This window comes from Urocitellus parryii, unplaced genomic scaffold (genome assembly GCF_045843805.1).
Source record: "Urocitellus parryii isolate mUroPar1 unplaced genomic scaffold, mUroPar1.hap1 Scaffold_196, whole genome shotgun sequence".
In the NCBI taxonomy this organism is placed as follows: Eukaryota; Metazoa; Chordata; class Mammalia; order Rodentia; family Sciuridae; genus Urocitellus; species Urocitellus parryii.
In genome coordinates, this window is record NW_027552340.1 from 33,633 (window position 1) to 105,721 (window position 72,089).

General features: G+C 41.6%; 2 protein-coding genes across 3 annotated transcripts; one reads left to right on the forward strand and one right to left on the reverse strand.

Annotated features, from left to right (window-relative positions):
• Positions 1 to 9,583: 9,583 nt before the first annotated feature.
• Positions 9,584 to 22,137, reverse strand: LOC144251760 (GTPase IMAP family member 7-like). Its single transcript, XM_077794509.1, has 2 exons — positions 22,068 to 22,137; positions 9,584 to 11,525 (listed from the first exon to the last, which is right to left on the reverse strand). The coding sequence occupies exon 2, from the start codon at positions 11,483 to 11,485 to the stop codon at positions 10,607 to 10,609; it is 879 nt and encodes a 292-aa protein (XP_077650635.1). The 5' UTR covers positions 11,486 to 11,525; positions 22,068 to 22,137; the 3' UTR covers positions 9,584 to 10,606.
• An 18,693-nt stretch (positions 22,138 to 40,830) lies between these two features.
• LOC144251761 (GTPase IMAP family member 7-like) lies at positions 40,831 to 52,491 on the forward strand. 2 transcript variants are annotated; one of them, XM_077794511.1, is made up of 3 exons: positions 40,848 to 40,894; positions 51,219 to 51,245; positions 51,445 to 52,491. In XM_077794511.1, the coding sequence occupies exon 3, from the start codon at positions 51,485 to 51,487 to the stop codon at positions 52,361 to 52,363; it is 879 nt and encodes a 292-aa protein (XP_077650637.1). In that variant the 5' UTR covers positions 40,848 to 40,894; positions 51,219 to 51,245; positions 51,445 to 51,484; the 3' UTR covers positions 52,364 to 52,491. The 2 variants fall into 2 exon arrangements, with proteins under 2 accessions (XP_077650636.1, XP_077650637.1); XM_077794510.1 differs by lacking the exon at positions 51,219 to 51,245 and having other exon boundaries at positions 40,831 to 40,894.
• The last annotated feature ends 19,598 nt before the right edge of the window (positions 52,492 to 72,089 follow it).

The following is a 72,089-nucleotide window of genomic DNA, read 5'->3' on the forward strand; positions in this document are numbered from 1 at the left end:
ATTCCATCTTGGGAATTGCCTCTCTCCCTCCAGCAATCCAGAGAGTGGAGCATGAATCTCCAGATGACCCTACCTAAACTGCTGAGAAGCTCTTTTAACTCCAATGGAAACATTCTTTACCTTTTTATCCAGATATTCATTCTCTCTCGTTCTCCCTCTCTCTTTCCCTCTCTCACTCTTTTTCTTTTCTGTGTTTAATCATGACCTTAATGTTTCAAGGACATTTATGCACACTCATTTAGCCTGTGGCCAGCACAGGCTTCATAAATGAAGGTTCAGCCACGTGAGAAATCCTCAGGGAGTTTGAATTAAAGAGACAGGCTCTAATGACCTTTAAACCAGCCCCAGGTGTAGACAGGCCCTAATTACCTTTAAACCTAGTCCAGCCTCCAGCTACCTATTATGGTATGGAGGTTTACTGAAGAGGAGAAAGAGAGAGAAGGAGGGAGGGAGGGAGGGGGAGAGGGAGAGAGAGAGAGAGAGAACATGCCAGGGAATGGACTTTTATTGAAGAACAAAAATAATGCGGGGGGGGGGGGGGAACCCTCCAATGGGGATTAAGGGGGCAGTGTCCCAAGGACAGGTGCGATGATTGGGTCTTGGGCAGTGGCCAGACACGCCTACACATGGACCTGAGAGGGGTGGGGAAAGCTCTGGACACAAAGATGTGTCTCAGCGCCTCTTGCCCAGCCAGGGAGGTAACTCAAATCCCCTGGGAGGATGGCCTCCCACATACTCATATTTATTTTTTCCCCAATTTGTAGCATTTTTGAAGCCAGTTATCTTTCATGGATCAGTTTTTTGATGACTAGGATGTTTGATTAACATATTTCAGTTTTGTTTTATACTCTTTGATTTTTACTCTTTAAAAATTTTACTTTATGGGGCTGGGGATGTGGCTCAAGCAGTAGTGCGCTTGCCTGGCATGAGTGCGGCCCGGGTTCGATCCTCAGCACCACATACAAACAACAATGTTGTGTCCACTGAAAACTAAAAAATAAATAAATATTAAAAAATACTCTCTTTAAAAAAAATTACTCTATTTTTTTAAAGAGAGAGTGAGAGAGGAGAGAGAGAGAGAGAGAGAGAGAGAGAGAGAGAGAGAGAATTTTTAATATTTATTTTCTAGTTTTCGGCGGACACAACATCTTTGTTTGTATGTGGTGCTGAGGATAGAACCCGGGCCACATGCATGCCAGGCGAGCGCACTACCGCTTGAGCCACATCCCTAGCCCTCTATATATTTTTTTCTCTCACTGGTTTCCCTCAATTCTCTCTCTTCTCTTCTGCTAATGATTAATCACTTTTGTTCTCTCTTTCACTCTTCCTTTAATTTTTTACTTCTAACATCTCTCTTCTCCCATTATCCTCACATCCTATATCACTTCCATTCTCTTTTTGTTCACTCTTCAAAATTATAAACTCTTCTCAAAGCTACTGTTTTTATTGTAGGCAATAACCAATCATATCATTTCTGTTTATTGTGACAATTAACATTGTAGACATCATAGCAGGAAATGTTTAATTTTATGCTTTACATTGTTTGAACTGGGTTTTGTCATTATTTGTCTTCCCCTAAATGATGAGGCACTGAAAACCTTCATAGATGCTATAAGTCCACAGGGTAGAAACTCTACAGCCAGTACTACACAACATACTCAATAAGATATTCCATGAAAAATTAAACTGAAAACCAGCAAAAGGAGGAACTACACTAGAAACATAGTCAATCAAAGGAGAAACTAATTCAAAACAAAAACCAGAATTAAATCAAAATGACAGGGAATAAAAATCACATCAATAATAACATTGAATGTAAATGGCCTAAACTCATCAATCAAAAGACATAGACCTGCAGATTGAATTAAAATCCAAGACCAGGGGCTGGGGATGTGGCTCAAGTGGTAGTGTGCTCACCTGGCATGCATGCAGCCCGGGTTCAATCCTCAGTACCACATATAAACAAAGATGTTATGTCCGCTGAAAACTAAAAAAAAAAAGAATTAAAATTAAAAAAAAATCCAAGACCAAAATATGCTATCTCCAAAAGACTTACCTCATAGACAAAGATATCCACAGACTTAAGGATGGGAAAAAACATTTCATTCACATGGATCTCATAAATAAGCAGGGGTTTCTATCCTCATATCAGATAAAGTGGACTTCAAGCCAAAGTTAATCAGAAGGGACAAAGAAGGACATTTCATGCTGCTTAAGGGAATTATAAATCAACAAGACATAACAATTATAAATATTTATGCACCAAACAGTGGACCATTTAAATACATCAAACAGACCTTCTCAATTTTCTAGAATCAAATAGACCACAACACAATAATACTGGATGGCTTTAGCATACCTCTCTATCTCCTACCACTGGATAGATCCTCCAAACAAAAACTAAATAAAGAAGCCATAGAAATAAAAATATATAATTAATAATTTAGACAACAATATATAGAGAATATTTCATCCATCAACAAGTGAATATACTTTCTTCACAGCAGCACATGGATCCTTCTCTAAAATAGACAGTATCTTGGGCCACAAAGCAACTCTTAGCAAATACAAAAAAAACAGAGATAATAACTTGCATTCCAACAGATCATGATGGAATTAAATTAGAAATCAACAATAAAACAAAAAATAGAAGCTACTCTACCACCTAAAGAATAAATAATATGCTATTGAATGATGAATGGATAGCAGAAGAAATTAGGGATGAAAAAAATATTTACGGGTAAATGAGAATAGTGATACAACACATCAAAATCTCTGGGACACTATGAAGGCAGTGCTAAGATAAAAGTTTATTGCATTAATCTCATTCCTTTAAAGAATAGAAAGTCAACAAATAAATAACCTAGCGTTACATTTTGAAGCCCTAGAAAAAGAAGAACAAATTAACACCAAAAGCAGTAGAAAACAGGAAATAATTACATCAGAGCTGAAATTAAAACAAAAGAAATAATCCAAAATATTGACAAAACACAAAGAAAGTTATTTGAAAAATAAATAAATAAAATTGATAAGCCCTTAGCCAAGCTAACAAAGATTAAGAGAAAACTCAAATTACTAAAATCCATGATGAAAAAGGAAATATCTCATAGGACACAAAGGAAATATAGATGATAATCAGAAACTATTTTGAAAATTTATGCTCTAATAAAATAGAAAGAAGACATCAATAAATTTCTGGAGACATAGGATCTACTCAAAATGAATCAAGAGGACATCGAAAATTTAAATGAATAAATTTCAAGCAGTGAAATTGAAGATGTCATCAAAAGCACAGGACCAGATGAATTCTCAGTGGAGTTCTACTAGACCTTCAAAGAAGATCTAGTAGAACTTCCAACCTTCCTCAAATTATTCCATGAAGTAGTAAAGGAGGGAGCACTTCCAAACTCATTCTATGAAGCTAATATCACCCTGATACCAAAACCAGACAAAGACACATCAAAGAAAGAAAGCTTCAGACCAATATCCCTGATGAACATAGATGCAAAAATTCTTAATAAAATATTGGCAAATCGTGTACAAAAACATATTTAAAAGATAGTGCACAGTGACCATGTAGGATTAATTCCAGGGATCAAGGTTGGTCAACATATGGAGGTCAATAAACATTATTCGTCACATCAACAGACTTAAAGACAAGAATCATATGATTATCTACATAGATGCAGAAAAAGCATTTGACAAAATACAATATCAATTCATGTTCAAAATACTAGAAAAACTAGGGATAGTAGGAACATACCTCAACATTGCAAAAACCATCTATGCTAGACTCAGGGCCAACATCATTCTAAATGGAGAAAAATTGAAAGAATTTTTTCTAAAAACTGGAACATGACTGGGATACCCTCATTCACCACTTCTATTCAACATAGTCTTGGAAACCCTAGCCTGAACAACTAGACAGAAGAAAAAAATTAAAGGAATGCAAATAGAAAAATAAGAACTCAAACTATCCCTATTTGCCAGTGACATGATTCTATATTTAGAAGACCCCCCAAAACAAAATTTCCACCAAAAAACTCTAGAACCCATAAATAAATTCAGCAAGGAAACAGGATATAAAATTAACCCATAGTTCAATAGCATTCCTACATATCTGTGATGAATCAACTGAAAGAAAAATTAGAAAAACTATTCCATTCACAATAGCCTCAAAAAAATGTTTGGGAATCAATCTAACAAAAGAGGTGAAAGTCCTCTACCATGACAACTATAGAACTCTAAAGGAAGAACTTGAAGAAGACATTAGAAGATGGAAAGATCTACCATGTTCTTGGATAGGCAGAATTAATATTGTCAAAATGGCCATACTACCAAAAGCAGTATACAGATTTAATGCAATTCCTATTAAGTTTCTGATGACGTTTTTCATAGAAATAGAAAAAGCAGTCATGAAATTCATTTGGAAGAATAAGAGGCCCAGAATAGCCAAAGCAGTACTGAGTGAAAAAAATTGAAGCAGGTGGCATCACAATACCAGACCTTTAATACTACTCCAGAGCTATAGGAACAGAAATGGCATGGTATTGGCACCAAAACAGACATAAGACCAATGGTACAGAATAGAAGACACAGAGACAAACCCACATGAATGCAGCTATGTCATACTAGACAAAGGCACCATAAACAGACATTGAAAAAAAAAGCCTCTTCAACAAATGGTGCGGGGAAAACTGGAAATCCATATGTAACAAAATGAAATCAGATCTCTATATCTCATCCACTGCAAAACTCAACTCAAAGTGAATCAAGGATTTGGGCATTAGACAAGAGACCCTATGCCTCCTGGAAGAAAAAGTAGGCCCAAATCTCCATCATGTTGGCTTGAGGAATGAATCCCTCAATATGACTCCTAAAGTACAAGAAGTAAAACTAGGAGTCAATAAGTGGGATGGGATCAAACTAAAAAGCTTCTTCCAGCAAAGGAACCAATCAAGAACTTGAAGAGAGAGCCTACAGAATAGGAGAAAATATTTGCCACATATGCCTCAGATAGAGCGTTAATCTCCAGAATAAATAAAGAAATTTTAAAAAACTTAACACCAAGAAAAAAACAAAAACAAATAGTCCAATCAATAAATGGGCAAAGAAACTAAACAGACACTTCACAGAAGAAATATGGTGAGTCAACAAACATATAAAAAACGGTTCAACATCTCTAGCAATTAGAGAAATGAAAATTAAAACTACACTGAGATTCCACCTCACTCCAGTCAGAATACAAGTGACAATCACATTGGTGAGGGTGTGGGGGAAAGGTGCACTCATTCATTGCTGGTGGGACTGCAAATTGATGCAACCACTCTGTAAAGTGATATGGAGATTCCTTAGAAAACTTGAAATGGAACCACCATCTGACCCAGTTATCCCACTCCTCAGGATGTACACAAAGGACTTAAAATCAGCATACTATAGTGACGCAGCAGCCACATCAATGTTTATAGCAGCTCAATTCGCAATAGCTAGGCTACACAACCAACCTAGGTGCCCTTCAACAGATGATTGGAGAAAGAATATGTGGTACATATACACAGTAGAATATTACTTAGCCAAAAAGGAGGAATGAAATTATCACATTTACTGGTAAATGGATGGAACTGGAGACTATCAGTAAACCAATCCCCAAACCAAAGGCCAAATGACCTCTGTCTGATATGTGGATGCTAACTCACAATAGGCAGGGGGAGGGAGGAGTGGAGGTTCACTGGTTTGGACAGTGGGGACCAGGGGAAGAGGAAGAGAGGATGGGAATAGGAAAGACAGTAGAAAGAATTGGAATTTAACTTTCCTATGTTCATATAGGAGTAAAAGACCAGTGTGACTCCACATCATCTGCAACCACAAAAATGAGAAGTTATACTCCATGTATGTATGTCAAAATACATTCTACTCTCATGCATAAGTAAAAAGAACAAACAAAAAATTTAGACCGTTGTTACAGTTAAAAATTTGCCACTTTGACTGTTTTCCTGGCCTCTATGTAATTTATTTCTCCTCTGATCTTTATTAACTTCCTCCTTCTGCTAACTTTGAGCTTTGTTTGTATTTCCTAGCTCTTTGAGATATAAAGTTAGTTGAAATCTTTTGTCTTAATGCACGTGTTTATTTATTGTGCTATGTGGGCATTATCTGAAACCTTCTTTTGCTGCTTCTAGCTTGTATTATATTTCCATTTTCATTTGTCTCAAGATATTTTTCTTTCCCTTTTGATCTCTGCTTTGATCCATTGGTTTTTCAGGAGTTTGTTGTTTAATTTCCAAATGTCTCTGAATTTTCCATTTTCCCTCATGTTATTGATCCCAGTTTTGTGTTGTTGGGGTTGGAAAAGATGTTGGATATGGCTTCTGTCTCCTCAAGTTTGTTAAGATGTGTGCTGTGGCCTAGCTGTGATCTATCCTAGACACTTTTCCTGAGTACGTGAAAGAATGTGTCTTCTGATGTCAAAGGGAAGTCCATTTGGTTATAGTGATGTCTGGTAAGTCCATTTGGTTATAGTGATGTTTACGTTCACTATTGATTCTGTCTGGATGAGCTACCGGTCGTGGAAGATGGGGTATAAGAATCCCCTACTCTTGGTGTATTTCTACATATTTCTCCATTCAACTCTGTTCAAATTTGACTCTCTCAGTACTTAGGTGCTCAATATTGAGTGCATGTGTCTGTATAATTGTTATATCCTCTTAATTAACACCTCATCATTACATCGTGGGCTTGTCTCTTGTGACAGTTTCTGTCTAGGTATATATCCCTTACAGTTTGAATCATGATGTCCCCACCAAATCTATATGTGGAAATCCCCACTGCTAAGGGGAGGGTATTCTGTAGTCAGGCTTTGGGGAGATGTACAAGTCAGCTTCTATCACTATGACGAAAATCCGAGGCAATTCAATTATCAGAAGAAAAATTTATTTAGCTTATGGTTCTGGGGTCTATTGCTTTGGGCCTCTGGAGAGGACACTAGATGGCAATGGCAAGGAGGACGTGGTAGAGCAAGCTGCTAACAGCATGACCCAGGAAACAGAAAAACTGGGAGACTGGGGTTCTACAGTCCCCATCCAGAGTACCCAAGGACCTCCCTAGTCCCCAGCTCTCATGGTTTCACCACTTGCCAATAGTGTGTTCTTGGGGACCAAGTCTTTAACACATGGACTTTTGGAAGACACTTGTCCAAACCACAGCAGGTGATCAGGTCCTGGGGGTGGGGACCTCATGAATGGGGTTACTGCCCTCATGAAAGTACTGACAGAATCTCTCCCCCTTCTAGTATGTGAGGTTAGATTGGGAAGGCCACTCTCTGTATGAAGTGGGCCCTCATCGGACAGTGGATCTGCTGATGCCTGGACTTCCCTACCTCCAGACCCGAGAGAAGTAAAGTCCTGTGTTTAGGACCCACTCGTTTCATCTTGCTACAGCGACCTGAACAGACCAAGACGGGGAAGTGGCTTTGGAACTGGACAGTGAGCAGAGACTGGAAGAGTTTGGAGGTACGAGCTACACTGCCACGAATGGACCATCAAGGGTGATTCCTGTGAGGGGTCAGAACAGAAGAGGAGAGGTTTAGAGTAAGTTTCAATTTTTTGAGAGAACACTTAGGTACTCATAAAAAATATATTGGAGAGTCTTCAACAGAAAAGAGGAACCTGTGATTGGACAATGGGAGAGAGGCCATTACTGTACAAGTGGCAAAGAACTGAACTGAATCATGTTTGTGTTCTAGTGCTTTGTGGAAGGTAGAATTTGTGAGCAATGAAATTGGGTATTTGGCTAAGGAAAATTTTAAGCAAAGTGTCGGAGCTTTGGTTTGACTTCACTTCCTGCAGTAAAATATGAGAAGAGAGAAATGACTTTCAAGATGGAGTTAATAAAAAGGGAATGAATGTTAAATTCAGAAAATTCTCAGTCTACCTGTACTGAAATAAATAAGATGGTCTGTTCAGGGGAGAACAAGGGTAGAGCTGAGCAACCATTTGATAAAGAGGTTACTCTGAGTTTCCCATCTCTGTGGAGGCCAGGTGCTCTTCATTAAGACAGGCTGATTAGTTGGCCATCTAAACAGAGCCCAGGACTTACTGCACGAGAAAAGGGAAGAGTAACCCCAAAGACATTTCAGAAATCAGGGCTGCCTGTGCCTTCCAAACCTAGATGCTACAAAACTGGAGACATGAATGCCCAGAGAGGCCTCATATTGAAGGCTGTGCTCCTCATAAGCCACAGCTGTGCTCTGGGCTGCCCCATGTGCAGCCCCATTAGGCTACAGCATGGTGTGTGCTGCCCCAGCGGAAAGTACTGACAAAAATCTATGTAGGGGTGAGGCTTTCCAAAGCTGGGCAGCGGCAAATCTTCAGAGGCAGGGCTGCTGATATTAAGGGTCCAAAAGACAAGACCCTGGGGGGAAGGTGGCTCAGTCGTGAGCACTTGTCTGGCCTGCGTGAGGCCCTGGGTTCCATCCCCGGTACTGCAAAAACAAACAAACAAACAAAAAAACAAACAACAACAAAAAACAAACAAACCCTCCATGTCAGTGGGCTTGAGGGGCAAAGTATCAAATCAGAGGAAATAATTCTTGGGATTTAAGATTTTGTACTTGCTTGAGAATGATTACACTTTTCCTTTTTTCCAGAATGGGAATGTCTATTCCATGCCTGCCCACCATTATATTTTGGATGTGTGTGACATATATGATTTCACAAGTTCACAACTGGAAAGCAGCTTACCTCAGAATTAATTGTAACTTCTCACACCCAGATCTGATTTGCATGAGAATTTATGAAAGGAGGACATGTATTTGGGAAGCCAGGACCTGCACTATGGTTGAATGTTTACATCCCCTCCAAATTCATAAGTTAAAATTCTCCCTCCCAAGGAGGTACTATTAGGAGGTTGATTCTCAGGGAGGTGATCAGGTCCTGGAGGCAGAGAGCTAATGAATGAGATTGGTTCCCTTAAAAAAGAGTTATGAGGGGGCTGGGGATGTGGCTCAAGTGGTAGTGTGCTCGCCTGGCATGCGCAGGGCACTGGGTTCGATCCTCAGCACCACATAAAATAAATTAAAGATGTTGTGTCCACCGAGAACTAAAAAAAATAAAATAAAAATATTTTTAAAAAAAGAGTTACGAGGGACTCTGTGTTCCTTCTTCCGAGTGAGGCTAGTGAGGTGGTGACTGTCTAGGAGGAAGCAGGACCTCACCAGATCTGAATGTTCCAGTGCCTGGATCTCACACTTCCCACCCTTCACGTTTGTGAGAAATAACTCTGTTGTTTATAAGCTGCATCATTCACGGTATGTTGTGAAAGCAGCCCAAATGGACTGAGACAACCTACTAGGCATCAAAGACACATCTGCACTCCCAAGTTCATTGCAGCATTTAGACCGCCCAAGTGCATGCATTCAGATGAATGGAAAGGGTGATGTGGCATGCATATGTGTCTGTGCACGCTGTACCATACAATATTATCTAGGATTTTAAAAGGATATTTTTTAACTCAGTGTTCCTAAAGGAAGAGAACCAACAGGAGGTATGATCATAAAAAGCGGATTTATTTGATTGGCTTACACAACCAGAAGCTGGATAGTTCACAATGGCCATCTGCAGGCTGGAGAGCTAGAGGAAGCAGTAGCTGCGCAATATAAAGCCTCACAACAAAGGTGTCAACAATGCTAACCCAGTCCAAGACCGAAGGCTTCTGGAGAATCAGTGGCATAGTCCACTTTGGAAGAGTGAAGGAGCAAGAGTCTGATATCCTCAGATGATCGCAGCAGCAATCGAGAACCTAGAAGAACATAAGAAGAACAGAGCTTGCATCTGCCGCTGCTTCCATATTCTTCCAACCTTTATTCCATCCAAGTCTCCAGCCTATTGGATGATGCTGCCCATCTGAAGGAGGGTCTCCTCTTTAGTTTGCTATGCCACATGCCAATCATTCTTAGACACACCCTCATTTGACACACACCGAAGCCTCTTAATCTTCCACATCTCTTAAAACAATCAAGTTGACAATTCAAATCAACTGTTGCAGATATCCTGTCATTTGCAATAATATGGATAAACTAGAGGACATTATGCCAAGTGAATTGAGTTAAACACAAACACTGCATAGTCTCACATATACATGGAATCTGAAAAGTCAAAATCATAGAGGCCAAGAGTACAATGTTAGTTTCCAGGGACTAGAGATTTGTGGAAATGGGGAGATGTTCATCACAGAGCACACATGTTCAATTATGCAGGAGGAATCAGTTCAGGAGATCTAAAGTACAACACAGTTACTATAGTTATCATGCCATCTTGTTTTTTTTTTTAATTTGCTAAGAAAATAGACTTTAGATTGTTTTCACTGCACTAAAAAGAAGAGCTACATGAGGTGACAGGTGTATTAACTACCTTGAATCAATAATTTCACAAGGTATATATATGTCAAAACATCACACTGTACACAGTAAATATATGCAATTTTTATTTGTCAACTATATCTCCATAAATCAGGAGATGGGAAATATTGTCGAAGTCATCTTTGAAAACATAACAGTAATTCACTACAGTAACAAATGGTACTAAATTAAAAGGAAAGAATGAAAATTACATTACTTCCAAAACGTATGCCATACTCTTGAAATTGTCTTCCAAATCACATCTAACACATCTTTGAATATATTCTTCTCAGCTTCTGCCATTATATTTCTAATTTTTTCTTCATATCTCTTCATTATTAATTTTATTTGTTCCTCCTTTTCTTTCTCTAGCTTAGTAACACATTCCTTTTCTATTAGTCGGATTTCATTATCTCGTTCTTCGGCATAAATTTTCTTCAGAATCTCTCGACGCTTTTGCAGCTTTTCCTCCATGTTCTCATATATGCGGTGAGAAAAGTAAGCCCCTCCATTGTTCTCCACCATCTTATCTATCAGCTCCACCAGCATCTGCACTTGAACTTCCTTCTCGACCTTGTCTGCTTTGTTGCTAATGGCAAAATAGCGGTTCCCGCACTCCTTGATGATGCTTCTTAGGTTCACATCCGCACTTTCCAGGAAGCTATCAAGGCTACAGCCCTCCAACTCTTCCTTGCGAGTGAACAAGACTATCATGTTCTTTGTGACTTCCGGCCCAAAGACTGTCTTGATCAATGCAACAGTGTTCTGATCTTTCCTTGTGTAGCGGCCCAGCTGCATGACCATGATGATGGCGTGAGGTCCTGGGCAGGAGTAAAGGACACACCGACTGATCTCTTCACACATGGTGTTCAGACTCTCCTTGGTGTCAAAGAGCCCTGGAGTATCGACAACAAGAAGCTGTCCTCCCTTCCATGCTCGGGTTGCTCTTTGACAGGTCCTGGTCACAGATTGGGCAGAAATCTTAGATTCAAATATTTTTTCCCCAAGGATGGTGTTTGCCGAGGCACTTTTCCCACTTCCAGTTCTCCCGACCAGAACAATTCTCAGAGTGTCATTTTGGTGGTCAGCCATCTTCCTGGAGAGAGGCCCTGGAGCTTGGGCACACACAGAGCTGAAAGAGTGAAAGGAGAGGAAAACGTCAGCTTAGCTCTATGGGGACGATTCCCCATCCCCTTTTCTTCTCTTCTTCCCCCACTGAAATTTGGAAATATTCCATCATCCTTATTTATCCCAGTAGATAAAAAGATGAAATGGTCCGTTTACTGTGGAAGAAATAAAAGAAAAATAAAGAGTCCCCCACAAGAGAGTACCTGGTCCGGATGATTTCATGGGGAGGCCTGTGAAACGGACAAATCTGATCATCTCAATGCTACTTAAACTGCTCCTGATTATATAAAAAGAAGGGTGCCCCCCACCAGCCCACATGCCAACATAGGGACTAGTGCTCATGTGCCCCTGCCCCGATGCTGTCCTGCATAAGGTATGTGCACCTGCATCCCTACCCTGCCACTTGCCTCAGTGCCAAAGCCAAGACTGAGAGAAAGCTCCTGGGCTCCAATTTCTACTGCCACTGCCACCAGTTACAGACAAAGAAGCTGTGGGGAAGCTATGCTGTGCTGTCCAACTAGAACCACAGCCAAAGTAGTGACCACACTGACAGCTAAAATACATCTTCAGGTCGATGCTTGTTACAACGAAAGCCATCCTTTAAAAATAATAGAAACAACTGATATACCAGATATGCAAATATGATCCTACAGACAGAAGAAATGGAGAAAAGCAAAGTAACATGATTCCTTCCCAGGAACACAATGACTCCTCAGCCAGAGACCCCAAAGAATGATATTGATGAAATGCCTGATAAAGAATTTGAAAGAGCTGGGTTCACTTGCACACCTCAGTAATCCCAGCTGCTCGGGAGACTGAGACCAGAGAATTGCGAGTTCAAAGCCAGCCTCAGCAATGGCGGGGTGCTAAGCAACTCAGTGAGATCCAGTCTCTAAATAAAATACAAAATAGGGCTGGGGATGTGGCTCAGTGGTCCAGCACTCCTGAGTTCAATCCCTGGTACAAAAAAAAAAGAATATGAAAAGAATGGTTATAATGAAATTCCATGAGATACAGGAGAATACCTACAGTCAGTTCAGTAAATTTAAGGAATTTAGCAAAGAGATGGGAATCTTGAAAAAGAACCAAGCAGAAATATTGGAAATGAAGAGCTCAGCAAGTTGCAAAATACAGCTGAAAGCCTCAGCAACACACTACATCAATCAGGAGAATTTATGTAATCCCAACTACTCAGGAGTCTGAGGCAGGAGGATCACAAGTTCAAGACCAGCTCTGGCAATTTAATGAGACATGTCTCAAAAGAAATCATAAATAAAAAATGTCTAAACTTGAAATCAGGTATTTTGAAATAGCCCAACCAGACAAAAAAGAAAGAAAAATCATAAATAATGAATACATCCTCCAAACCTTGGGACACCATTAAGCAACTAGTCACATGTTGAAAGTACCTAAATGGGAAGAAAAGGAGAAAGGCATAGAAAATCTATTCAATGAAATAATAGTTGTAACTTTCCCTCATCTTGTGAAAGATATGGACATCCATGTACCAAAGACCCACAGGACTCCAAATAGACATGACCAGAAAAGATTCTCAATAGGGCACACAGTCAAAGTCAACCTGTCAAAAGTACAAGACAAAGAAAGAATTCTAAAAGCTGCAAGAGGAAACAGCAAGTTCACCTTACAGGCCCAGAGGGAAATAAAATGACATATTCCAACTTCTGAAAGAAAATCACTGTCAACCAAAAGCACTATACCCAGAAAATCTAGGTTTGGGAAATGAAGGAGCAACAAAGACTTTTCAAGACAAGCAAAACTGAAGGAATTCATCACCACGAGGCCAGTTTTCTAAAAGAAGCTGAAGGGAATCCTGTGTCTAGAAGCAAAAGAAAAGGAACTAATAGCATTAGTTATTCCTACAGAAGTATTAAAACCACTGAAAGAGCAGATGTCAGAAGGGGAAGAGAAAAGAAGCAGAAGTTATCAATAAAACAGACCACCAAGCCACCAAGTTGAGCAAGGGGCAAGAACAGAACAAAGTGTATTCAAAACCATTAAGCCCTTACCTGTCAGTAATGACCTTGAGTGTAAACAGAGTAAACTCCTCAAGTAAAAGACACTAGCTTCATAAAGGGGTACAAAATCACCATCCAGATATATGCTGCCTGTGAGAGACTCTTTCCACCAGTGAAGACACACAGACTAAACGGGATAGATAGAAAAATATATTCCCATGCAAACAAGAACCAAAAACGAATAGTAGAAGCTAATTTTATATCAGGCAAAATAAAGAAGACAACGATAAAGAAGCAACAGAGGTGATTCACCATGATCAAGTGGAATTTATCCCAGGATTCAAGAATTACTCAACATACAGAAATCAATAAATGTAATACAGCACATCAATAAATAAAAAACAATATGTAAGGAACTAAAATAACAAAGGAACAATCTGATTTTAAATGGGCAAATGATCTGACTAGACTTATATAAAAAAAGAAATACAAATGATGAACAAATAGATGAAAAAATGCTCAATATCCTTATTCACCAGGGAAATGCAAACAAAAACCACAATGCAAAATCATTTCCCTCCAGTTAGAGTGACTACTATCAATTAGACAAAAAGAACAAGTGTTGGTAAGGATGTGGAGAAAAAGGAACTCTCACACGCTGTTGGTGGAAAGGTAAATTAATACAGCCATTCTGGAGAAGAGTAGGAGGGTCCTCATAAAACTAGAATAGTCCACCATATGGTCCAGATGTTGTACTTCTGGGTGTGTATCTGAATAACATAAAATCAATATACAAAAGAAATACCAGCACTATCATGTTTCTTACACCACAGGTCACAATAGGCAGGATTAAAATCCTAACCTAGCCAGGTGTGGTGGTGCACACCTGTAATCCCAGCAGCTCGGGAGACTGAGGCAAGAGGATCACAAGTTCAAAGTCAGCCTCAGCCATTTAGTGAGGCCCTAAGCAACTTAGCAAGACCATGTCTAAAAATAAAACAATAAAAAAGGGCTGGGAATGTGGCTCAGTGTTTAAGCAATGCTGGGTTCAACCACTAGTATGAGGAGAGAAAGGAAGGAAGGAAGGAAGGAAGGAAGGAACGAACGAACGAACGAACGAATGAACGAAGAAGGATGGGGGAGGGAGAGGGAGGAAGGGAGGGAGAAAGAAAGAAAAAAAGGGAGAAAGACAACAAGGAAAACACCGAGGTCCCTATGAATGGATGAATGAATGAAGAGAATGTGGTATAGATGTACAATGAAATATTACTCAGCCATAAAAGGGGGAAACCTGACATTTGCATGAAAATGGATAGACCTGGAGGACATTGTTAAGTGAAATAAGTCAGACCCAGAAAGATAAGTGCTGCATGTCCTCTCTCATAGGTGAGAAATTAAAAGTCAGCCTGAATGTGGACCAGTGACCCCTAAGGCTGGGGAGGTTGGGGACACAGAGCATAAGGAGAGGATGCAGAGTGGGGCCACCGAGGTGGACAGGAGGAATGAGTTCGAGTATTGTGCAGCACAGTGGGATGACTGTCGCTCCCAAAACCTCTTATGTGTTTTAAGAGGAAATAGAAGAGAGGAGTCCCAAGGCTCCAAGAAATGACAAGGAAGCCAGGCACAATGGTGCTCAGCCTGTGAGCCAACTGCCAGGCAGCTGAGGCAGGATTGCGGGGTCAAGCCCAGTCTGGACAACTTAGGGAGCCCCTGAATTTAAAAACAAAACACTAAAACCTGGTAGGAGGTGGCTGGGGATGAAGCTCAGTGGCAGAAATCTTACCTAACATGAGGAAGGCCCTGGGCTCTATCTCCACTACCATGAAAAATAAATGATAAAATAAAACAAAAAGGAGTTGGTGATGTAGCTCAGTGGTAGAGCAAAAAGAAATGATAAGGATTTGATAAGTACACATTGTATACATGTGTTGCAATATCATGCTGAAGCCCAAAATGTATACCATTATTTCATGTTAATCAAAAATACAAAGAAAGAAAAAATTTAATTCCTTCCATGAGGCAAGTATACTATTGATTCTAAGAGCTGGTAAAGATTTTACCAATAAAGAAGGCTACAGTTGTATCTCATTTAATACTCATGTAAAAATCCTAATGAGTTATTAGATGCCAAAAAATAATATACCATGATTGTGATTCAATGCAAAAATACTAGAATGGTTACTTATAAGACAATTGGCTGTTATAATACATCCCATAAATAGATTCAGAAGAAAATTACCTAGATGCAGAAAAGATATTTGACCAAATTTCACATTGATTCATGTTTAAAGCATTTTACCTAATAGTAAATTTGCAATTAATAGACACTTCTTTTAATATGATTTAACATACATACAAATTTCAAAAATTTTATTATCATTTTTTTCTTCTGGAAGTTAAAAAATTCATTATAAAGTTCATTTGGATGAAGAAAAGTGAGTTATCCTGAACATCAGAAAAGAAAAGTATGTCTATCTGACAGAAAATGATTCCAGTCTCTGTAATTCCAGCAGGAGGACGCTCGGGCAAGAAGAGTCACAGAGAAAATTGTCCGTCTGGTTTTCTTTTACATTGATCTAACCATACTAAGCTACATCTATATTCCATACGGCAGCATCTCTTTTCAAGATAAACAATTTTATAAGCAACACTGGGGTACCTATTTAATCTTGCAGAAAATGATTAAATTGCATTCATTTTCTCACACCACGGGACTTCCAAATAGGTTAGAAATGTAAAAATGTTAACTCGTTTTTCCCAAAGTGCCTTTTGAGAGATTCAAGATGGCAGAGTAGAGAAAGCCGCATTCCTAGTTGCTCAGTGACTGGGTATTCAAGCAGCAGAGTGCAGCTTCTCAGTGAGGTGGGTGAAGGAAGGATTTCACCAAAATTTAATACTGGACAGTCAGAATGTCTTAGAGACTCAGAAATTCAGGTGCGTTGAACAAAGAAGAAGGTTCACTGGAGCCAGGCTGGTTGTGGCAGTGGCAGGGCAGCTGTGGTGGCACTGGGTCACCAGGGAGGGGAGGGAGAACAGAGAGAGAAACACAGGGATCAGAGTCGGCATGGGAACCCCAGATCAGAAAAGCAGCAGGCACTTAGCTGAACCAGAGGCTGCACCTCAAGCTGGAGTCTGAACACTGCAGAGTTGCTCAGCTGCTGTGGAGAGCTGAGGCTGGGCCGTCCTGAGGAGGCCATGCTGCAGCTGCTGCTGTGGGAACCCTGGAGATCAGAGCAAACAGCCCCACAGTGCGCCACAGTGCCCCACAGTGCCCCAGCAGTGCCCCCCCCCATGGGGCCCAGGGAGTACCTAGCAGAATGAGAGTGAAGCAGGGAGACAGAAGAGTTCATCCAACAACAGCAGAATACACTTTCTTCTCACCTCTTTATCTCTCTGGGAACCTTCTCCAAGATATTTTAGACCACAAGGCAACGCTTAACAAATACAAAATAACTGTTATAATTCCTTGTATCTTATCAGATCAACAAAATTAGAAATTAACACCAAAAACCCTATGGGAAACGATATGAATTCATGAAGATTGAACAATACACTTTGGGGTTTTGTTTGTTTGCTTGTTTTGCTTTTCATACTGGAGATTGATTGAACCCGGGGGCATGGCACCACTGAGCAACATCCCCACCCCTTTTTAGTTTTTATTTTGAGACAGTATCTCATTAAGTTTCTTAGAGCCTCACTAATTTGCTGAGGCTGGTCTCAAATTTTCAGTCCCCCTGTCTCAAACTCCAAAATCACTGGGATTACAGGTGTGCACCAAAACATCTAGTTAGAATAATGCACTTTTGAATGATGAATGGATAATAGAACAAACTGGGAAAATCCAAAAATTCTTAGAATCAAATGAGAATAGTGACACAACATACTAGAACCTCTTGGTCATTCTAAAGGCTGTTCTTTTTTTTAAATGTTTATTTTTTAGATATAGATGGACACAATATTTTTATTTTTATTTTATTTTTATGTGGTGCTGAGAATCAAACCCAGTGCCTCGTACATGCTAAGCAAGAGCTCTACCTCTGAAGTTCTAAAAGGAAATTTATAGCTATGAACACCTACATAAGAAAAATCAGAATCATCCCAAATAAATAGCCTAATGATACATCTCAAGGTCCTCAAAAAAGAGAATGAAACAACTTCACAACCAGTAAAAAAAAAAAAAAAAAAAAAAAAGGAAATAATTAAAATCATAGCCAAAATCTATGAAATTGAGTAAAAAATTACAAAGGATCAATGAAACAAAGAACTGGTTCTTTGAAAATATAAACAAGATTGATAGAAACCTTAGCTAAAAGAGCAGAAGGAAAAAGAGAGGTGACCCAAACTATTAAAATGAAAGATGTAAAAAAGGAAATCACCACAGACATCACAGAAATCCAGTGGACCATTAGGGACTAAATTGAAAAAACTCCAAGAAATTAGAAAATCTAGAAGAAATGGATACATTTTAGTGCACATTCAATTTGCCAAGATTTAATTAAGAGGACATAAAAATGGAATAACTAGTAATGAGAAGCAGTAATAAAAAGTCTTCCAACAAAGAAAAGCCCCGGACCAGATGGATTCTCAGCTAAAGTCTACCAGACCATTAAAGAACTAATGTCAACACTCCTCAAATTATTGTGTGGAATAGAAAGGAATGGAACACACCTGAATTCATTGTATGAAGCCACACTGATACTCATACCCAAACCAGACAAGAACACATCAAGGTAAGAATACTACAGACCAAAATACTAGACTCTGATGAACGTGAATGCAAAAATATTTAATAAAATATTAGCAAAAAATATTCAACAACATCTAAGAAGGTTTTTCATTCTGACCAAGTTGGTTGTATCCCAGAGACACAAGAATGTTTTAACATATGCAAGTCAGTCAATGCAATTCATCAACTAAATAGAATTAAGAACAAAAAACTCAGTCACCTCAAATGCAGAGAAAACCTTTGACCAAATCCATCAATCATTCATGATAAAAGCACTGAAGAAACTGGGATAGAGGTGACCTACCTCAACATCATAAGACAAAACCCAAAGTGGGAGAAACCTGAAAGTATTTCCTTTAAAATCCAGGGCAAGATAAGCATGTCTCCTCTTACCACCCCTATTTAATATAGTGCTAGAAATCAAGTCAGAACAATTAGGCAAAAGAAGGAAAGAAAAGGAATAAAAATGGGAAAGGAAGAAGTCAAATTATCACTGTTTGCAAATAATATGATCCTTTAATGGGAAGATCCAAAAAATTCCCCAGAAGATGACTGGAGCTAATAAACAAATGAGCAATGTAGCCGGTTACAAAAGCAACAATACAAATATCAATAAGCTCTCCTATTTGCCAACTATGAATCTGCTGAGAAAGAAATAAGGAAAACAATCCCATTCACAGTAGCCTTAGGGAAAAAATAAAACTAGGAATAAATCTACCCAAGGAGGTGAGAGAACTCTACAATGAAAACTATAGAATACTGAAGAAATTTAAGAAGACCCAAGAAGATGGAAAGACCTCCCACGTCCATTAATAGGCAAAATTAATGTTTTTAAATGTCTTCATTGAATGTTTTTAATGTTTTTATTTCCAAAAGCAGTTTACACATTCAATGCAGTCCTCACCAAAGTATCAACGACATTCTTTAGAGAACTAGAAAAAAGAGTCCTGAACCTCATTTGAAAAAATAAAAGACCCAGAATAGCCAAAGTAATTCTTGTTTGTTTGGTGCTGGGGATTGAACCCAGGGCCTTCGGCACCAGAGGCAAGCACTCTACCAACTGAGCTATCTCCCTAGCCCAAGCCAAGCTAATTCTAAGCCAAAAAAGCAATCTGGAGACATCACAATACCTGCCTTCAAATCATACTACAGCATTACAATAACAAAAACTGCATGGCACTGGCATAAAAACAGACGCCTGGATCAATGGCCCAGAAGTGATAATAACACAGAGACGAACATAACACGGATAGGGGCATCTGATCTTTGACAAAGGTGCCAAAAGCATACACTGGAGAATAGACAGCCCGTTTAACAAATGGTGCTGGGAAAACCCGTGATCCCTGTGCAGAAGAATGAAACTAGAGCCTTATCTCTCCCCCTGCAAAAAGATCAACTCAAAATGCATCAAATGCCCAGGAATTAGACCAGAACCCGTGCAACTCCAAGAAGAAAACACAGATCAACACTCCAAAATGTAGGCACAGGCAACGATTCTCATAGGACCCCTGAAGCTCAGGAGAGATTGCTAAGAGTTAGTAAATGGAAAGCAATCAAATTAAAACCTTCTGCACAGCAAACAAACAAACAAACAAAAAATGGTTAAGAATGGGAAGAGAGAAGCTACAGAATGGGAGAAAATCTTTGCCAGCTACTCTTCTGACAGAGGATTGATAGCTAGAATATATACAGAGCTCAAAAAACTTTACCCCCAAAAGTCAAGTAACTCAATTAATAAATGGGCAAATGAACTAAACAGACACTTCTCAAAAGAAGAAACTCAAATGGTCAACAAATACATAAGAGAGTGTTCAACATCAACAGCAATTACGGAAATGCAAATCAAAACCGCCCTGAGATTTCATTTCACTCCAGTCAGAATGGCAGTCATCAGAATACAAACAATAATAATTGCTCAAAAGGATGTGAAGAAAAAGGAAGACTCTAACACTGCTGGAGACCGTAAATTATCACAAACACTATGGAATTAGGATGGAGGCTCCTCAAAACACTAGGTGTGGAACCACCACATGGCCCAGCCAGGCCACTTCTGGGTATTTACCCTGAAGCATTAAACTCATCTCACCACAGTGATATCATGCATATCCATGTTTATGGCAGCACGATTCACAATAGCTGAATTACGGAACCAGCCCAGGTGTCCATCAATGCATGAATGGGTAAGGGAACTGTGGTCTATATGCACGATGGAATTTTATTCAGCCATAAAGAAAAATGAAATTACGTTATTTACAGGAAAATGGATGGAACTAGAGAGCATTATGTTAAGTAAGCCAAGCTCAGAAGGTCAATGGTTGTATGCTTTCTCTCATATGTGAAAGCTAGAGAGGAAAAAAGGAAAGAAGGAGTTGGAGGGGAGGGGTGCAGGGGACCTCATGAGAAAACAAAAGACCCAGAAACTTCATGAGATCGTTTCTCAAATTAAAAAAAAAAAAATTGTTAAAGGCTAGCGCAGAGTGGCTCAGAGGTAGAAAATGAAAAGGAAATCAGTTGAAGAAAGGGACCAAGGAGTAGGTGGGAGGGAGTGGGGGAGTGCTGGGAAAGGATATTGGCAGAATTACATTGTTACATTGTGTACATATTCTCATATATAAGAGCGTATTATCATATGTGAGAACTATACTGCACCAATTGAAAAAATGTGGAGAAGAAAGTTAACTCAGATTCTTTGCAACCTGGGGATGATGAAAATGTTTGTAATGTAAGACTTAAAATTGTATAAGCAAACACTGATAAATTGATTACATAAAAATAAAAAAAATAATAATGTAAGGCCAAAAAAAGTAGACAAATTAAAATACAAATGTAAAACTACAAAAAAATCTTCCTAAATTATATCAAAGAGATTTAAGTTTACTAATACACAAGGAATATCTAAACACAGAGAAAGAAAACATCAACAACTTCATTTTTAAAAATGGACAAGAAACTGCCAGTGAGGTGGCATACAACTGTAATCCCAGCTACTGGAGAGGCTGAGGCAGGAGTATCACAAGTTGGAGGCCAGCCTCAGCAACTTAATGAGATCCTTTCTCAAAATTAAACAAAATAAAAAATTTAAAGGGTAGGGCAGAGTGGCTCAGAGGTAGGGTACTTGCCTAGATTGTATGAGGCTGTGGCTTCACTCCGTAGTATAAAAGAAAGAAAAAAGCAAACAAGAAAGGAAGGAAGGAGAGAGGAAATAAAAATAAAAATTGAGCAAGAGATATAAGTAAATTTTAAAAGATTCGAAATGCATAGAAAATGCATAAATAGAGCAAAGCGAGTCTCCTCAGTCCTGCTATTTCTTCAGAACGGCTAATTCTCTGTCCACAGCAGCCCTCCGCCACCCACAGGTCACACTGCTAGGACACAGCTTCCATCTGCTGAGTGCTGGGAAAGAGTCTGAATGACCTGCGGAACCCACGGAGGGTCACCAAACTTGCTGGGATCCTGATTCTTTTTCAGTAAAAAGAAGGATTTCAACAGACAGTGTCTAAATGGACTTCCAGCCCCCCAATTCTACCTTGAGTGCACGGAACCTCCTGGGGAGAAACCAGGCAGGCTGTGTGGAGCGAACCCCACTGCCCAGAGCCTGCCCTGCCCAGCAAAAGTTCGCCCTGTGAATGTCTGGATGAAGGACACCATGCTAATAAATCTCCTTGCCTCCCCCGAGCCCCTGCCAGCCACCACCACCGGGAAGCACACTCCTAGGGTGCTGCTGGCGCTCAGTAGGGGGGAACCCTACCTCGCCCCCCTGCAGACCAGAGCCCACCCCGTGCAGACGCCCCTGACTGCCCCTCTCAGCTCCTTGGCTCCGGGTGCTCTTCACAGCCAGCCTCACCGTTAGAGTGTGTTGACAAGTTCTCAAGTTTTCTCCAAGACAGTTGCTTGAGTGGATGCCTCTGCTTCACCTGTGACAGAAATGTTTGCTCCCCCAAACCTCGGGGTCAGGAAACCCAATTGGGTGGAGCCAGTGAAAACACTCTTGCCTTTTTTTTTTTTTTTTTTTTTTTTTAGAGAGATAGGGAGAGAGAGAGAGAATTTTTTTTAATATTTATTTCTTAGTTCTCGGCGGACACAACATCTTTGTTGGTATGTGGTGCTGAGGATCGAACCCGGGCCCCACGCATGCCAGGCAAGAGCTCTACCACTTGAGCCACATCCCCAGCCCACACTCTTGCCTTTAAGGAAACAGAAATACTCTCTAAAATTGAGTGGGAGCTTCCGTTTTGCCAAGTTGAAATATTTTGTCTGTGTGCCTGCTATAACACCAAGATTTTCAAAGTTCTATTTTTTGTTTGAGGTCACATTGATTTTGCCCAACTGTAGACAAATGTCAGTGTCCTCAGCAGGTAGGCTAGGCTAGGCTGTGACACTCAGAGGCTGTGCGCATTTTCAACTTATGGTGTTTTCAACATGAGATGAGTTTGTCAGACATAACCGTACTGTAAGTTGAGGAGCATGTGTGTGTGTGTGTGTGTGTGTGTGTGTGTGTGTGTGTGTGTGTATAAACCCACATATCCATATATACACACATATATATACATTAAAAACTCAGAGCTTTTTCTGATGCTTGTTAGGTGCAGGACAGGCTGAGTAAGCTGTCTGCAGGGCATGCCAAACAAAGTTAGCCAAAGGATGACCTGACCACTCAAACCCTCTGTCTGGTTCTTTATGGACTATTTGCTTCAAGCCCAAAGGCCCAAGCCGCGGCTCAAGGCTGAACACTTAAACCCCCTTGTGCCAACAGGCAGCTTGCAGACCAGAGACCTCATTAGATTTGGGCTATAAAAACTCCCTCCTGCCGGGCCCTTCTCTCTCTTGCTTTCTCTGTCTCTCTTGCGCGCACTTTCCCCCATCCCCTCTCTCTCTCTTTGTCTCTTTTCTCCTCTGTTGCACTGCTGCAATAAAGCTCTCTTGGTCACTCTGAGTGTTGTGGTCACTTTTCTTTCAATGCTATGATGTAAGACAAATTCAAATTTAACTTATTAAGACATTGCAAAAATAATACCAGGAGATGAAAAGAATGGCATCCTGACTCTTACACAAATGCATTCAACTGTCAGGAAAAACTACTTAGGATATATTAAAAAATAGAAAATGTAAAAAAAACAAGTAAAGTAGTTATTGAGGTCAGCCTCAGGGTCACAGCTTCCTCTTCTGAAGTTCACATATTGTACACTTACATCACGGGTGCCCAAATATGTAAATAGAACCAAATAGCCTTCTAAAGAGGCAAAGGTGGAAAGCTTGTAAAATCTTTACTTCATGTCACCACACACTGCAGACAGCTTTGCCCTCCATCTCTGGAAAGCACTGCATCTTATTAAAACAAATATGAAATTTCTCGGTTACTGTTGGCTCCTGGTCCAGCAGCTCTTCCCCTGTGTGTCTAAAGACACTTCCCCCATAAGACTGAAAAAAGGCAGAAGCCACCAGCTCTTCCAGGAAACTCCTCCCTTCAGTCAAGCGTCTGTGTGGGGACAGACACTGCCCTGCCCCTGCCTGTCTTGGCAGGACTGGCAGATCACGGGTGAAGAAAGCAGTGGGGGATCAGCGGGGACATCCAACCTGCCACCTAGCACGGAGGCCTTAGTTCATTCCACGTTCAGCACAGCTTCCTTCCGGTTTCCTGCTCTGCTTTGGGGTATTGCTCAGGCTTCCTGGATTGTCCCTCTCCTTTCTCACCCAAATAGGGTCCGCATGAATAGGAAGATCTGGTGCCTGCACCCCTGGGACTATGACAAGGAATCTAGAGAGTTTGTAGCTCCACACCCATCGGTTTTTGATGAAGTAGTCTTTGGCTTCCCAGTTGCTCAGGAAAACTGTCTTCTGCAGCTGGGGTGGAGCAGACTGTAAGGAAAGAAAACGGTGCTGGGTGTGAAAGCACTCTTGAAGCTCGATCCCCCAAAGAAGCACTGACCCAACTCTCAACAGAGTTAAATGCCATGCCCAAAAGAGACCTTTACTGTCCTCCCCTCTGGTTCTTGTTGCTGTAGTAAGACAGCCACAGACATTCAGTCTCATTACGAAACAGGTCTCTGCTTTCTTTTAATGCTTGCCTGAAGACTCCGCTATAAGCTCCCAGACAGGACTGTGTCGTCAATAGAGAAGGACTCTCTTGGAGCTTCATGCAGAGAATTGTACTAGGTACTGTACTAGTCTTGGTCCTCTAGAGGAACAGGATTTTGTGATTTATTAGGTTGGCTTACAGGATCAGAAGACAGTTCCACATGGCCAACTGCAGGCTGAGCTGCCAAGAAACCCGTGACAGCTCAGTCCGAGAAGCTGGAGCCTCAGAGAAAGAGGGACAATGAGGCAGCCCCAGTCTGACTGAAGGCCTGCAGACCCCCTGGAGAATCGCTGATCCGAGTGGGCTTTGGAGTGAAGGGCCTGGAACCTGATGTGATCGCAGCGGCCATCCAAGCACCCTTTCAAGAAGAATCAAGCTTGTGTCTGCGTCAGCTTTCTCCTTCCTCCACATTTTGTCCCATCCAGGCCCCTAGCCTGCTGGACGGTGCCACCCACATTCAGGAAGGGTCTCCTCCCTCAGCTGGCTGTCCCATATGTCAATCATTTCTGAAAACACCCTGCATCTACAGTTCCAGAAGTGTCTCCGTCTTGGGCATCCATTGATCCAATGAAGTCCACAATCCAGATGAAGCCTCACAGTTATCCTCAGGTATTGTTCCTTCACAGATATCCTGAACTATGGGTTCTCCAGGGGGTCTGCAGGCCATCATTGGTCCCTCTTTCTCTGAGGCCCCAGCTTCTTGGACTGAGCTGCTGCTGACTCCTTGGCATCTCCAGCCTGCAGTTGGCCATGTGGAAGTGTCTAGGGACAGGTTTCCAAGATGGCAACACTTAGCCAACTTTCACGCTGTGCCAGTGAACTCAGCCTGGATTTCCAGGATTCTTTCCATCTGAAAGCAGATGTTCTTGAAATCAGATTACTGACCCAAGATCTGGTAGAATAAGAATTAATTACAAAGTATTGAATGAAACATTTAAGAAATATTCTTGTGGTTAGTTGTTTGGAATACTATTGGTATTATTTCTAGCAGTCTATATCTCACAATTAAGTAGACTATGTACTTAGAAACATACTTTGTATACAACCAGAGATATGAAAAATTGTGCTGTATATGTGTAATAAGTTGTAATGCATTCTGCTATCATTTATTTTTGAAAAAAATCAATAAAAAAGAAACTACTTATTATTGTGTGTTTTCCACTAGCTCTCAAAATTCAAAAACAAATACTTGTGCTGAGTCTTCTTATTTTTCAAGGTTATATAATCATATGTTCAGTATCAGATGGGCACAATGGTGCACACCTGTAATCCCAGTTACTCAAGAGGCTGAGGCAGAAACATCACAAATTCAAGGCCAGCTTCAGGGACTCAGTGAGACCCTGTCTCAAGATAAAAAGACCTGTGGATGTAGCTCAGTGGTAAAACATCTCTGGGTTCAACCCCCCAGTACCAAAAAATATCTATACTGTTTTAAGTGAAGATATAACCACACAAAGCAATTTTGCATCAACACTGTATCTAGAGTGTGATATTTGATGGACACTATGCCTATAATCTGAGTGGTTCAGGAGGCTGAGGCAGGATAATTGCACATTCAAAATCTTTCTCAGCAACATAGCAAAGCCCTAAGCAACTCAGTGAGACCCTCTTTCAAAATAAAATATAAAATATAAAAGTTATGGGGATATAGCTCAGGGGCTAAGTGCCTTTGGGTTCAATCCCTGGTACCATAAAAAAAAAAAAAATCACTCCTAAGGAACAGTGGTGATGTTACTGGTGGAGCTAATGCGTCCAAACCCCCATCACAAGAATATCAATGAGGCACCTGGCTTCCAGGGTCCCAGTCTATCAGGCATAAAGTCCACTCCATGGCAGACTTCAAGAAAAGGGAAATTCATGCAGATTTATCGAAACTGCATGCCAAATTTACTGGGGGAAAATCGTTTCTTTCCTATATTGTGATAGAAGAACAAATAAGAGAGTTTTTAAAAGCCTAATTCTAGATTTTGGAAATTTTGGAAAATCTCCAAATAGAAGTTAATTCTTTGTGCTTGGTAGTTACTTAATATTCTTTGTCGGGCCATAGCACCCACACGTCTGGCCAGACGCACCTTGAAATCTCAGTGATGAGAGAGGCAACTCTGGCTTTCTCAGGAGGTCATTTTAGACCCTGCCAGAGGCTGTGCCTTAGGGACCTTGCCTTTCCCAGGTTTTCTACTCTGTAGCTGCCACCATCCCTCTTGTTTGACTTTGACTTCCTCCTATAAATAAAGCATTCTCGGCTTTCTTACAACTGAAGGATGCTATAGATCAAAACTTAGCAAGGGATAAAGGAACCATTGCAGCCTACATCTCAGCATAACACGGCATGAAAACTTTTATTTCCAATAAACCTTCATATCTTCAAGAAATGAACCACAAATGGTTTATTGTAAATTCATTTGTGCATAGAAAAACATGTATCTTAGCTCGGCCACAATCATTTCCTGTCTCACCTCCTCCCCATTCTGTCTCCTCTGTCACTCACGTTTGTGGTCAGACCACAGGAAGAAAGGCCAGGTAATAGGGCCCATGTCCCCTTCCTTGTACTGCGAACGCATTCAGCAGAACTGGAGGAGGAGGGTTGGGCCAAGAAGAAATACCACCATGCAGATCACACCAAACCTCACTCTGGACCCTCCACGGGTCCTCCTGAGGACAGTGCATGGGTAAAGCAGAAGACCTTACCTGAGTCCAACCCACACAGTGGCCTCATTCAGAGCAAGCACAACAGTTGAACTTCTGACTCTGACTCAAGTGCTTAATAGGTATGGATGCCTTTCTAGGTCCTACCAATTCTGTTCTCAAAACCAAGTAGCTAGTAACCAGCTGAGCAGACTCATCATTTTTGACTACTGTTTATTGTGAAAAAAAAAATGACTGGAGGCCAGATGCAGTGGCACTGGCCTGCAATACCAGCAATTTGGGAGGCAGAGGCAGGAGGATCACAAGTTCGAAGCCAGACTCAGCAAGTTAGCAAGGCCCTAAGCAATTTAGGAAGACCCTGTCTCAAAAATAAAAAGGGCTGGGGATGGGGAGCACACCCCTGCCACCTGAACTTGAGCCCTGGACTCCCTCTCATTTCCTTGATCTTTCAACCGCCTTTTCCAATGAGAGAGCCACAATGACTAGCAGAGGCCACCAGCCTCAGAGTGACCCAGGTCTACTGTGCTATTGGTCATGGAGCTGCTGATGTCCTCTACCAATTTGTCCATAATCGTCACAAAGGTTTTGAAGATGACATTAGTGGGTTCGGACCAAGTGATCATTCTCACAATTCTCTTCTGAGATGTTGACACGTCAACCACTCTCCCCGTGCATCTTCTTAACTCATTCTACTTTCCTTCCAACAATTCTGCCAACTTCCTTTCCACACAAAAGTAGTCGAATGGTGACAGTGACATTTATTCACCTTCAGTCACACCTGTGTCCATGACAAGCAGGGTTATGGGGAGCAGGACTTTGAGTGGTCAAGTCTTTGGTCACTGTTGTGGGTGGAAATCAAAATCTGCAGGGGTGAGGCAACTGAGGGGGAGAGGAGGGAGGAGGGGAAGGATGGGAGTCGGGAAAGGAACAATGGGGCAGGCAGAAGGTGAGAGGGGCCTTTGGGCAGGTGGAAGAAGAGGGGTTGGAGGAGAAGGAGGAGGAGGAAGGGGAAAGAGCCCTGGGGCTCACTGCAACTGCTTCAGCTGCTGGCTCTGCTGGTCTGGGCTGCAGCTCTTTTATTTTGGCTCCTGTTCCAGAGCTTTCAGTCCATTGTCAGCCCATGGCCCTGTGGCTTTGGGCTGTGATGGCACATACACGGTGGCAGGAACACATGGCAGAGAAGGCCTGTTCACCTCTGGTGGCCAGGAAGCAGAGAGAGAAACATCTCCTCATGCTCCCCACGACCTAACTTCTTCCTTCCAGTAGGCCCACCAACTCCCAGCAGCACTGGGGACCAGACCTTCAACACACAAGTCTCTGGGGGACACTTTTCCAAACTATAGTATTCTTCCTCTGACCCTGAAAAATCTCATGCCCATTACATAATGCAAAATGCATTTAATCCATCTCTAAGAATTCCCAAAGTCTTCATAATTCTAGCATTGCTCACACCTACAATTTTAAGGTCTCCTCTGAGACCCAAGGCATACTCAGTTATAAGTCCCTCTAAAAACCAAAAGAACAAATTAAATATTTCCAAGATATATTTGCACAGGAAAAACAGTCCCCTCCCAAAAGAGAGAAAAAGGAAAATAATGCGTAATAGATCAAAACAAGACCAAAACCCAGCAGGGCAAATGTTAACTCCTATGGCTTCATGTCTGGCACCCGGGGAACACAGTGCTGTGACATCTACTTCCACAGGCTTGGGCAGCCCCACCAGCCTGACTGCCTGAAGCTCATATGGCCACTCTCTTGGGCTGCCTCTGCTGGCTGCCTGCAGCTTCCCTTGGCAGATCTTCCACATTCCTAACATCTCTAACCTCCCGAGGCCTCCACTGTAGCTTCAGGTTTACACATCACCCTGTCTACGGGATTCTGACCCTAACATATATTACTGCCCTCTAGGCTTTCCTTTAATCTTGGAGGCAGTCTCTACGACCCCATAACTCTTGATTCTGTATGCCTGCAAAACCAGCATCACATAGACAATGCTAAGTTTTGTCACCTGTGTGAACTGTCCCTGGATCTGCTCTCACTATGGCTGTAGTGGCTTTTCTCAGCCCTGATGGCTGAGCATGGAGAAATAAACCTGGGGAAACAATGACCTAGGCAGCCCTGTGCGAGCAGGCTTCCCTGGCACTCTCTTCTCACATCAAGTCTTTGAAATAATGTACACGTTTACATCCTTGGCCCTGTGATGGGGGGGGTCTTGCTGATTCCTGAGATGCCCTCAAGATATATTTCTGATTGTCCTGGTGCAAAGTCATTGGCTTTATATTCTTTCTCCTGCCTCTGGTTTATTTGTACAGATATTACAGGATGACATCAGCCCCTGCAGATAGGGGGCTGGGGGTCACATCAGTCCTTCTGCCATCTCATTCACAGACAGAGGCCTTTACTATGGAGACTTTACGGGGATCTGGGCACCTTTGGGAACCTAGGTACCTTTGGGAACCTGAGCTGGAGCCTAGGCCTTGATCCTTGAGTGGCAGAGCTTGCAGCCCTTAGTACTGTGGGCACAAGCATGCTTCCTGAGCTTGGGGTGGGCAGTGCATGCCAGTTTCTTGAATTACTTATATATTACGGATATTAATAGTTTATCAGATGCTCTTTTTTTTAAGTATTTGCTGTAGCACCTGAAGTATTTATCTTTCACTTATTACTCTCTCCCTAGAATATAAAGCACACCACTTCAAATGAAATAGAATCTGATATCAGTGTGCTTCCGATGAACTCCTACCCTTCTCATTTCATACTGACATTTTCACTTCTTCCCTTATCTTACACATCTTGCCTGTTTTCTGGGTGGTTTCGCATGGGGCAAGGAGGGTGTAATTCTGCTCCTTGTTTTGCCATTTTGATTTCACAAGGAAGCTTTCTGGCATTTATTTTTTAATTTTAATTTTCTGTTTGTTGTTTGTTGTCAGACTATAGAAGTGCCATAGCTTTTGAAAATGGTGATTTTCGTATTGAGACCCATTGCTCTACTTTTACTTCTGATAATCTGTCTGAAAATTATTTTTCTTTCTTATCAATGCTCAAACCTGTATTTTTTATTTGTTTTCCTTACCTTGCTAGTTAGGAGCTCACTAAATACTAAATAGAAGTAAGTCTCCTTTTTGCCCAATATTAATAGAAATACCTGCAGGGGGGTTTTTTTGTTTTGTTTTGTTTTTCAAGAAAAACTCTCTTCATTTGTCTACTTTTACATGCTTTCAGTATCTTTATATAGATATAATTTTTTCCAAGTTTTTATAATTCTCCCACAGGAAAGTTTATGTAATCAGTTCACTTCTCACCATGATTTTAAAGATTTTTAGTCATTATAATTTGATGTACAAAAATTTCATGACTTTTTTCAAATATACCGTTTTAGTCAGCCTTTTCACTGCTGTGACTAAAAGACCCAACCAGAACAGCTGTAGAGGAGGAAAAGTTTACGTGGGGGTCACAGTTTCAGAGGTCTCAATCCATAGGCAGCAGGCTCTGTTCCTAGGGGCTCAAGGTGAGGCAGAACATCATGTGGAAGACAGTGGTGGAGGGAAGTGGCTCTCATGATAATAAGGAAGCAGAGAGAGAGAGACTCCACTTGCCAGATACAAAATATATACCCCTGTCAAGAGCCATCCGTGTGTGGACCACATCGGCGTCATAGTCACAGCATAATGAATAGGAGAATCTGGTGTCTGGGAAGTTCCCATGGACATTTCCTCTGGTGGACTGCCCAGAGACATTGTGAACCCTATTCAGGCTCTGTCCCAGGTCCCACACAGCCCCTCTGAGAAGGGTGTGACCTGCCAAGATGCCAGTCAGCCTGCTGACTGCAAGACACCATGAAGCAAGATTCCACCCTTGAAACCTTATTCCTGCCTTTGATGTACCCCCTAAAAAACCACAGGAGCCAGTTTCTAGTTGTTCAGCTCCAGCTTCTGTGTGGAATTACAAGTGATTCCAGGAAGAGGAAACAGAATATGCAATGTGATGGCAGGGAGCTCACAGGTAACCAAAGGAGGTCCAGGATGGCTGGATCCTGAAGGAAGTCAAGGATGGCTAGCTGCTAAATTGGACTTCTGGACAAGTCAGAATGTACAGAAGTAATGTTGCAGATATAGGTAGATGATTTGTACAGGGACTTATTTTTATGTTTGGATCCTGAAATTTTTCTTATTGAAAATGGAAAATTGCTGCAGGGTTGGACTGAGCTATTTCATGGTCAGGTGCCGCAGTTTGGCTGGGCACAAAATCACCAGCCACTCAAGCAGGAACAAACTTTATTTCCGAAACTCCCGCCAATGCCATGCACTCTCCTGGGAAATATGCTGAACCACACACGCAGCATTCTCCCAGGCCACAGTACACCAACAGACAAATCCCTCCTCCGGAAATCCCTCCTACCGCACCTCCCCAACCAATGGGAACTCTCAGGGAGTCCTGCTAGAGCTCCAAAGTAGCAGGCCAAGTTGGACAGCAGGGGTCTAATATCCATTTGAATGCAGATCTTAACATAATCATATCATCTCAATGGCTTGCTGGTGTCACCTTTCAACCAAAAATGCCATGCATCATTCCTACTTGGCTATGGCTCTCAGCAGTCAGAGATGGGTTATGAGTGTATGTGAATTATGGATTAAAAAGCCTTCTCCCTCATGTGCTTTACATGAGGTGAATTCTGCTTGCTTTATTGGGGCCCTCTGCTTCCTCTGCCTCTCCATCCACCTCATCCTTTTAGTACATGCAAACAGAGCAATTGTGGTCAAACTGACCTAGAGAGGAGCCCTGGCTTGACCCTTTGAGGTGATTTCACTGGGTTCTCACCCACTCTCTTTGTTCTGCTCAGAACCTTGTGAAAACCTTTTTCCGGCCAGGGTTGTGGCTCAGTGGTAGAGTGCTTGCCTAGCATGCATGAGAAACTGGGTTCAATCCCTGGCACCACATAAAAATAAAAAAATAAAAAACACAAGGCATAAAATAAATTCTGGGTCTGTGATTAAAACAACAACAACAAAAAACAAACAAACAAACAAACAAACAAACAAAAAAACCATTTTCCCCTCCAACCACTCTACAAGAAAGTTTCTTTCATTTTAATTTTTATTCTCTCTGAGTTCAACTATGTCTTGAGAAGATCTTGGTTTGGGGTGTTTTGCCAAGTGTGGAAAATAACTGTTTTGAACTTAGAATGTAAAGGGAAACCTCAAGATCCAGGGCTGCTACTGAGGCAAGATCTGTCCTCGGGGAGAGCAGAGAACTGTCTTACCCTGTATGACCTGATGATGCTGAAATTCCTATCTGACAAAACGTGCCTGCTGCCCACTCATTCTGAAATATCAGTCCTCTCTCATGAGTAGACATTTTCCACCAGGATGGTAGCCAGGCAGAGGGAATGGCACACGTAGAAGAGGTCAAAGGAACTGAAAAAGACCAAAGTATCTGGGCAGAAGAGTTACCCATGCAAATCCTTAAATACTGGGTGTCCTCTGGGAAGCTTTCTGCTGCAATCTGCAGCCCATTCCTCTTGAATGGTCAGTATTTTGTAAAAGATATAAGCTCTGAAGTCCTAACACTACAGATCCTGGGCTAGATTAATGTCTATTCAAGGTCTAGGGATTGACTATATCATCCATTAAAATGAAAGAAATTGTGTCCCAAGTAGCTACCCAAAATACCCAGAAATAAGTTTAACTATAGAAGTGAAAGAATGTGAAAGGAAATGAAGGTCCCTCAAAAAATAGAAATGCCTAACATGTTCATGGATTGGAAGAATTAATATTGTGAAAGTGTCCATACCACCCAAATCCATATATTGATTCAATAAATTCCCCATCAAAGCATCAATTACATGCTTCACAGAACTAAAAAAAATCCTAAAATTCATATGGAAGCACAAAAGGCCCTGAATAATCAAAATAATCTTGAACAAAAAGAAGAAAGCTGAAGGTATCACAAAACCTAATTTTAAGACATACTATAAAATCATAGTAATCCAAACAGCATGGTATTTGCATAAAACAGGCACACAGTTTAGTGGAACAGTATAGAAACCCCATAAATAAACCCAGGAACCTATAGTCAACTGGTTTCCAACAAAGACATGAAAAACATACGTTTAGGAAAGTACAGCTTTCTTGGTAGGACAACATGGAGAAGATTGGAACTTGACCCCTATCTCTCACCCTGTACAAAAAATCAAATCAAAATGGATCAAAGACCTAAGGAATCAGTGGTTTTATACCTAATGGATGAAAGACCTGAAATTTCATAACTATTAGAAGAAAGCTTATGGGAAACACTTGAAGACATTGGCACAGACTATGATTTTTTGGATATGACCCCTAAGCAAAGCAAACAAAAGCAAAACTTGACAAATGAGATAACATCCAACCAAAAAGCTCTGCACAGCAAATGACAGAATGAAGAGAAAGCCCACAGAATGGGAAAAAATATTTGCAAACGGTTCATCTGATAAAGTATTAATATCCGTAATATATAAGTAATTCAAGAAACTGGCATGCACTGCCCACCCCAAGCTCAGGAAGCATGCTTGTGCCCACACTACTAAGGGTTGCAAGCTCTGCCACTCAAGGATCAAGGCCTAGGCTCCAGCTCAGGTTCCCAAAGGTACCTAGGTTCCCAAAGGTGCCCAGATCCCCGTAAAGTCTCCATAGTAAAGGCCTCAGTCTGTGAATGAGACGGCAGAAGGACTGATGTGACCCCCAGCCCCCTATCTGCAGGGGCTGATGTCATCCTGTAATATCTGTACAAATAAACCAGAGGCAGGAGAAAGAATATAAAGCCAATGACTTTGCACCAGGACAATCAGAAATATATCTTGAGGGCATCTCAGGAATCAGCAAGACCCCCCCCATCACAGGGCCAAGGATGTAAACGTGTACATTATTTCAAAGACTTGATGTGAGAAGAGAGTGTCAGGGAACCCTGCTCGCACAGGGCTGCCTAGGTCATTGTTTCCCCAGGTTTATTTCTCCATGCTCAGCCATCAGGGCTGAGAAAAGCCACTACAGCCATAGTGAGAGCAGATCCAGGGACAGTTCACACAGGTGACAAAACTTAGCATTGTCTATGTGATGCTGGTTTTGCAGGCATACAGAATCAAAAGTTATGGGGTCGTAGAGACTGCCTCCAAGATTAAAGGAAAGCCTAGAGGGCAGTAATATATGTTAGGGTCAGAATCCCGTAGACAGGGTGATGTGTAAACCTGAAGCTACAGTGGAGGCCTCGGGAGGTTAGAGATGTTAGGAATGTGGAAGATCTGCCAAGGGAAGCTGCAGGCAGCCATCAGAGCCAGCCCAGGAGAGTGGCCATATGAGCTTCAGGCAGTCAGGCTGGTGGGGCTGCCCAAGCCTGTGGAAGTAGATGTCACAGCACTGTGTTCCCCGGGTGCCAGACATGAAGCCATAGGAGTTAATATTTGCCCTGCTGGGTTTTGGTCTTGTTTTGATCTATTACGCATTATTTTCCTTTTTCTCTCTTTTGGGAGGGGACTGTTTTTCCTGTGCAAATATATCTTGGAAATATTTAATTTGTTCTTTTGGTTTTTAGAGGGACTTATAACTGAGTATGCCTTGGGTCTCAGAGGAGACCTTAAAATTGTAGGTGTGAGCAATGCTAGAATTATGAAGACTTTGGGAATTCTTGGAGATGGATTAAATGCATTTTGCATTATGTAATGGGCATGAGATTTTTCAGGGTCAGAGGAAGAATACTATAGTTTGGAAAAGTGTCCCCCAGAGACTTGTGTGTTGAAGGTCTGGTCCCCAGTGCTGCTGGGAGGTGGGGGCCTCCTGGAAGGAAGAAGTTAGATCGTGGGGAGCGTGAGATGTTTCTCTCTCTGCTTCCTGGCCACCAGAGGTGAACAGGCCTTCTCTGCCATGTGTTCCTGCCACCGTGTATGTGCCATCACAGCCCAAAGCCACAGGGCCATGGGCTGACAATGGACCGAAAGCTCTGAAACAGGAGCCAAAATAAAAGAGCTGCAGCCCAGACCCGCAGAGCCAGCAGCTGAAGCAGTTGCAGTGAGCCCCAGGGCTCTTTCCCCTTCCTCCTCCTCCTTCTCCTCCAACCCCTCTTCTTCCACCTGCCCAAAGGCCCCTCTCACCTTCTGCCTGCCCCATTGTTCCTTTCCTGACTCCCATCCTTCCCCTCCTCCCTCCTCTCCCCCTCAGTTGCCTCACCCCTGCAGATTTTGATTTCCACCCACAACAGTGACCAAAGACTTGACCACTCAAAGTCCTGCTCCCCATAACCCTGCTTGACATGGACACAGGTGTGACTGAAGGTGAATAAATGTCACTGTCACCATTCGACTACTTTTGTGTGGAAAGGAAGTTGGCAGAATTGTTGGAAGGAAAGTAGAATGAGTTAAGAAGATGCACGGGGAGAGTGGTTGACGTGTCAACATCTCAGAAGAGAATTGTTGTGAGAATGATCACTTGGTCCGAACCCACTAATGTCATCTTCAAAACCTTTGTGACGATTATGGACAAATTGGTAGAGGACATCAGCAGCTCCATGACCAATAGCACAGTAGACCTGGGTCACTCTGAGGCTGGTGGCCTCTGCTAGTCATTGTGGCTCTCTCATTGGAAAAGGTGGTTGAAAGATCAAGGAAATGAGAGGGAGTCCAGAGCTCAAGTTCAGGTGGCAGGGGTATGCTCCCCATCCCCAGCCCTTTTTATTTTTGAGACAGGGTCTTCCTAAATTGCTTAGGGCCTTGCTAACTTGCTGAGTCTGGCTTCGAACTTGTGATCCTCCTGCCTCTGCCTCCCAAATTGCTGGTATTGCAGGCCAGTGCCACTGCATCTGGCCTCCAGTCATTTTTTTTTTCACAATAAACAGTAGTCAAAAATGATGAGTCTGCTCAGCTGGTTACTAGCTACTTGGTTTTGAGAACAGAATTGGTAGGACCTAGAAAGGCATCCATACCTATTAAGCACTTGAGTCAGAGTCAGAAGTTCAACTGTTGTGCTTGCTCTGAATGAGGCCACTGTGTGGGTTGGACTCAGGTAAGGTCTTCTGCTTTACCCATGCACTGTCCTCAGGAGGACCCGTGGAGGGTCCAGAGTGAGGTTTGGTGTGATCTGCATGGTGGTATTTCTTCTTGGCCCAACCCTCCTCCTCCAGTTCTGCTGAATGCGTTCGCAGTACAAGGAAGGGGACATGGGCCCTATTACCTGGCCTTTCTTCCTGTGGTCTGACCACAAACGTGAGTGACAGAGGAGACAGAATGGGGAGGAGGTGAGACAGGAAATGATTGTGGCCGAGCTAAGATACATGTTTTTCTATGCACAAATGAATTTACAATAAACCATTTGTGGTTCATTTCTTGAAGATATGAAGGTTTATTGGAAATAAAAGTTTTCATGCCGTGTTATGCTGAGATGTAGGCTGCAATGGTTCCTTTATCCCTTGCTAAGTTTTGATCTATAGCATCCTTCAGTTGTAAGAAAGCCGAGAATGCTTTATTTATAGGAGGAAGTCAAAGTCAAACAAGAGGGATGGTGGCAGCTACAGAGTAGAAAACCTGGGAAAGGCAAGGTCCCTAAGGCACAGCCTCTGGCAGGGTCTAAAATGACCTCCTGAGAAAGCCAGAGTTGCCTCTCTCATCACTGAGATTTCAAGGTGCGTCTGGCCAGACGTGTGGGTGCTATGGCCCGACAAAGAATATTAAGTAACTACCAAGCACAAAGAATTAACTTCTATTTGGAGATTTTCCAAAATTTCCAAAATCTAGAATTAGGCTTTTAAAAACTCTCTTATTTGTTCTTCTATCACAATATAGGAAAGAAACGATTTTCCCCCAGTAAATTTGGCATGCAGTTTCGATAAATCTGCATGAATTTCCCTTTTCTTGAAGTCTGCCATGGAGTGGACTTTATGCCTGATAGACTGGGACCCTGGAAGCCAGGTGCCTCATTGATATTCTTGTGATGGGGGTTTGGACGCATTAGCTCCACCAGTAACATCACCACTGTTCCTTAGGAGTGATTTTTTTTTTTTTTTATGGTACCAGGGATTGAACCCAAAGGCACTTAGCCCCTGAGCTATATCCCCATAACTTTTATATTTTATATTTTATTTTGAAAGAGGGTCTCACTGAGTTGCTTAGGGCTTTGCTATGTTGCTGAGAAAGATTTTGAATGTGCAATTATCCTGCCTCAGCCTCCTGAACCACTCAGATTATAGGCATAGTGTCCATCAAATATCACACTCTAGATACAGTGTTGATGCAAAATTGCTTTGTGTGGTTATATCTTCACTTAAAACAGTATAGATATTTTTTGGTACTGGGGGGTTGAACCCAGAGATGTTTTACCACTGAGCTACATCCACAGGTCTTTTTATCTTGAGACAGGGTCTCACTGAGTCCCTGAAGCTGGCCTTGAATTTGTGATGTTTCTGCCTCAGCCTCTTGAGTAACTGGGATTACAGGTGTGCACCATTGTGCCCATCTGATACTGAACATATGATTATATAACCTTGAAAAATAAGAAGACTCAGCACAAGTATTTGTTTTTGAATTTTGAGAGCTAGTGGAAAACACACAATAATAAGTAGTTTCTTTTTTATTGATTTTTTTCAAAAATAAATGATAGCAGAATGCATTACAACTTATTACACATATACAGCACAATTTTTCATATCTCTGGTTGTATACAAAGTATGTTTCTAAGTACATAGTCTACTTAATTGTGAGATATAGACTGCTAGAAATAATACCAATAGTATTCCAAACAACTAACCACAAGAATATTTCTTAAATGTTTCATTCAATACTTTGTAATTAATTCTTATTCTACCAGATCTTGGGTCAGTAATCTGATTTCAAGAACATCTGCTTTCAGATGGAAAGAATCCTGGAAATCCAGGCTGAGTTCACTGGCACAGCGTGAAAGTTGGCTAAGTGTTGCCATCTTGGAAACCTGTCCCTAGACACTTCCACATGGCCAACTGCAGGCTGGAGATGCCAAGGAGTCAGCAGCAGCTCAGTCCAAGAAGCTGGGGCCTCAGAGAAAGAGGGACCAATGATGGCCTGCAGACCCCCTGGAGAACCCATAGTTCAGGATATCTGTGAAGGAACAATACCTGAGGATAACTGTGAGGCTTCATCTGGATTGTGGACTTCATTGGATCAATGGATGCCCAAGACGGAGACACTTCTGGAACTGTAGATGCAGGGTGTTTTCAGAAATGATTGACATATGGGACAGCCAGCTGAGGGAGGAGACCCTTCCTGAATGTGGGTGGCACCGTCCAGCAGGCTAGGGGCCTGGATGGGACAAAATGTGGAGGAAGGAGAAAGCTGACGCAGACACAAGCTTGATTCTTCTTGAAAGGGTGCTTGGATGGCCGCTGCGATCACATCAGGTTCCAGGCCCTTCACTCCAAAGCCCACTCGGATCAGCGATTCTCCAGGGGGTCTGCAGGCCTTCAGTCAGACTGGGGCTGCCTCATTGTCCCTCTTTCTCTGAGGCTCCAGCTTCTCGGACTGAGCTGTCACGGGTTTCTTGGCAGCTCAGCCTGCAGTTGGCCATGTGGAACTGTCTTCTGATCCTGTAAGCCAACCTAATAAATCACAAAATCCTGTTCCTCTAGAGGACCAAGACTAGTACAGTACCTAGTACAATTCTCTGCATGAAGCTCCAAGAGAGTCCTTCTCTATTGACGACACAGTCCTGTCTGGGAGCTTATAGCGGAGTCTTCAGGCAAGCATTAAAAGAAAGCAGAGACCTGTTTCGTAATGAGACTGAATGTCTGTGGCTGTCTTACTACAGCAACAAGAACCAGAGGGGAGGACAGTAAAGGTCTCTTTTGGGCATGGCATTTAACTCTGTTGAGAGTTGGGTCAGTGCTTCTTTGGGGGATCGAGCTTCAAGAGTGCTTTCACACCCAGCACCGTTTTCTTTCCTTACAGTCTGCTCCACCCCAGCTGCAGAAGACAGTTTTCCTGAGCAACTGGGAAGCCAAAGACTACTTCATCAAAAACCGATGGGTGTGGAGCTACAAACTCTCTAGATTCCTTGTCATAGTCCCAGGGGTGCAGGCACCAGATCTTCCTATTCATGCGGACCCTATTTGGGTGAGAAAGGAGAGGGACAATCCAGGAAGCCTGAGCAATACCCCAAAGCAGAGCAGGAAACCGGAAGGAAGCTGTGCTGAACGTGGAATGAACTAAGGCCTCCGTGCTAGGTGGCAGGTTGGATGTCCCCGCTGATCCCCCACTGCTTTCTTCACCCGTGATCTGCCAGTCCTGCCAAGACAGGCAGGGGCAGGGCAGTGTCTGTCCCCACACAGACGCTTGACTGAAGGGAGGAGTTTCCTGGAAGAGCTGGTGGCTTCTGCCTTTTTTCAGTCTTATGGGGGAAGTGTCTTTAGACACACAGGGGAAGAGCTGCTGGACCAGGAGCCAACAGTAACCGAGAAATTTCATATTTGTTTTAATAAGATGCAGTGCTTTCCAGAGATGGAGGGCAAAGCTGTCTGCAGTGTGTGGTGACATGAAGTAAAGATTTTACAAGCTTTCCACCTTTGCCTCTTTAGAAGGCTATTTGGTTCTATTTACATATTTGGGCACCCGTGATGTAAGTGTACAATATGTGAACTTCAGAAGAGGAAGTTGTGACCCTGAGGCTGACCTCAATAACTACTTTACTTGTTTTTTTTACATTTTCTATTTTTTAATATATCCTAAGTAGTTTTTCCTGACAGTTGAATGCATTTGTGTAAGAGTCAGGATGCCATTCTTTTCATCTCCTGGTATTATTTTTGCAATGTCTTAATAAGTTAAATTTGAATTTGTCTTACATCATAGCATTGAAAGAAAAGTGACCACAACACTCAGAGTGACCAAGAGAGCTTTATTGCAGCAGTGCAACAGAGGAGAAAAGAGACAAAGAGAGAGAGAGGGGATGGGGGAAAGTGCGCGCAAGAGAGACAGAGAAAGCAAGAGAGAGAAGGGCCCGGCAGGAGGGAGTTTTTATAGCCCAAATCTAATGAGGTCTCTGGTCTGCAAGCTGCCTGTTGGCACAAGGGGGGTTAAGTGTTCAGCCTTGAGCCGCGGCTTGGGCCTTTGGGCTTGAAGCAAATAGTCCATAAAGAACCAGACAGAGGGTTTGAGTGGTCAGGTCATCCTTTGGCTAACTTTGTTTGGCATGCCCTGCAGACAGCTTACTCAGCCTGTCCTGCACCTAACAAGCATCAGAAAAAGCTCTGAGTTTTTAATGTATATATATGTGTGTATATATGGATATGTGGGTTTATACACACACACACACACACACACACACACACACACACACACACACACATGCTCCTCAACTTACAGTACGGTTATGTCTGACAAACTCATCTCATGTTGAAAACACCATAAGTTGAAAATGCGCACAGCCTCTGAGTGTCACAGCCTAGCCTAGCCTACCTGCTGAGGACACTGACATTTGTCTACAGTTGGGCAAAATCAATGTGACCTCAAACAAAAAATAGAACTTTGAAAATCTTGGTGTTATAGCAGGCACACAGACAAAATATTTCAACTTGGCAAAACGGAAGCTCCCACTCAATTTTAGAGAGTATTTCTGTTTCCTTAAAGGCAAGAGTGTGGGCTGGGGATGTGGCTCAAGTGGTAGAGCTCTTGCCTGGCATGCGTGGGGCCCGGGTTCGATCCTCAGCACCACATACCAACAAAGATGTTGTGTCCGCCGAGAACTAAGAAATAAATATTAAAAAAAATTCTCTCTCTCTCTCCCTATCTCTCTAAAAAAAAAAAAAAAAAAAAAAAAAGGCAAGAGTGTTTTCACTGGCTCCACCCAATTGGGTTTCCTGACCCCGAGGTTTGGGGGAGCAAACATTTCTGTCACAGGTGAAGCAGAGGCATCCACTCAAGCAACTGTCTTGGAGAAAACTTGAGAACTTGTCAACACACTCTAACGGTGAGGCTGGCTGTGAAGAGCACCCGGAGCCAAGGAGCTGAGAGGGGCAGTCAGGGGCGTCTGCACGGGGTGGGCTCTGGTCTGCAGGGGGGCGAGGTAGGGTTCCCCCCTACTGAGCGCCAGCAGCACCCTAGGAGTGTGCTTCCCGGTGGTGGTGGCTGGCAGGGGCTCGGGGGAGGCAAGGAGATTTATTAGCATGGTGTCCTTCATCCAGACATTCACAGGGCGAACTTTTGCTGGGCAGGGCAGGCTCTGGGCAGTGGGGTTCGCTCCACACAGCCTGCCTGGTTTCTCCCCAGGAGGTTCCGTGCACTCAAGGTAGAATTGGGGGGCTGGAAGTCCATTTAGACACTGTCTGTTGAAATCCTTCTTTTTACTGAAAAAGAATCAGGATCCCAGCAAGTTTGGTGACCCTCCGTGGGTTCCGCAGGTCATTCAGACTCTTTCCCAGCACTCAGCAGATGGAAGCTGTGTCCTAGCAGTGTGACCTGTGGGTGGCGGAGGGCTGCTGTGGACAGAGAATTAGCCGTTCTGAAGAAATAGCAGGACTGAGGAGACTCGCTTTGCTCTATTTATGCATTTTCTATGCATTTCGAATCTTTTAAAATTTACTTATATCTCTTGCTCAATTTTTATTTTTATTTCCTCTCTCCTTCCTTCCTTTCTTGTTTGCTTTTTTCTTTCTTTTATACTACGGAGTGAAGCCACAGCCTCATACAATCTAGGCAAGTACCCTACCTCTGAGCCACTCTGCCCTACCCTTTAAATTTTTTATTTTGTTTAATTTTGAGAAAGGATCTCATTAAGTTGCTGAGGCTGGCCTCCAACTTGTGATACTCCTGCCTCAGCCTCTCCAGTAGCTGGGATTACAGTTGTATGCCACCTCACTGGCAGTTTCTTGTCCATTTTTAAAAATGAAGTTGTTGATGTTTTCTTTCTCTGTGTTTAGATATTCCTTGTGTATTAGTAAACTTAAATCTCTTTGATATAATTTAGGAAGATTTTTTTGTAGTTTTACATTTGTATTTTAATTTGTCTACTTTTTTTGGCCTTACATTATTATTTTTTTTATTTTTATGTAATCAATTTATCAGTGTTTGCTTATACAATTTTAAGTCTTACATTACAAACATTTTCATCATCCCCAGGTTGCAAAGAATCTGAGTTAACTTTCTTCTCCACATTTTTTCAATTGGTGCAGTATAGTTCTCACATATGATAATACGCTCTTATATATGAGAATATGTACACAATGTAACAATGTAATTCTGCCAATATCCTTTCCCAGCACTCCCCCACTCCCTCCCACCTACTCCTTGGTCCCTTTCTTCAACTGATTTCCTTTTCATTTTCTACCTCTGAGCCACTCTGCGCTAGCCTTTAACAATTTTTTTTTTTTTTAATTTGAGAAACGATCTCATGAAGTTTCTGGGTCTTTTGTTTTCTCATGAGGTCCCCTGCACCCCTCCCCTCCAACTCCTTCTTTCCTTTTTTCCTCTCTAGCTTTCACATATGAGAGAAAGCATACAACCATTGACCTTCTGAGCTTGGCTTACTTAACATAATGCTCTCTAGTTCCATCCATTTTCCTGTAAATAACGTAATTTCATTTTTCTTTATGGCTGAATAAAATTCCATCGTGCATATAGACCACAGTTCCCTTACCCATTCATGCATTGATGGACACCTGGGCTGGTTCCGTAATTCAGCTATTGTGAATCGTGCTGCCATAAACATGGATATGCATGATATCACTGTGGTGAGATGAGTTTAATGCTTCAGGGTAAATACCCAGAAGTGGCCTGGCTGGGCCATGTGGTGGTTCCACACCTAGTGTTTTGAGGAGCCTCCATCCTAATTCCATAGTGTTTGTGATAATTTACGGTCTCCAGCAGTGTTAGAGTCTTCCTTTTTCTTCACATCCTTTTGAGCAATTATTATTGTTTGTATTCTGATGACTGCCATTCTGACTGGAGTGAAATGAAATCTCAGGGCGGTTTTGATTTGCATTTCCGTAATTGCTGTTGATGTTGAACACTCTCTTATGTATTTGTTGACCATTTGAGTTTCTTCTTTTGAGAAGTGTCTGTTTAGTTCATTTGCCCATTTATTAATTGAGTTACTTGACTTTTGGGGGTAAAGTTTTTTGAGCTCTGTATATATTCTAGCTATCAATCCTCTGTCAGAAGAGTAGCTGGCAAAGATTTTCTCCCATTCTGTAGCTTCTCTCTTCCCATTCTTAACCATTTTTTGTTTGTTTGTTTGTTTGCTGTGCAGAAGGTTTTAATTTGATTGCTTTCCATTTACTAACTCTTAGCAATCTCTCCTGAGCTTCAGGGGTCCTATGAGAATCGTTGCCTGTGCCTACATTTTGGAGTGTTGATCTGTGTTTTCTTCTTGGAGTTGCACGGGTTCTGGTCTAATTCCTGGGCATTTGATGCATTTTGAGTTGATCTTTTTGCAGGGGGAGAGATAAGGCTCTAGTTTCATTCTTCTGCACAGGGATCACGGGTTTTCCCAGCACCATTTGTTAAACGGGCTGTCTATTCTCCAGTGTATGCTTTTGGCACCTTTGTCAAAGATCAGATGCCCCTATCCGTGTTATGTTCGTCTCTGTGTTATTATCACTTCTGGGCCATTGATCCAGGCGTCTGTTTTTATGCCAGTGCCATGCAGTTTTTGTTATTGTAATGCTGTAGTATGATTTGAAGGCAGGTATTGTGATGTCTCCAGATTGCTTTTTTGGCTTAGAATTAGCTTGGCTTGGGCTAGGGAGATAGCTCAGTTGGTAGAGTGCTTGCCTCTGGTGCCGAAGGCCCTGGGTTCAATCCCCAGCACCAAACAAACAAGAATTACTTTGGCTATTCTGGGTCTTTTATTTTTTCAAATGAGGTTCAGGACTCTTTTTTCTAGTTCTCTAAAGAATGTCGTTGATACTTTGGTGAGGACTGCATTGAATGTGTAAACTGCTTTTGGAAATAAAAACATTAAAAACATTCAATGAAGACATTTAAAAACATTAATTTTGCCTATTAATGGACGTGGGAGGTCTTTCCATCTTCTTGGGTCTTCTTAAATTTCTTCAGTATTCTATAGTTTTCATTGTAGAGTTCTCTCACCTCCTTGGGTAGATTTATTCCTAGTTTTATTTTTTCCCTAAGGCTACTGTGAATGGGATTGTTTTCCTTATTTCTTTCTCAGCAGATTCATAGTTGGCAAATAGGAGAGCTTATTGATATTTGTATTGTTGCTTTTGTAACCGGCTACATTGCTCATTTGTTTATTAGCTCCAGTCATCTTCTGGGGAATTTTTTGGATCTTCCCATTAAAGGATCATATTATTTGCAAACAGTGATAATTTGACTTCTTCCTTTCCCATTTTTATTCCTTTTCTTTCCTTCTTTTGCCTAATTGTTCTGACTTGATTTCTAGCACTATATTAAATAGGGGTGGTAAGAGGAGACATGCTTATCTTGCCCTGGATTTTAAAGGAAATACTTTCAGGTTTCTCCCACTTTGGGTTTTGTCTTATGATGTTGAGGTAGGTCACCTCTATCCCAGTTTCTTCAGTGCTTTTATCATGAATGATTGATGGATTTGGTCAAAGGTTTTCTCTGCATTTGAGGTGACTGAGTTTTTTGTTCTTAATTCTATTTAGTTGATGAATTGCATTGACTGACTTGCATATGTTAAAACATTCTTGTGTCTCTGGGATACAACCAACTTGGTCAGAATGAAAAACCTTCTTAGATGTTGTTGAATATTTTTTGCTAATATTTTATTAAATATTTTTGCATTCACGTTCATCAGAGTCTAGTATTTTGGTCTGTAGTATTCTTACCTTGATGTGTTCTTGTCTGGTTTGGGTATGAGTATCAGTGTGGCTTCATACAATGAATTCAGGTGTGTTCCATTCCTTTCTATTCCACACAATAATTTGAGGAGTGTTGACATTAGTTCTTTAATGGTCTGGTAGACTTTAGCTGAGAATCCATCTGGTCCGGGGCTTTTCTTTGTTGGAAGACTTTTTATTACTGCTTCTCATTACTAGTTATTCCATTTTTATGTCCTCTTAATTAAATCTTGGCAAATTGAATGTGCACTAAAATGTATCCATTTCTTCTAGATTTTCTAATTTCTTGGAGTTTTTTCAATTTAGTCCCTAATGATCCACTGGATTTCTGTGATGTCTGTGGTGATTTCCTTTTTTACATCTTTCATTTTAATAGTTTGGGTCACCTCTCTTTTTCCTTCTGCTCTTTTAGCTAAGGTTTCTATCAATCTTGTTTATATTTTCAAAGAACCAGTTCTTTGTTTCATTGATCCTTTGTAATTTTTTACTCAATTTCATAGATTTTGGCTATGATTTTAATTATTTCCTTTTTTTTTTTTTTTTTTTTTTTACTGGTTGTGAAGTTGTTTCATTCTCTTTTTTGAGGACCTTGAGATGTATCATTAGGCTATTTATTTGGGATGATTCTGATTTTTCTTATGTAGGTGTTCATAGCTATAAATTTCCTTTTAGAACTTCAGAGGTAGAGCTCTTGCTTAGCATGTACGAGGCACTGGGTTTGATTCTCAGCACCACATAAAAATAAAATAAAAATAAAAATATTGTGTCCATCTATATCTAAAAAATAAACATTTAAAAAAAAGAACAGCCTTTAGAATGACCAAGAGGTTCTAGTATGTTGTGTCACTATTCTCATTTGATTCTAAGAATTTTTGGATTTTCCCAGTTTGTTCTATTATCCATTCATCATTCAAAAGTGCATTATTCTAACTAGATGTTTTGGTGCACACCTGTAATCCCAGTGATTTTGGAGTTTGAGACAGGGGGACTGAAAATTTGAGACCAGCCTCAGCAAATTAGTGAGGCTCTAAGAAACTTAATGAGATACTGTCTCAAAATAAAAACTAAAAAGGGGTGGGGATGTTGCTCAGTGGTGCCATGCCCCCGGGTTCAATCAATCTCCAGTATGAAAAGCAAAACAAGCAAACAAACAAAACCCCAAAGTGTATTGTTCAATCTTCATGAATTCATATCGTTTCCCATAGGGTTTTTGGTGTTAATTTCTAATTTTGTTGATCTGATAAGATACAAGGAATTATAACAGTTATTTTGTATTTGTTAAGCGTTGCCTTGTGGTCTAAAATATCTTGGAGAAGGTTCCCAGAGAGATAAAGAGGTGAGAAGAAAGTGTATTCTGCTGTTGTTGGATGAACTCTTCTGTCTCCCTGCTTCACTCTCATTCTGCTAGGTACTCCCTGGGCCCCATGGGGGGGGGGGCACTGCTGGGGCACTGTGGGGCACTGTGGCGCACTGTGGGGCTGTTTGCTCTGATCTCCAGGGTTCCCACAGCAGCAGCTGCAGCATGGCCTCCTCAGGACGGCCCAGCCTCAGCTCTCCACAGCAGCTGAGCAACTCTGCAGTGTTCAGACTCCAGCTTGAGGTGCAGCCTCTGGTTCAGCTAAGTGCCTGCTGCTTTTCTGATCTGGGGTTCCCATGCCGACTCTGATCCCTGTGTTTCTCTCTCTGTTCTCCCTCCCCTCCCTGGTGACCCAGTGCCACCACAGCTGCCCTGCCACTGCCACAACCAGCCTGGCTCCAGTGAACCTTCTTCTTTGTTCAACGCACCTGAATTTCTGAGTCTCTAAGACATTCTGACTGTCCAGTATTAAATTTTGGTGAAATCCTTCCTTCACCCACCTCACTGAGAAGCTGCACTCTGCTGCTTGAATACCCAGTCACTGAGCAACTAGGAATGCGGCTTTCTCTACTCTGCCATCTTGAATCTCTCAAAAGGCACTTTGGGAAAAACGAGTTAACATTTTTACATTTCTAACCTATTTGGAAGTCCCGTGGTGTGAGAAAATGAATGCAATTTAATCATTTTCTGCAAGATTAAATAGGTACCCCAGTGTTGCTTATAAAATTGTTTATCTTGAAAAGAGATGCTGCCGTATGGAATATAGATGTAGCTTAGTATGGTTAGATCAATGTAAAAGAAAACCAGACGGACAATTTTCTCTGTGACTCTTCTTGCCCGAGCGTCCTCCTGCTGGAATTACAGAGACTGGAATCATTTTCTGTCAGATAGACATACTTTTCTTTTCTGATGTTCAGGATAACTCACTTTTCTTCATCCAAATGAACTTTATAATGAATTTTTTAACTTCCAGAAGAAAAAAATGATAATAAAATTTTTGAAATTTGTATGTATGTTAAATCATATTAAAAGAAGTGTCTATTAATTGCAAATTTACTATTAGGTAAAATGCTTTAAACATGAATCAATGTGAAATTTGGTCAAATATCTTTTCTGCATCTAGGTAATTTTCTTCTGAATCTATTTATGGGATGTATTATAACAGCCAATTGTCTTATAAGTAACCATTCTAGTATTTTTGCATTGAATCACAATCATGGTATATTATTTTTTGGCATCTAATAACTCATTAGGATTTTTACATGAGTATTAAATGAGATACAACTGTAGCCTTCTTTATTGGTAAAATCTTTACCAGCTCTTAGAATCAATAGTATACTTGCCTCATGGAAGGAATTAAATTTTTTCTTTCTTTGTATTTTTGATTAACATGAAATAATGGTATACATTTTGGGCTTCAGCATGATATTGCAACACATGTATACAATGTGTACTTATCAAATCCTTATCATTTCTTTTTGCTCTACCACTGAGCTACATCACCAACTCCTTTTTGTTTTATTTTATCATTTATTTTTCATGGTAGTGGAGATAGAGCCCAGGGCCTTCCTCATGTTAGGTAAGATTTCTGCCACTGAGCTTCATCCCCAGCCACCTCCTACCAGGTTTTAGTGTTTTGTTTTTAAATTCAGGGGCTCCCTAAGTTGTCCAGACTGGGCTTGACCCCGCAATCCTGCCTCAGCTGCCTGGCAGTTGGCTCACAGGCTGAGCACCATTGTGCCTGGCTTCCTTGTCATTTCTTGGAGCCTTGGGACTCCTCTCTTCTATTTCCTCTTAAAACACATAAGAGGTTTTGGGAGCGACAGTCATCCCACTGTGCTGCACAATACTCGAACTCATTCCTCCTGTCCACCTCGGTGGCCCCACTCTGCATCCTCTCCTTATGCTCTGTGTCCCCAACCTCCCCAGCCTTAGGGGTCACTGGTCCACATTCAGGCTGACTTTTAATTTCTCACCTATGAGAGAGGACATGCAGCACTTATCTTTCTGGGTCTGACTTATTTCACTTAACAATGTCCTCCAGGTCTATCCATTTTCATGCAAATGTCAGGTTTCCCCCTTTTATGGCTGAGTAATATTTCATTGTACATCTATACCACATTCTCTTCATTCATTCATCCATTCATAGGGACCTCGGTGTTTTCCTTGTTGTCTTTCTCCCTTTTTTTCTTTCTTTCTCCCTCCCTTCCTCCCTCTCCCTCCCCCATCCTTCTTCGTTCATTCGTTCGTTCGTTCGTTCCTTCCTTCCTTCCTTCCTTCCTTCCTTCCTTTCTCTCCTCATACTAGTGGTTGAACCCAGCATTGCTTAAACACTGAGCCACATTCCCAGCCCTTTTTTATTGTTTTATTTTTAGACATGGTCTTGCTAAGTTGCTTAGGGCCTCACTAAATGGCTGAGGCTGACTTTGAACTTGTGATCCTCCTGCCTCAGTCTCCCGAGCTGCTGGGATTACAGGTGTGCACTACCACACCTGGCTAGGTTAGGATTTTAATCCTGCCTATTGTGACCTGTGGTGTAAGAAACATGATAGTGCTGGTATTTCTTTTGTATATTGATTTTATGTTATTCAGATACACACCCAGAAGTACAACATCTGGATCATATGGTGGACTATTCTAGTTTTATGAGGACCCTCCTACTCTTCTCCAGAATGGCTGTATTAATTTACCTTTCCACCAACAGCGTGTGAGAGTTCCTTTTTCTCCACATCCTTACCAACACTTGTTCTTTTTGTCTAATTGATAGTAGTCACTCTAACTGGAGGGAAATGATTTTGCATTGTGGTTTTTGTTTGCATTTCCCTGGTGAATAAGGATATTGAGCATTTTTTCATCTATTTGTTCATCATTTGTATTTCTTTTTTTATATAAGTCTAGTCAGATCATTTGCCCATTTAAAATCAGATTGTTCCTTTGTTATTTTAGTTCCTTACATATTGTTTTTTATTTATTGATGTGCTGTATTACATTTATTGATTTCTGTATGTTGAGTAATTCTTGAATCCTGGGATAAATTCCACTTGATCATGGTGAATCACCTCTGTTGCTTCTTTATCGTTGTCTTCTTTATTTTGCCTGATATAAAATTAGCTTCTACTATTCGTTTTTGGTTCTTGTTTGCATGGGAATATATTTTTCTATCTATCCTGTTTAGTCTGTGTGTCTTCACTGGTGGAAAGAGTCTCTCACAGGCAGCATATATCTGGATGGTGATTTTGTACCCCTTTATGAAGCTAGTGTCTTTTACTTGAGGAGTTTACTCTGTTTACACTCAAGGTCATTACTGACAGGTAAGGGCTTAATGGTTTTGAATACACTTTGTTCTGTTCTTGCCCCTTGCTCAACTTGGTGGCTTGGTGGTCTGTTTTATTGATAACTTCTGCTTCTTTTCTCTTCCCCTTCTGACATCTGCTCTTTCAGTGGTTTTAATACTTCTGTAGGAATAACTAATGCTATTAGTTCCTTTTCTTTTGCTTCTAGACACAGGATTCCCTTCAGCTTCTTTTAGAAAACTGGCCTCGTGGTGATGAATTCCTTCAGTTTTGCTTGTCTTGAAAAGTCTTTGTTGCTCCTTCATTTCCCAAACCTAGATTTTCTGGGTATAGTGCTTTTGGTTGACAGTGATTTTCTTTCAGAAGTTGGAATATGTCATTTTATTTCCCTCTGGGCCTGTAAGGTGAACTTGCTGTTTCCTCTTGCAGCTTTTAGAATTCTTTCTTTGTCTTGTACTTTTGACAGGTTGACTTTGACTGTGTGCCCTATTGAGAATCTTTTCTGGTCATGTCTATTTGGAGTCCTGTGGGTCTTTGGTACATGGATGTCCATATCTTTCACAAGATGAGGGAAAGTTACAACTATTATTTCATTGAATAGATTTTCTATGCCTTTCTCCTTTTCTTCCCATTTAGGAACTCTCAACATGTGACTATTTGCTTAATGGTGTCCCAAGGTTTGGAGGATGTATTCATTATTTATGATTTTTTCTTCTTTTTTGTCTGGTTGGGCTATTTCAAAATACCTGATTTCAAGTTTAGACATTTTTATTTATGATTTCTTTTGAGACATGTCTCATTAAATTGCCAGAGCTGGTCTTGAACTTGTGATCCTCCTGCCTCAGACTCCTGAGTAGTTGGGATTACATAAATTCTCCTGATTGATGTAGTGTGTTGCTGAGGCTTTCAGCTGTATTTTGCAACTTGCTGAGCTCTTCATTTCCAATATTTCTGCTTGGTTCTTTTTCAAGATTCCCATCTCTTTGCTAAATTCCTTAAATTTACTGAACTGACTGTAGGTATTCTCCTGTATCTCATGGAATTTCATTATAACCATTCTTTTCATATTCTTTTTTTTTTTTTTTTGGTACCAGGGATTGAACTCAGGAGTGCTGGACCACTGAGCCACATCCCCAGCCCTATTTTGTATTTTATTTAGAGACTGGATCTCACTGAGTTGCTTAGCACCCCGCCATTGCTGAGGCTGGCTTTGAACTCGCAATTCTCTGGTCTCAGTCTCCCGAGCAGCTGGGATTACTGAGGTGTGCAAGTGAACCCAGCTCTTTCAAATTCTTTATCAGGCATTTCATCAATATCATTCTTTGGGGTCTCTGGCTGAGGAGTCATTGTATTCCTGGGAAGGAATCATGTTACTTTGCTTTTCTCCATTTCTTCTGTCTGTAGGATCATATTTGCATATCTGGTATATCTGGTATTTCTATTATTTTTAAAGGATAGCTTTCATAGTAACAAGCATTGACCTGAAGATGTATTTTAGCTGTCAGTGTGATCACTACTTTGGCTGTGGTTCTAGTTGGACAGCACAGCATAGCTTCCCCACAGCTTCTTTGTCTGTAACTGGTGGCAGTGGCAGTAGAAATTGGAGCCCAGGAGCTTGCTCTCAGTCTTGGCTTTGGCACTGAGGCAAGTGGCAGGGTAGGGATGCAGGTGCACATACCTTATGCAGGACAGCATCGGGGCAGGGGCACATGAGCACTAGTCCCTATGTTGGCATGTGGGCTGGTGGGGGGCACCCTTCTTTTTATATAATCAGGAGCAGTTTAAGTAGCATTGAGATGATCAGATTTGTCCGTTTCACAGGCCTCCCCATGAAATCATCTGGACCAGGTACTGTCTTGTGGGGGACTCTTTATTTTTATTTTATTTCTTCCACAGTAAACGGACCATTTCATCTTTTTATCTACTGGGATAAATAAGGATGATGGAATATTTCCAAATTTCAGTGGGGGAAGAAGAGAAGAAAAGGGGATGGGGAATCGTCCCCATAGAGCTAAGCTGGCGTTTTCCTCTCCTTTCACTCTTTCAGGTCTGTGTGTGCCCAAGCTCCAGGGCCTCTCTCCAGGAAGATGGCTGACCACCAAAATGACACTCTGAGAATTGTTCTGGTCGGGAGAACTGGAAGTGGGAAAAGTGCCTCGGCAAACACCATCCTTGGGGATAAAAAGTTTGAATCTAAGATTTCTGCCCAAGCTGTTACCAGGACCTGTCAAAGAGCAACCCGAGCATGGAAGGGAGGACAGCTTCTTGTTGTCGATACTCCAGGGCTCTTTGACACCAAGCAGAGTCTCAACACCACATGTGAAGAGATCAGTCGGTGTGTCCTTTACTCCCGCCCAGGACCTCACGCCATCATCATGGTCATGCAGCTGGGCCGCTACACAATGGAAGAGCAGAACACTGTTGCATTGATCAAGACAGTCTTTGGGCCAGAAGTCACAAAGAACATGATAGTCTTGTTCACTCGCAAGGAAGAGTTGGAGGACTGTAGCCTTGATAGCTTCCTGGAAAGTGCGGATGTGAACCTAAGAAGCATCATCAAGGAGTGCGGGAACCGCTATTTTGCCATTAGCAACAAAGCAGACAAGGTGGAGAAGGAAGTTCAAGTGCAGATGCTGGTGGAGCTGATAGATAAGATGGTGGAGAACAATGGAAGGGCTTATTTTTCTCACCGCATATATGAGAACATAGAGGAAAAGCTGCAAAAGCGTCGAGAGATTCTGAAGAAAATTTATGCCGAAGAACGAGATAATGAAATCCGAATAATAGAACAGGAATATGCTACTAAGCTAGAGAAAGAAAAGGAGGAACAAATAAAATCAACAATGATGATATATGAAGAAAAAATTAGAAATATAAGGGCAGAAGCTGAGAAGTATATAATCAAAGATGTGTTAGATGTGATTTCGAAGACAATTTCAAGAGTATGGCATACATTTTGGAAGTAATGCAATTTTCATTCTTTCCTTTTAATTTAGTACCATTTGTTACTGTAGTGAATTACTGTATGTTTTCAAAGATGACTATGACAATATTTCCCATCTCCTGATTTATGGAGATATAGTTGATAAATAAAAATTGCATATATTTACCGTGTACAGTGTGATATTTTGACATATGTATACCTTGTGAAATTATTGATTCAAGGTAGTTAATACACCTGTCACCTCATGTAGGTCTTCTTTTTAGTGCAGTGAAAACAATCTAAAGTCTATTTTGTTAGCAAATTAAAAAAAAACAAGATGGCATGATAACTATAGTAACTGGGTTGTACTTTAGATCTCCTGAACTGATTCTTCCTGCATAATTGAACATGTGTGCTCTTTGATGAACATCTCCCCATTTCCACAAATCTCTAGTCCCTGGAAACTAACATTGTACTCTTGGCCTCTATGATTTTGACTTTTCAGATTCCATGTATATGTGAGACCATGCAGTGTTTGTGTTTAACTCAATTCACTTGGCATAATGTCCTCTAGTTTATCCATATTGTTGCAAATGACAGGATATCTGCAACAGTTGATTTGAATTGTCAACTTGATTGTTTTAAGAGATGTGGAAGATTAAGAGGCTTCTGTGTGTGTCAATGAGGGTGTGTCTAAGAATGATTGGCATGTGGCATAGCAAACTAAAGAGGAGACCCTCCTTCAGATGGGCAGCATCATCCAATAGGCTGGAGACTTGGATGGAATAAAGGTTGGAAGAATATGGAAGCAGCAGCAGATGCAAGCTCTGTTCTTCTTAAGTTCTTCTAGGTTCTTGATTGCTGCTGCGATCATCTGAGGATATCAGAGTCTTGCTCCTTCACTCTTCCAAAGTGGACTCTGCCACTGATTCTCCAGAAGCCTTCGGTCTTGGACTGGAGTAGCATTGTTGACACCTTTGTTGTGAGGCTTTAGATTGGGCAGCTACTGTTTCCTCTAGCTCTCCAGCCTGCAGATGGCCATTGTGAACTATCCAGCTTCTAGTTGTGTAAGCCAATCTAATAAATCCGATTTTTATGATCATACCTCCTCTTGGTTCTCTTCCTTTAGGAACACTGAGTTAAAAAATATATCCTTTTAGGGCTGAGGATGTGGTTCAAGCGGTAGCGCAATCACCTGGCATGTTTGCAGGCCGGGTTGGATCCTCAGCACCACATACAAACAAAGATGTTGTGTCTGCTGAAAACTAAAATAAATAAATAAATATTAAAACTTCTCTTTCTCTCTACCTCCTTTCTCTATCTTTTAAAAAAATATCCTTTTAAAATCCTAAATAATATTGTATGGAAGTGTGCACAGACACATATGCATGCCACATCACCCTTTCCATTCATTTGAATGCATGTACTTGGGCGGTCTAAATGCTGCAATGAACTTGGGAGTGCAGATGTGTCTTCGATGCCTAGTAGGTTTCTTCTGACTGTTGTCTCAGTCCATTTTGGCTGCTTTGACAACATACCGTGAATGATTCAGCTTATAAACAACAGAGTTATTTCTCATAAATGTGGAGGGTGGGAAGTGTGAGATCCAGGCACTGGAACATTCAGATCTGGTGAGGTCCTGCTTCCTCCTAGACAGTCACCACCTCACTAGCCTCACTCGGAAGAAGGAACACAGAGTCCCTCGTAACTCTTTATTTTATTTTATGTGGTGCTGAGGATCGAACCCAGCGCCCCTCGCATGCCAGGCGAGCGTGCTACCGCTTGAGCCGCTTGAGCCACATCCCCAGCCCCCTTGTATCTCTTTTTTAAGGGAACCAATCTCATTCATTAGCGCTCTGCCTCCAGGACCTGATCACCTCCCTGAGAATCAACCTCCTAATAGTACCTCCTTGGGAGGGAGAATTTTAACTTATGAATTTGGAGGGGATGTAAACATTCAACCATAGTGCAGGTCCTGGCTTCCCAAATACATGTCCTCCTTTCATAAAACAGCATCGATTCCATTCCAATAGCCTCACCCCAAAGTTTTAGCTTGTTTCAGCATCAATTTTAAAAACTAAATGCAAAGTATTATGTAATTCTCATGTAAATCAGATCTGGGTGTGAGAAGTTACAATTAATTCTGAGGTAAGCTGCTTTCCAGTTGTGAACTTGTGAAATCATATATGTTACACACATCCAAAATATAATGGTGGGCAGGCATGGGATAGACATTCCCATTCCGGAATAAAGGAAAAGTGTAATCATTCTCAAGCAAGTACAAAATCTTAAATCCCAAGAATTATTTCCTCTGATTTGATAATTTGCCCCTCAAGCCCACTGACATGGAGGGTTGTTTGATTGTTTTTGGTTTTTTTGCAGTACCGGGGATGGAACCCAGGGCCTCACGCAGGCCAGACAAGTCTCATTACTGAGCCACTTCCCCCCAGGGTCCTGTCTTTTGGACCCTTAATATCAGCAGTCCTGCCTCTGAAGATTTGCTGCTGCCCAGCTTTGGAAAGCCTCACCCCTACATAGATTTTTGTCAGTACTTTCCGCTGGGGCAGCACACACCATGCTGTAGCCTAATGGGGCTGCACATGGGGCAGCCCAGAGCACAGCTGTGGATTATGAGGAGCACAGCCTTCAATATGAGGCCTCTCTGGGCATTCATGTCTCCAGTTTTGTAGCATCTAGGTTTGGAAGGCACAGGCAGCCCTGATTTCTGAAATGTCTTTGGGGTTACTCTTCCCTTTTCTCGTGCAGTAAGTCCTGGGCTCTGTTTAGATGGCCAACTAATCAGCCTGTCTTAATGAAGAGCACCTGGCCTCCACAGAGATGGGAAACTCAGAGTAACCTCTTTATCAAATGATTGCTCAGCTCTACCCTTGTTCTCCCCGGAACAGACCATCTTATTTATTTCAGTACAGGTAGACTGAGAATTTTCTGAATTTAGCATTCATTCCCTTTTTATTAACTCCATCTTGAAAGTCATTTCTCTCTTCTCATATTTTACTGCAGGAAGTGAAGTCAAACCAAAGCTCCGACACTTTGCTTAAAATTTTCCTTAGCCAAATACCCAATTTCATTGCTCACAAATTCTACCTTCCACAAAGCACTAGAACACAAACATGATTCAGTTCAGTTCTTTGCCACTTGTACAGTAATGGCCTCTCTCCCATTGTCCAATCACAGGTTCCTCTTTTCTGTTGAAGACTCTCCAATATATTTTTTATGAGTACCTAAGTGTTCTCTCAAAAAATTGAAACTTACTCTAAACCTCTCCTCTTCTGTTCTGACCCCTCACAGGAATCACCCTTGATGGTCCATTCGTGGCAGTGTAGCTCGTACCTCCAAACTCTTTCAGTCTCTGCTCACTGTCCAGTTCCAAAGCCACTTCCCCGTCTTGGTCTGTTCAGGTCGCTGTAGCAAGATGAAACCAGTGGGTCCTAAACACAGGACTTTACTTCTCTCGGGTCTGGAGGTAGGGAAGTCCAGGCATCAGCAGATCCACCGTCCGATGAGGGCCCACTTCATACAGAGAGTGGCCTTCCCAATCTAACCTCACATACTAGAAGGGGGAGAGATTCTGTCAGTACTTTCATGAGGGCAGTAACCCCATTCATGAGGTCCCCACCCCCAAGACCTGATCACCTGCTGTGGTTTGGACAAGTGTCTTCCAAAAGTCCATGTGTTAAAGACTTGGTCCCCAAGAACACACTATTGGCAAGTGGTGAAACCATGAGAGCTGGGGACTAGGGAGGTCCTCGGGTACTCTGGATGGGGACTGTAGAACCCCAGTCTCCCAGTTTTTCTGTTTCCTGGGTCATGCTGTTAGCAGCTTGCTCTACCACGTCCTCCTTGCCATTGCCATCTAGTGTCCTCTCCAGAGGCCCAAAGCAATAGACCCCAGAACCATAAGCTAAATAAATTTTTCTTCTGATAATTGAATTGCCTCGGATTTTCGTCATAGTGATAGAAGCTGACTTGTACATCTCCCCAAATCCTGACCACATAATACCCTCCCCTTAGCAGTGGGGATTTCCACATATAGATTTGGTGGGAACGTCATGATTCAAACTGTAAGGGATATATACCTAGACAGAAACTGTCACAAGAGACAAGCCCACGATGTAATGATGAGGTGTTAATTAAGAGGATATAACAATTACACAGACACACGCACTCAATATTGAGCACCTAAGTACTGAGAGAGTCAAATTTGAACAGAGTTGAATGGAGAAATATGTAGAAATACACCAAGAGTAGGGGATTCTTATACCCCATCTTCCACGACCGGTAGCTCATCCAGACAGAATCAATAGTGAACGTAAACATCACTATAACCAAATGGACTTCCCTTTGACATCAGAAGACACATTCTTTCCCGTGCTCAGGAAAAGTGTCTAGGATAGATCACAGCTAGGCCACAGCACACATCTTAACAAACTTGAGGAGACAGAAGCCATATCCAACATCTTTTCCAACCCCAACAACACAAAACTGGGATCAATAACATGAGGGAAAATGGAAAATTCACAGAGATTTGGAAATTAAACAACAAACTCCTGAAAAACCAATGGATCAAAGCAGAGATCAAAAGGGAAAGAAAAATATCTTGAGACAAATGAAAATGGAAATATAATACAAGCTAGAAGCAGCAAAAGAAGGTTTCAGATAATGCCCACATAGCACAATAAATAAACACGTGCATTAAGACAAAAGATTTCAACTAACTTTATATCTCAAAGAGCTAGGAAATACAAACAAAGCTCAAAGTTAGCAGAAGGAGGAAGTTAATAAAGATCAGAGGAGAAATAAATTACATAGAGGCCAGGAAAACAGTCAAAGTGGCAAATTTTTAACTGTAACAACGGTCTAAATTTTTTGTTTGTTCTTTTTACTTATGCATGAGAGTAGAATGTATTTTGACATACATACATGGAGTATAACTTCTCATTTTTGTGGTTGCAGATGATGTGGAGTCACACTGGTCTTTTACTCCTATATGAACATAGGAAAGTTAAATTCCAATTCTTTCTACTGTCTTTCCTATTCCCATCCTCTCTTCCTCTTCCCCTGGTCCCCACTGTCCAAACCAGTGAACCTCCACTCCTCCCTCCCCCTGCCTATTGTGAGTTAGCATCCACATATCAGACAGAGGTCATTTGGCCTTTGGTTTGGGGATTGGTTTACTGATAGTCTCCAGTTCCATCCATTTACCAGTAAATGTGATAATTTCATTCCTCCTTTTTGGCTAAGTAATATTCTACTGTGTATATGTACCACATATTCTTTCTCCAATCATCTGTTGAAGGGCACCTAGGTTGGTTGTGTAGCCTAGCTATTGCGAATTGAGCTGCTATAAACATTGATGTGGCTGCGTCACTACAGTATGCTGATTTTAAGTCCTTTGGGTACACCCTGAGGAGTGGGATAACTGGGTCAGATGGTGGTTCCATTTCAAGTTTTCTAAGGAATCTCCATATCACTTTACAGAGTGGTTGCATCAATTTGCAGTCCCACCAGCAATGTATGAGTGTACCTTTCCCCCACACCCTCACCAATGTGATTGTTACTTGTATTCTGACTGGAGTGAGAAGAAATCTCAGTGTAGTTTTAATTTTCATTTCTCTAATTGCTAGAGATGTTGAACCGTTTTTTATATGTTTGTTGACTCACCATATTTCTTCTGTGAAGTGTCTGTTTAGTTTCTTTGCCCATTATTGATTGGACTATTTGTTTTTGTTTTTTTCTTGGTGTTAAGTTTTTTAAAATTTCTTTATTTATTCTGGAGATTAACGCTCTATCTGAGGCATATGTGGCAAATATTTTCTCCTATTCTGTAGGCTCTCTCTTCAAGTTCTTGATTGGTTCCTTTGCTGGAAGAAGCTTTTTAGTTTGATCCCATCCCATTTATTGACTCCTAGTTTTACTTCTTGTACTTTAGGAGTCATATTGAGGGATTCATTCCTCAAGCCAACATGATGGAGATTTGGGCCTAATTTTTCTTCCAGTAGGCATAGGGTCTCTTGTCTAATGCCCAAATCCTTGATTCACTTTGAGTTGAGTTTTGCAGAGGATGAGATATAGAGATCTGATTTCATTTTGTTACATATGGATTTCCAGTTTTCCCAGCACCATTTGTTGAAGAGGCTTTTTTTTTCAATGTCTGTTTATGGTGCCTTTGTCTAGTATGACATAGCTGTATTTATGTGGGTTTGTCTCTGTGTCTTCTATTCTGTACCATTGGTCTTATGTCTGTTTTGGTGCCAATACCATGCCATTTCTGTTACTATAGCTCTGGAGTAGTATTAAAGGTCTGGTATTGTGATGCCACCTGCTTCAATTTTTTTCACTCAGTACTGCTTTGGCTATTCTGGGCCTCTTATTCTTCCAAATGAATTTCATGTCTGCTGTTTCTATTTCTATGAAAAATGTCATCAGAAACTTAATAGGAATTGCATTAAATCTGTATAGTGCTTTTGGTAGTATGGCCATTTTGACAATATTAATTCTGCCTATCCAAGAACATGGTAGATCTTTCCATCTTCTAATGGCTTCTTCAAGTTCTTCCTTTAGAGTTCTATAGTTGTCATGGTAGAGGACTTTCACCTCTTTTGTTAGATTGATTCCCAAACATTTTATTTTTTTTTTTGAGGCTATTGTGAATGGAATAGTTTTTCTAATTTTTCTTTCAGTTGATTCATTACCGATATGTAGGAATGCTATTGAACTATGGGTTAATTTTATATCCTGTTTCCTTGCTGAATTTATTTATGGGTTCTAGTGTTTTTTGGTGGAAATTTTGTTTTGGGGGGTCTTCTAAATATAGAATCATGTCACTGGCAAATAGGGATAGCTTGAGTTCTTATTTTTCTATTTGCATTCCTTTAATTTTTTTTCTTCTCTCTAGTTGTTCAGGCTAGGGTTTCCAAGACTATGTTGAATAGAAGTGGTGAATGAGGGTATCCCAGTCATGTTCCAGTTTTTAGAAAAAATTCTTTCAATGTTTCTCCATTTAGAATGATGTTGGCCCTGAGTCTAGCATAGATGGTTTTTGCAATGTTGAGGTATGTTCCTACTATCCCTAGTTTTTCTAGTATTGTGAACATGAATTGATATTGTATTTTGTCAAATGCTTTTTCTGCATCTATGTAGATAATCATATGATTCTTGTCTTTAAGTCTGTTGATGTGACGAATAATATTTATTGACCTCCATATGTTGACCAACCTTGATCCCTGGAATTAATCCTACATGGTCACTGTGCACTATCTTTTAAATATGTTTTTGTACACGATTTGCCAATATTTTATTAAGAATTTTTGCATCTATGTTCATCAGGGATATTGGTCTGAAGTTTTCTTTCTTTGATGTGTCTTTGTCTGGTTTTGGTATCAGGGTGATATTAGCTTCATAGAATGAGTTTGGAAGTGCTCCCTCCTTTACTACTTCATGGAATAATTTGAGGAAGGTTGGAAGTTCTACTAGATCTTCTTTGAAGGTCTAGTAGAACTCCACTGAGAATTCATCTGGTCCTGTGCTTTTGATGACATCTTCAATTTCACTGCTTGAAATTTATTCATTTAAATTTTCGATGTCCTCTTGATTCATTCTGAGTAGATCATATGTCTCCAGAAATTTATTGATGTCTTCTTTCTATTTTATTAGAGCATAAATTCTCAAAATAGTTTCTGATTATCATCTATATTTCCTTTGTGTCCTATGAGATATTTCCTTTTTCATCATGGATTTTAGTAATTTGAGTTTTCTCTTAATCTTTGTTAGCTTGGCTAAGGGCTTATCAATTTTATTTATTTATTTTTCAAAGAACTTTCTTTGTGTTTTGTCAATATTTTGGATTATTTCTTTTGTTTTAATTTCAGCTCTGATGTAATTATTTCCTGTTTTCTACTGCTTTTGGTGTTAATTTGTTCTTCTTTTTCTAGGGCTTTAAAATGTAACGCTAGGTTATTTGTTGACTTTCTATTCTTTTAAGGAATGAGATTAATGCAATGAACTTTTATCTTAGCACTGCCTTCATAGTGTCCCAGAGATTTTGATGTGTTGTATCACTATTCTCATTTACCCGTAAATATTTTTTTCATCCCTAATTTCTTCTGCTATCCATTCATCATTCAATAGCATATTATTTATTCTTTAGGTGGTAGAGTAGCTTCTATTTTTATTTTATTGTTGATTTCTAATTTAATTCCATCATGATCTGTTGGAATGCAAGTTATTATCTCTGTTTTTTTTGTATTTGCTAAGAGTTGCTTTGTGGCCCAAGATACTGTCTATTTTAGAGAAGGATCCATGTGCTGCTGTGAAGAAAGTATATTCACTTGTTGATGGGTGAAATATTCTCTATATATTGTTGTCTAAATTATTAATTATATATTTTTATTTCTATAGCTTCTTTGTTTAGTTTTTGTTTGGAGGATCTATCCAGTGGTGAGAGAGGTAGAGAGGTATGCTAAAGCCATCCAGTATTATTGTGTTGTGGTCTATTTGATTCTAGAAAATTGAGAAGGTCTGTTTGATGTATTTAAATGGTCCACTGTTTGGTGCATAAATATTTATAATTGTTATGTCTTGTTGATTTATAATTCCCTTAAGCAGCATGAAATGTCCTTCTTTGTCCCTTCTGATTAACTTTGGCTTGAAGTCCACTTTATCTGATATGAGGATAGAAACCCCTGCTTATTTATGAGATCCATGTGAATGGAATGTTTTTTCCCATCCTTAAGTGTGTGGATATCTTTGTCTATGAGGTAAGTCTTTTGAAGATAGCATATTTTGGTCTTGGATTTTTTTTTTAATTTTAATTTTTTTTTTTTTTTTAGTTTTTAGCGGACATAACATCTTTGTTTATATGTGGTGCTGAGGATTGAACCCGGGCTGCATGCATGCCAGGTGAGCACACTACCACTTGAGCCACATCCCCAGCCCCTGGTCTTGGATTTTAATTCAATCTGCAGGTCTATGTCTTTTGATTGATGAGTTTAGGCCATTTACATTCAATGTTTTTATTGAGATATGATTTTTAATCCCTGTCATTTTGATTTAATTCTGATTTTTGTTTTGAATTAGTTTCTCCTTTGATTGACTATGTTTCTAGTGTAGTTCCTCCTTTTGCTGGTTTTCAGTTTAATTTTTCATGGAATATCTTATTGAGTATGTTGTGTAGTACTGGCTGTAGAGTTTCTACCCTGTGGACTTACAGCATCTATGAAGGTTTTCAGTGCCTCATCATTTAGGGGAAGACAAATAATGACAAAACCCAGTTCAAACAATGTAAAGCATAAAATTAAATATCTCCTGCTATGATGTCTACAATGTTAATTGTCACAATAAACAGAAATGATATGATTGGTTATTGCCTACAATAAAAACAGTAGCTTTGAGAAGAGTTTATAATTTTGAAGAGTGAACAAAAAGAGAATGGAAGTGATATAGGATGTGAGGATAATGGGAGAAGAGAGATGTTAGAAGTAAAAAATTAAAGGAAGAGTGAAAGAGAGAACAAAAGTGATTAATCATTAGCAGAAGAGAAGAGAGAAAGAGAAATTGAGGGAAACCAGTGAGAGAAAAAAATAGAGAGAGAGTAATTTTTTTTTTAAAGAGAGAGAGTATTTTTTAATATTTATTTATTTATTTATTTTTACTTCTCCGCGGACACAACATCTTTGTTGGTATGTGGTACTGAGGATCGAACCTGGGCCGCATGCATGCCAGGCAAGCGCACTACCGCTTGAGCCACATCCCCAGCCCCATAAAGTAAAATTTTTAAAGACTAAAAATCAAAGAGTATAAAACAAAACTGAAATATGTTAATCAAACATCCTAGTCATCAAAAAACTGATCCATGAAAGATAACTGGCTTCAAAAATGCTACAAATTGGGGAAAAAATAAATATGAGTATGTGGGAGGCCATCCTCGCAGGGGATTTGAGTTACCTACCTGGCTGGGCGAGAGGCCCTGAGACACAGCTGTGTCAGAGCTTTCCCCACCCCTCTCAGGTCCATGTGTAGGCGTGTCTGGCCACTGCCCAAGACCCAATCATAGCACCTGTCCTTGGGACACTGCCCCCTTAATCCCCATTGGAGGGTTTTTTCCCCAGAATTTTTTGTTCTTCAATAAAAGTCCATTCCCTGGCATGTTCTCTCTCTCTCTCTCTCTCTCCCTCTCCCCCTCCCTCCCTCCCTCCTTCTCTCTCTCTCTCTCCCCCTTCCTCCCTCCCTCCTTCTCTCTCTCTCCTCTTCAGTAAACCTCCATACCATAATAGGTAGCTGGAGCTAGGTTTAAAGGTCATTAGAGCCTGTCTACACCTGGGGCTGGTTTAAAGGTCATTAGAGCCTGTCTCTTTAATTCAAACTCCCTGAGGATTTCTCACGTGGCTGAACCTTCATTTATGAAGCCTGTGCTGGCCATGGCTAAATGAGTATGTATAAATGTCCTTGAAACATTAAGGTCATGATTAAACACAGAAAACGAGAGAGTGAGAGAGGGAAAGAGAGAGGGAGAACGAGAGAGAATGAATATCTGGATAAAAAGGTAAAGAATGTTTCCATTGGAGTTAAAAGTTAAAGAGCTTCTCGGCAGTTTAGGTAGGGTCATCTGGAGATTCATGCTCCACTCTCTGGATTGCTGGAGGGAGAGAGGCAATTCCCAAGATGGAATTCCTGGGGCAGGGTTTAGGCTTCAGTGGGCTCCAGGCTCTTTGCTGGATGCCAGTTCGCCTGGGGATTTTAGATGAGCACTCCTCCGGGCCCAGAAATTGCCAGTCACCGCTGGAAGACTGTACCCCAGAGGTCTCCCCTGGGTTCCACTCATGGTGAGGAGCCGATACCTTGTCCACTAGGGAACTCTGCGAACCTTACATTCCCTGGTCTGGGATTCAATCTCCAACCCCTCCCCTTTTGAACGCCCAGCTGTGGGGAGCCACATTGAGTCACCACGCCTTCCGGGGATCTGAAAGATCACTGCAGTCTGACATGACTCATGACTCGGTACCCCCCACCCCAGCTCAGATAGCAAGGGCGGTCTTCTGAGCAGGCGTACCCCTGGGGTCGAGCTACACTCACCTGTTCCTTTGTGATATTACCCCCTTGCCCTGTTTGGGATAGAATGTTCCATGGAAACGCCCTTTGAGTGTCCCCTTCTCTTGCTCTGCCTTTGGGTGTGGCCTTCCTAGATGTCAGTCAACCTGCTGACAGTGGACATCAGGAAGCTAGACTCAGCCCCCTGAAACCTGACCCCTTGCCCCATTTGAATGGCTTCTCCTCAATAAAAGCTTTCACCACATGCTCTCTGGAGCTCTTTTCACAGACCCCTGGGGTCAGGCTCAGCCAGACACATCTCTCCCAGCCAGTCCTCCAAGCAGCCAGATTAGAGGGGGAGGGGGAGAGCCAGGTGGGTTTCCACAGCCAGCTTTTCCCTGGGTAAACGTCTCGTCTCTCGGTGTTTGATTTCTCCTGGTCTTTTAGGCACACTCTAGGTCATGCGGTGTGGGTTTGCCAGGCCTATATTTTGGGCCAACTCTGCTTTGCCAGGAATCAGCTCCCTCCACTGCCAGCCCTGGGCCACAGCCGCAAAACGGTTCCTCCCTTTGTCTTTCTTAAACTGCCTGAAGAGATAGAGCTTCTTCCCCACACAAGGAGATCCTGCAGTGGCCTTTCAGTTTAGTCCGGCAGTGTCTTTGATCTCTAAACTCTAGACACAGACATGCCTCAGACCTAAAAAATGCTCTTTCCTTTAATTCCCTTATTTCTTCCTTATTTTATTATATCCAACCGCCTGAGTCCTGATCTACTCTGAGTGTCCACTTTGAGATTCCACTAAAGCCCCCAGCCCATTTTTTTTGTTCACTCACCTTGTTAGAAGCTGCCTGTGTGCTCTCTCGGTTTCATGGAGCAGCCAGGAAACCGACCTCTCTATTAGTCATCTTGAAAGTCTCACCTTTGACAATCTTCTTAACATTTGACCCTGTCCCTATTTTCTTTGAGTTATGGTGTCTGTGTCTCCTCCTTTGAAACTAGGTGGGCTTCTGTGAGTGTCCTGAAACACCCAGGATGGTTGCAGGGACACCATGTGTCTTCAAGCTTAGGATGGAGGAATATCATGGACTGCCACCTTGCTGTCCCGGGGGGCTGGGCCTTGGAACTTGGCCACCACGTTGCAAGGAAGTTCTCCACACACACAGGCTGGTCACCCCTGACACCAGATGTGTGGTGTTTTGGTCAGATTTTTCGCTGCTGTGACTAAATGACCCGACCAGAACAATAAGCTTTTTAAATAAGCTTTTCCTCCTTTATAGAGGAGGAAAAGCTTATTTAAAGGCTTATGGGCATTTCAGAGTTCTTAGTCCACAGAAGGCTGGCTCCGTTTCTCAGGGCTTGAAGTGAGGCAGGACATAATGGTAGAAGAGTGTGGAAGAGGGACACAGCTTGCATTGTCATCAGGAAGCAGAGACTTCACTCTCCAGATATGAAGTCTGTTCCCCAAAGCCAAGCCCCCAGTGAACCACTTCCTGGGGCCACACTCACCTGCCTCCAGTTACCACTCAATCACAGCAGGGATTAATTAGCTGATTCCTTTAAGGTTATAACCCAATCATTTCTCCTCTCAACCTTCTTGTGTTGATTCACATAGGAGCTTTTGAGGGACACCTCACATCCAAACCACAACATGGGTTCCCCCAACCTGACGGATTCCTCAGCACCGATGGGGTGTGCTACAATTCACTCCAATTCTGAAACTATCCACCTGGAGTTAGTGTCAGACCCCAGAGGTTGAAGGACTCAGTCCTGCAAGACTGCTCCCACTTCAGGTGACAGTTTTAAGTGCAGGCCTCCTGTATTTTTTACTGACTGGCTATAGATTGTGGGATTCTACAGTCCCCTCCTGGGGTTCCATATTTTCTAGAATGGCTCAGAATTCAGAGAAACTCTTTGTTTACTGGTTTATCACAAAGGATATACCAACAAGAATAGCCAGATGGAGAAGGTGTGTCAGGCAGGCTTCCACACCTTATCCATGTCCCCCTCACACCCTGCATCTGGATTTCTACTCCTACCCTGAAGTTTATTAAATATCAATCAAGGGTTTCTGTACTCTACAGCTCCAACCTCCTTCCCAGAGTTTGGTGGGTGAGGTGGAAATTTCTAATCCCTTTGTTTTTCTGTCCCACTGAGACCATCAGAGACCACCACAGGGACAAAGGACAAATGTACTCCTGGGCCTTAACTTGTGGCCTGGTAGCGATAAAGCATAGTTAAGTTATTTTTCCCTCCCTCTGTTCTCCCTTCTCAACTTATAACTTGTTAGATATTAAAACCTTGGTGTGTGTGCCTGACCTCCTCCTTAACCAGCTGATCAGCTCCAGGGACCATGTGCGTCATTAGGAGCAAGGACAATAGTCCTTAGGTTTGGTTAGTTTGAGAGGTTCATCTCTAATTCCTTCCTCGGTAAAAGGAAGAGCTATCTGTTCCCTGCCTCGTGAAGGAAATCTTGGACAGATTCTTCTCAGAAAAAAAATATCCAGTCACCACTAGTCACCTTTGTATAATCAGAACATCCAGGGGTCCAACTCTGACCTTCACTTCAGGGCAAACCTTCCCCAGTTGTGCCTGCTCAGGTTCAAGGGCTGCAGTGTGTCCAGGTCTCCTTGACCCTCTCCCAACACTGGATTCTCCTCCTGATCCAGCCACTAGAGTCAATGTGAGGGGTGCAGTCTGGCCCTGTGGGGGACAGAGGCACATTTAGTGGCTTTTCTTGGAGGGCATTGTTGATGACTCTTCAGCAGTTCTCCATAAGTAACTGTGTGGTTAAGTAGGGCCATTTTGTGTCTCACACTCAACAGGGTGTGGTCCCTCTCAGGACCAGCCAGGTGGCTCTTGGAGTTTGGTATTTCCAAGGCTATGGGTGGAATATGTTAAGAGACTCCTGGGAGGACACCGTCTGGGTCTTCCGGAGTTTGGCCTTGGTGCTTAATAGAACCTGAGAGGATGCTGCCCAGAGACAGAAGTACAGAGTGGAGGCAGAGGCTTGTGGAAGCAACCAGGACATTCACTGACTGAGGAGCAAAAAATAACGTGTTTCCTGCCCAGCAATGCAGGCCACCCAGGAGAGAGCCGGCTGAATGGGGACTTGGCCCAAGCGGCCACCCATGGAGTGATGGGGTCCCAGCAGTGCCATGTGCAACAGAGGTCTGAAAGTAAGGTGCTGGGAATCAGGGTTGAAGCCACCAACTGGAGAAGAGCATGGGGTACCAGTTGCAATTAAGCTTGCGGATTTCAGGGAGACTTGCTGAAGAGTCATCAACAATGCCCCCCAAGAAAAGCTACTAAATGTGCCTCTGTCCCCCACAGGGCCAGACTGCACCCCTCACATTGACTCTAGTGGCTGGATCAGGAGGAGAATCCAGCGTTGGGAGAGGGTCAAGGAGACCTGGACACACTGCAGCCCTTGAACCTGAGCAGGCACAACTGGGGAAGGTTTGCCCTGAAGTGAAGGTCAGAGTTGGACCCCTGGATGTTTTGATGATGCAAAGGTGACTAGTGGTGACTGGATATTTTTTTTCTGAGAAGAATCTGTCCAAGATTTCCTTCACGAGGCAGGGAACAACTAGCTCCAGGGAGCAAGTTTGAAGGGACAAGAGGAAAATAATAAATTTCCTCTCCCCTTGACTGCAAAGCCTCTTACTTTATTGCATTGTTATATACAATTCCATTCAGGTTTTTTTCCCTTTGGAGATTATTCCAGGGAGGACCTGAGAACGTGCCAGTCTTAAGGGTCATCGTTCCTGTAATTGAGAAGTTTCAAGTGAGTGGGGTTAGCAGGAGTCCCTGTGAGGGGCAGGTTCTCAGAGCAGTGCCCTGCTTACGTGGTGGTCTGCAATATCTGATGTGGGAAAAGTGTCCCTTATGAAACTTGAATCCTCTTTTCTTAAGGCCAGTCAGCGATGTGCCCTGATGAGCTAATACCCCATACTGCGGAGTGCTCCATGTCCTCATAGGCGGAGAAGAGGGGACGGGCAGTGAAGGGATCTGCAGTGAAGGGCCGTGGAACAGTCCCCATTCCTAGAGACCACAGTGTAACCTCTTGAGAATGCACTTCCTTTTTAGACAGAACTTCTATCTGGTCAGTAGCATATCACCAAACTTGAAAGTGTGCTTATGGTTAAAAATAAACTGCAACTATTGTTCTAGAGACTTGTCTTCCATTGTGCTGATAACCCTGAAGACAACTCCACCAGAGGAGTACCAGAAAAACTGGGAATATTGAGCCTCCCAAGATTGCAGGACTGACTTCCAGAGGAAGTGGTCATTTGCCAAAATGCTGTGTGTATAGTCCATGAATAACAACCAGGAGTTCTTATGGGTAAAAATTCGCTGATTATGGGTGCAAATGCTTTTTAGAAAAATGGTCTCATCAACACATAGGTCTGTGTTGTTTTAAAAAATTATTTTAGTAGTGCATGATAATTATTCACAATATGGGGTTCATTCTGACATAATTCTATGAAATAAAAATGGAATCTATGGAATATAATTTGCTTCACTTCAGTTCTCGTACTTTCCTTTTCCCTCCCTCCATCCTCCTCCCGCTTTGCTGTACCCTACTGGTCTTCTCTATTTACTTGCAGATTTTTATATCATACATATATATCTGATATAAACACACACACACACACACACACACACACACATACACGCACACCAGTGAATCCCACCATAGTTGTATATTGGTCAACTTCATCCCACCATTGCTCTCTCTTCCTGCTGTCTTCCCTCCTCCCCAATCCCTTCCACTGCTCCCCTGCTCTCCCTTCCATTTCCCCTTGATCCCCTTACTTTGCTCTAGCTTGCGCATCTGGGAGAAAACATTCCATCCTTGACCTTCTGAGCCTGGCTTACTTCACTGGCATGATGTTCTCCACTCCTGAAATGCCGTGATCTCACTCTCTCTACGGCTGAGTGAAGCCCCATTGTGTATGGAATCCACAATTCATATGAAATATGGAAGGCAGTGGTTCTCCAGTGGGGGCAATTTTGGCCACCAGAGGACATTGAACAAACTCTAGAGGCACATTTTGTTGGCACAGCTGGGATGCTGCTTCTGGCATCTGGTGGATGCAGGCCAAGGGACCCTGCTGAGCACCTTGCTGTGCACAGGCCTTCGATTCTGTCTCTCGCTGTATCATCCTCCACCTGTTTCTGCCTGTGTCAGGTGGGCAAATTTCACGCTTCCAACCCAACCAAGAGCCTCTCTGGCAAACACACAGTAGTGGCCTGGGGAGGAACGCAGAGTGGATGAGGCAGGATGGGGTGTCCTGTGAGGAAGACACACTGGCCGGTGAGAAGGGCGCGGTGGGGGCTTGAGATGCTAAACCTCACATCCCAGATAATTCCTCTAGGGCTGGTCCTGCCCACCAGCACAGGGAGAGTGAGCTTTTCACGCAGTCCCAGGTCTTGAGAGACACCTTGCTTAGCCCCAAATGTGATTTTCTTTGTTCCTGCTAAAGTAGTGTCTTGACAAGCCAAAATTCCTTCTAAATTGGCTTCCATTCTCTGAATTTGGAACCAACAAAATGCCCTGTTGTGGAATGTGTTGACGATGGTGATGAAAATCGTCTCCTCCTCCGTGACAGATCTGAGGTCTCAGATTTGCAGCAGGCCTAATCCATTCCCATGTCCACAGCAAGGAACGGTCATTAGGGACGTCAGTGCATGGCTGTCAGAGGCTGCAGGGGTGAGTAGAGATGGGTCATAGAGGGCATGAGGAAGCTGTGGGGACAGACAGGCATGTTTGTCATCTTGACCATGCTGCCCATTTCACTCTGACATATATCTGTTAAAACTTATCCATTGCACCATCCTGTAGTTTACTGAATGTCAGAAACACTTATTCAGTTTACTTATTTTACAATGAAATTATTTGCCGTCTTATTAAGTTGTAAGGGTTCTTCTTTAATGTGTAATGATGATTTATTTTTAAAATTTATTTATTTATTCTAATTTGTTATACATGATAGCAGAATGTATTTCAATTCATAATACACATATAGAACACAACTTTCCATTTCTCTAGTTGTACACAAACTATTTTCACACCATTCATGTCTTCATACATGTACTTAGGGTAACGGTGTCCATCTCATTCCACCGTCTTTCCTACCCCCATACCCCCTCCCTTTTCCTCCCTCCCCTTGCCCTATCTAGAGTTCCTCCATTCTTCCCATGCTACCCCCATCCTCATTATGGTCAGCATCCACATATCAGAGAAAACATTTGGCATTTGGTTTTTAAGATTGGCTTACTTCACTTAACATAATATTCTCCAATACCATCCATTTATCTGCAAACGCCATGATTTTGTTCTCTTCTAATGCTGAGCAATATTTCATTGTGTATATATGCCACAGTTTCTTTATCTATTCATCTACTGAAGGGCATCTAGGTTGGTTCCACAATTTAGCTACTGTGAATTGTGCTGCTATAAACATTGATAGGGCTGCATCACTATAGTATGCTGTTTTTAAGTCCTTTGGGTATAAACTGAGGAGTGGGATAGCTGGGTCATATGGTGGTTCCTTTCCAAGTTTTCCAAGGGATCTCCATATCACTTTTCATATTGGTTGTACCAATTTGCAGTCCCACCAGCAATGTATGAGTGTGCCGATTTCTCCACATCCTTGCCAACATTTGTTTGTAGTCTTAATAGCTGCCACTCTGACTGAAGTGAGATGATATGTTAGAAGAGTATTGATTTGCATTTCTCTAATTGCTAGAGATGTTGAAAATTTTTATATATTTATTGATTGATTGTATATCATCTTCTGAGAAAGCTCTGTTCAGTTCCTTGGTTTATTTATTGATTGGATTATTTGTTTCTTTGATGTTAAGGTTTTTGAGTTCTTTATATATCCTAAAGATTAGTGCTCTATCCAATGTGCGTGTGGTAGAAATTTCCCCCATTCTGTAGGCTCTCTATTCACCTCACTGATTGTTTCTTTTGCTGTGTAGAAGCTTTTTAGTTTGATTCCATCCCATTTATTGATTCTAGATTCTATCAAGGCTATAGGAGTCTTGATAAAGAAGTTGGAAAAATTAGGTGCAGGGTCTCTGGTTTAATTCCTAGGTCCTTGATCCACTTTGAGTTCAGTTTTGTGCATAGTGAGAGACAGGGGTTTAACTTCATTTTGCTGCATATGGATTTCTAGTTTTTCTAGCACCATTTGTTGAAGAAGCTATCTTTTCTCTGATATATGTTTTTGGTGCCTTTGTCTAATGAGCTATCTGTAATTATGTGGGTTAGGCTCTGTGTCATCTATTCTGTACCATTGGTCTACCAGTCTATTTTGGTGCCAATACTATGCTGTTTTTTTTTTTTGTTTGTTTGTTTGTTGTTGTTTTGTTTTTTACTATGGCTCTGTAATATAGCTTAAGGTCTGGTATAGTAATGCCACCTGCTTCACTCTTCTTGCTAAGGATTGCTTTAACTATTCTGAGTGTCTCATAACTGCTTTTTCTATTTCTATGAGTAAAGTCATTGGGATTTTGATTGGAATTGCATTAAATCTGTATAGTGATTTTGGTAGTAGGGTCATTTTGACAATATTAATTCTGCCTATCCAAGAACAAGAGAGATCTTTCCATCTTCTAAGGTCTTCTGTAATTTCTTTCTTTAGTATTCTGTAGTTTTCATTGTTGAGGTCTTTCACCTTTTTGTTAAGTTGATTCCCAAGATTTTTTTTTTTTTTGAGGCTATTGTAAATGGGGTAGTTTTCCTCATTTCCCTTTCAGAGAATTTGTCACTGATATACAGAAATGCCTTTGATTTATGAGTGTTGTTTTTATATCCTGCTAATTTGCTGAATTCATTTATTAGTTCTAGAAGTTTTCCAGTAGAATTTTTTGGATCTTCCAGGTATGGAATCATGTCATCGGCAAATATTGTTAGTTTGAATTCTTTTTTTCCTATTCATATCACTTTAATTTCTTTCGTCTAATTGCTCTGGCTAGAGTTTCAAGAACTATTTTAAATAGAAGTGGTAAAAGAGGGCATTCCTGTCTTGTTCCAGTTTTTAGAGGGAATGCTTTCAATTTTTCTCTGTTTAGAATTATATTGGCCTGGGGCTTAGCATACACAGCTTTTACAATGTTGAGATATATTCCTTGTATCCCTAGTTTTTCTAGAGTTTTGAACATGAAGGGGTGCTGTATTTTGTCAAATGCTTCTTCAGTATTGTGATGATCATATGATTCTTGTCATTTTTATATTTTTAGTTGTAGTTGGTGTGGTGCTGAGAATCAAACCCAGCACCCGGCATGTGCTAGGCGAGCACTCTATCACTGAGCTGAAACCCCAGGCCGATGATTCTTATCTTTAAGTCTACCTATGTGATCAATTACATCTACTGATTTCCATATGCTGAACCAACCTTACATCCCTGAGATGAATCTGACTCGATCATGGAGCACTATCTTTTTTATGCTTTTTAATTCAATTTGCCAGAATTTTACTGAGAATTTTTGCATCTATGTTCATTAGAGATATTGGTCTGAAATTTTCTTTCTTTGTTGTGTCTTTGTCTGATTTTGGAATCAGGATCATAGAGTGAGTTTGGAAGTGTTCCTTCTTTTTCTATTTCATGGAATAACTTGAGGAGAATTGGTATTAGTTCTTCTTGGAAGGTCTTGTAGAACTCAGCTATGGATACGTCTGTCCTGGGCTCTTCTTGGTTGGTAGGCTTCTGATG

Bases quoted from the DNA above. Each gene is read 5' to 3' on its own strand.
- LOC144251760 (XM_077794509.1), bottom strand. From the start codon at position 11,485: ATGGCTGACCACCAAAATGACACTCTGAGAATTGTTCTGGTCGGGAGA.
- LOC144251761 (XM_077794510.1), top strand. From the start codon at position 51,485: ATGGCTGACCACCAAAATGACACTCTGAGAATTGTTCTGGTCGGGAGA.